General features: G+C 37.2%; 1 protein-coding gene across 1 annotated transcript; it reads right to left on the bottom strand.

Moving 5' to 3' along the window:
• Positions 1–20,374: 20,374 nt before the first annotated feature.
• LOC143601202 (ALBINO3-like protein 2, chloroplastic) lies at positions 20,375–43,829 on the bottom strand. Its single transcript, XM_077078672.1, has 14 exons — positions 43,408–43,829; positions 42,758–42,864; positions 42,526–42,653; positions 41,789–41,860; positions 41,431–41,532; positions 35,133–35,192; positions 34,903–34,968; positions 34,563–34,610; positions 34,205–34,372; positions 34,017–34,072; positions 32,978–33,095; positions 32,819–32,908; positions 32,608–32,717; positions 20,375–20,690 (listed from the first exon to the last, which is right to left on the bottom strand). The coding sequence occupies exons 1-14, from the start codon at positions 43,827–43,829 to the stop codon at positions 20,528–20,530; spliced, it is 1,710 nt and encodes a 569-aa protein (XP_076934787.1). The 3' UTR covers positions 20,375–20,527.
• Between the last annotated feature and the right edge of the window lie 24,881 nt (positions 43,830–68,710).

Here is a 68,710-nt window from a genome sequence, read left to right as displayed (position 1 = left end):
AAAGAGGGTTGAGCGTTATATATGGGGACTAACTCCAGTAGTAAGGAGTATAGTCAACGCTGGGGGACACCAGACGTTTGAGGGTGCGGTGACGCAAGCTGGTATCGTCACATACGATTTCGTGAGGAGTGGTTCACTGAAGGTGGCAGGAGAGTCTGCTGGGGGGAAAGCGAGGTACGTATGACAATAGGATCCAGGAGAAGCAACAAAATAAACGTGCTCGGCCCGCTGCCCAAAACTACGCCATGAGTAGTTCAGGCGGAAGGCAGGAACCGCAGACAAGGACGTTTCCTAGGTGTGGAAAATGCGGTTACCAGCATGGTGGCGAGTGCAGGGGGGTAGTGTGCCATCGGTGTGACAGGGAGGGGCACTACGCACCGAGATGTAGGGCAAACCTGAACAATCTGAACCGACAACCGCAACCTATCCGTGCGCAGCCATTTAGGACCCAACCAGCCCGACCACAAAACCCACAAGGAAACCAAATGATGACCACCAGCCGTGCTTGCTTTGAATGCGGCGGCACATATCACTTCAGGAGATACTGCCCGAAACTGAACCAGGGAGGAAACGGGAGGCAAACCGTGGGTCAGACATCGTCGTCCAATCCGGCGAGAGGCCGAGCATTCGTGATGGGGGCGAACGAAGCACGCCAGGACCCCAACGTAGTGACAGGTACATTCCTCGTCTCTGATCATTACGCTTCTGTATTATTTGATACGGGCGCCGATAGAAGTTTTGTCTCCGTTAAGTTCCTATCGATAGCAAACCTTCCAATTAGTGAAACCATAGAACCTTATACCGTAGAAGTCGCTAACGGTAAAACCATGATAGTTAATCAGATAGTTCGGAATTGCCCTTTTATTCTGAACAATCAATCCTTCCTGATTGACTTATTACCGGTAGAACTAGGTAGTTTTGACGTAATAGTGGCAATGGATTGGTTAGCACGTAACAAAGTGGAAATAAACTGTGAAAAGAAAATCGTCAAGATCCGGGGTGTCGGATGACGAAGAGGTGTTAGTGCAAGGGGAGATGTCGGGCACAATGATACCATTTATATCCCACCTCAAGGTGTTAAAATATATACGCCAGGGATGCGTGGCGTATCTAGCAAGCTTGACGGCCACAGATTCTGATGAGAAACGGGTGGATGATATCCCGGTGGTACGCGAGTTTCCGCAAGTTTTCCCAGAAGAACTTCCTGGATTACCGCCAACCTGACAGGTCGAATTCAGAATCGATTTATTACCTCAAGCTGGCCCTGTTGCTAAAGCACCCTACCGACTTGCACCGTCCGAGATGCAAGAATTATCCAATCAGTTGCAAGAATTGTTGGATAAAGGATTCATACGTCCTAGTCATTCCCCGTGGGGTGCACCTGTATTATTCGTGAAAAAGAAGGACGGGAGCCTTAGAATGTGCATTGATTACAGGGAGTTGAACAAGTTAACAATCAAAAATAGGTACCCTCTTCCCCGAATTGATGACCTGTTTGACCAGCTGCAAGGTGCGAGCTATTTCTCAAAAATCGATCTTAGATCGGGATACCATCAGGTTAGAATTCAGGAAGAAGATATTCCAAAAAACCGCGTTCCGGACTCGCTACGGCCATTACGAGTTCTTAGTTATGCCTTTCGGGCTAACAAATGCGCCAGCAGTGTTCATGGACCTCATGAATCGAGTCTGTAAACCCTATCTTGACAAATTCGTAATCGTGTTTATTGACGATATTCTGATTTACTCGAAAAGTAAAGAAGAGCACGAGCAACACTTAAGAATAACTTTAGAGCTGCTGAATCAGGAGAAGTTGTATGCAAAATTCTCCAAGGGTAACTTCTGGTTACAAGAAGTGCAATTCCTCGGTCACGTTGTAAACCATCAAGGAATACACGTTGATCCGAGTAAGATTGAAGCAATTAAGAATTGGCAAGCGCCTAAAACGCCAAAGGAAATCCGCCAATTCTTAGGCTTAGCTGGATATTATCGTCGATTCATAGAGAACTTTTCCAGCATCGCCCAACCTTTAACTCTCCTGACTCAAAAGGATCGAGAGTATGAATGGGGAGAAGAGCAGGAGATGGCGTTTCAAACGTTAAAGCAAAAATTGTGCCAAGCGCCGATTTTAAGTCTCCCGGATGGAAACGATGGTTTTGTCGCGTATTGTGACGCATCGCGTAGAGGGTTAGGATGCGTGTTGATGCAAAATAATAAGGTTATAGCCTATGCTTCCCGGCAGTTAAAAGTACACGAGAAAAATTACACTACTCATGACTTAGAACTTGGAGCGGTTATCTTCGCACTTAAAATCTGGAGACATTATCTCTACGGTACGAAGTGCACCATCTTCACCGATCATAAAAGTTTGCAACACATATTCGATCAGAAAGAACTGAATATGAGACAACGAAGATGGGTCGAGTTGTTAAGCGATTATGACTGTGACATCCGTTATCACCCCGGCAAGGCTAACATTGTAGCCGATGCCTTGAGTAGGAAAGATCGGTTTAACCAATTCCGAGTGCGAGCACTGGGGATGATAGTCCAGTCGAAACTTTCGGACCTGATTCGAGTCGCTCAACGTGAGGCGTTGAAAGAGGAACAATTGGAAAATGAGGGACTTTACGGTAATGAGAAGAATTTCGAACAGCGCGTGGACGAAATTCTTTATTTCAAAAACCGAATTTGGATCCCGACCCTCCATGACCTTCGTGAATTAATCATGGACGAAGCGCATAGATCGAAATATTCCATACATCCGGGATCGGATAAGATGTACAAGGATGTGAAGGAGTTCTACTGGTGGCCGGGTATGAAAAAGGATATAGCATCGTATGTCGGTAAGTGTGCGACTTGTGCGAGAGTTAAGGCGGAGCACCAGAAACCCTCAGGGATGTTACAACAACCAGAAATTCCCGAATGGAAGTGGGAGCAAATCACGATGGATTTTGTGACACATCTTCCTAAAACGTCCCGAGGGCATGATGCAATTTGGGTAATCGTAGATCGATTAACTAAATCGGCACATTTTATCCCGATTAGGAATAATTATAACACTGAGAGACTTGCGCAGATTTATATAAATGAAATTGTGTCCCGTCATGGGATACCCATCTCAATCATCTCCGATCGAGATAGTCATTTCACCTCCAATCTTTGGCAAGCTGTACAAGAAGCGCTGGGAACGCGTATTGATCTAAGCACAGCTTACCACCCTCAGACCGATGGTCAGTCTGAGAGGACCATCCAAACCCTGGAGGATTTGCTTCGTGCATGCGTACTGGATTTTAAGGGAAATTGGGATCAACATCTCCCACTTGTTGAATTTTCTTATAATAACAGTTACCATAGCAGTATAAAGGCAGCGCCTTACGAAGCATTGTATGGTCGGAAGTGTCGTTCACCACTCTGCTGGACTGAAGTGGGCGACACTCAGGTTATTAGATCAGACCTGGTCCAGGAAAAGACCAGCAAAATCCTTGAAATTAGGAACAATCTGAAGGCCGCACGGGATCGGCAGAAGAGTTATGCCGATACCCGTAGAAAACCGTTGTCGTTTGAGAAAGGTGATAAGGTTTATTTGAAAGTATCACCTTGGAAGGGTGTAGTCAGATTTAGAAAGGCGGGGAAGTTAGCCCCGAGATATATTGGACCATTCAATATTACTGCAAAAATCGGTCTCGTAGCATACCGATTAGAACTACCCGATGAACTGAGTGCAGTTCACAACGTGTTTCACGTATCGAATTTGAAAAGATGTCTGGCGGATGAGACATCGGTGTTACCTTTAGAGGGTGTCCAAATAAATGATAAGCTCAATTTCGTAGAGGAACCCATAGAAATAGTAGACGGGAAAATCAAGCAACTTAGATACAACAAGATTTCGTTGGTCAAAGTTAGATGGAATTCGCATCAAGGCCCAGAATATACCTGGGAAAGAAAGGACGAATTCCTGAAGAAATACCCCTATCTATTTCCTCAAAAGGAAGTAGTCGTCGCGTAAAATTTCGAGGACGAAATTTCTTTTACGGGGGGAGAATGTAACGATTCTGGCGAAATCAGGTACACCCTAACCGGTATATACTATTTATGTGTTATATAATAATGAATATGTGAATTATAATGCGTTTATACGAGTATGTATGATTCATAGTACGAATTATACTCGATTATACAGTTAATCGCATTGGAAATACAATTAACCGATTAACGGTTATTGAAGCCCGAACGAATCGAGGATTACGTTATAGACGGGATATATGATATTTAGTGATGTTTACAAAGTATTAAAGCTTCGGGATAAGTGAATTAAAGCACAGAAAAAGAATTTCGATTTAATGGTACGTCGGTACGTTAAACGAAACCTTTAATACCAAACCAAGCAAGAGACGATCGATCAAGCCGAAAAAGATGCGCGATTATCAATAATATGATGTTCTAAGATAATAAATGCCATGGTTTAAGTTTTTAAAGTTTTATAAATTGGTTTTATATAAATTTCATTTTTAAGCCGAAAAAAACGACCGTTTTAGCCACGTTTTAAGCCGAATTAAACATTTAACCGAAAAACGAACTGAACCAGATTATCCAAAACGTTATCCGGATTGTGGAAATCCAAATGTGTGGCTTAGAATGGAAAGGTGGGTCCCACCCCACCTCTCCTTTAGACCGATCGGAAATGGGGTAAACCCCATAACCCTTTCATTTCTTTTTTCACCAAGTTATTCCACATCCATCTTTTTCTCTCAACAATTTCATCCAAGAACCGAGAGTTCTAGCAAGAACAACGAGGTAAAGATCGTGTTATGTACGTGTTATCTTCGTTTCTTGAGTGTTCTTGCAAGAAAATGAGGTTTCCAAGTGAAAAAGGATGAAAACCCGAGATGGAACCGATTCTTGCATGATCAAGTGATGTATACAAGTTATACAAGGGATCTTGGTCCAAGAAAGGAGTTAAATGAACCAAAAACGAATTTTTACGGTTAAATCTTTGTTTTTATATCATAACCGAAACCATGAAAGAAATGGCTTGATTGTGGGTGTAACTTGCTTGGTGTGGTGTTATTGTGCTTGTAGGTGTTGTATCTAGTTGCTAGCAAAGGCTAGAAAGCGAGATTCTTGCGATTTGAAGCTAGAAACACAAGGTAGTTCGGTTGTGTGTGATGTTTGTATTTTTGGACAGATTGTGATTCGTGTAGAGTTAGGTCATGAACTTTTACAGAGGTATTAGATATATGAAAATATGAGCTCTGTGAATTTTTGGTAATTTTTGGATAAAGGATAAATATTTGGTGAATTTAGTGCTCGGTTTTGGCCAAAAATGGTGAAAAAATAGTTAAATATCATGAAAAATTCTGTAAAATTGCAGATAAGCTTTTTATAACATGTATAAGTCACACACAAAATTTTAGGTCCGTTGGAGAAGTCTAAGTAGGCTTTTCGGTTAAACGAGTTCTAGGGTTTTCTAGCTCGGTTTTAGTGAAAACGGCATTTAAAAAGGGATTTTGGTTCTAGAAAAATTACAGGCGACTATGGAGATGGCAGGGGTCATCCAGGAAAAATTTGGAATTTTTCTTAGATCATTTGGTATTTACGACATATTTAGTGTTTAAATGGTGTTTAAAAATAGATAAATAAATGTTAAATATAAAAATTAATTCTGGAAATAGTTTTATAAAATTCCCCACTGTCAAAAAGTGATTTGTGCAAAATTTCAAGATCCGGGATTAAACGGATAATTATTGGTGCAAAAACAAACTTTTAAAGCTTAAAACGCGTAAACCGGTAAAGTTCGCATAAGCGAGCTGACTGGTGTATAAAAACCCTAAAAATGAACTATTTTCATATAATTGAGTTAATCAAGTAAAAATAAATCATCCGAAAATAATTCGGATGATTTGAGTAATTTTTAACAGTTTCCGGTACGCTAAAAACGGAAACGGGTCCCGCGGCCAATCGGGGCGTCTAAACCGAGCTCTAATTTCACAACTATAATTAAATCATCAATCAACCACTATTTTCGGGTCGTGTGTGACCAAACTCATTTTTGAAACGTAAAAACGGATAACCGTGCTAGGCACGCAAAACGGGAAAAACGACTAATAGTAAATCTGACTAGTGAACTCTAACGATATCACAATCTGAGTCCTGAGAAGTGTTTCTAGGTTAACATTGCCCCCGGAACGGTTACAGTACTGGGTTAACGGTGTCCCCAGATGTGCCGGTTAACACGGTTAAAGTTATGTTAATAGTGATTGTATAGTAACGAACTTAGGGATCGTATTACAGATCCGGACTAGTAGCTGGTGTACTGTGATACCTAACTGCCTACGATAAGGTGAGTTTCATGAGCCCCTTTTTCTGAACTGTTTTTAAATATTTTCTCGGGGCGGAAGCATGTTTTTACTAAGATGTTTAAGTACATACTGAACGCATGGATTTGCGTGTATTTATAAATATTTGATTGTACGGGAATCGTACGGAATGGGTACAGTACTTGGTTAACTGTGTTCCCAGATGTCTTTGGAAGTGTTACTGGGTTAACTGTGTCCCCAGATGTCTTTGGAAGTGTTTCTGGGTTAACGTTGCCCCCAGAATGAGTACAGTACTGGGTTAACAGTGTCCCCAGATAATATTATATTTTGATAATGATTTATCATGATTTACTCGAATTGTGAAACTCACCAACTATTCGTAGTTGACCCGTTTTCTTTACATGCTTTCTAGGTACTCCCAAACTGGAATAAGTGCTATATGCTTGATGATGCATGCTTTTGTGGAAGCTTAGTGATCATTTTGTATTAAATATGTTAATGTACTATTGGTAAAACTTATGTGCTGTCGCCTAGACGATAACTAAACTCGGAATGATGTAATATGATGTGAATTAATGTAGTGGTGTTTTCTTTATAAGCAATGCTGTTGATATCAGATGTGTCTGTTGCATCCTGTTTACGTTTCCGCTGCGGTTTCGGGGGTGTTACAAATATCAAAACACCAAGAGTGATCAAAAATCATATTTCTGGACTAATTAAGTGAAAATGAACTTTTTTATGAGAAACCTGGACAATCCGGGTGAATTGTGCGCGTTTCTTCTCAAATCAAACTGAATAAACGGAAACGGGCCCCATGGCTAATCCGGGACCCTAATAGGTGATTCTTCTTTATAACTTAATCATTTGTTAACCAATACATTTACTGTGAAATTTGAGCCAAAACAAGGTACACCTCAGTACGTATTTACCGATTAAGCAAATAAACGCCTTTTGCGTAACAAATGAACGATTAACCGAACGGGTCGGGTTATGACCCAAATATCTCGGGGGGGGGGGGGGGCCTTCTATAAGTGATATACGTTTAATACAAGCTAAAACATTAGAAAAATGGCCTTAGTTTGATAGCAAACAAGTTAAACAAAAATATTCTCGTTTAACTACCCCGATATAGATTTCAACGCAAAAGATAGTTACAAACCAAGCATTATATCATCCGTTAAGCCGGAAAAGACTTACCAAACACTTATTTAAAATGTTTTAAGCGATCCGTGAAAATATTTTTGATTTTTACAAACATATAGTATGTTTTTATAATTTTACACAAAACTAGCCGAAAAACACTCGTTTTCGCGCTGTTTAACGCACCCGATAAGTTTTTCGCACCAAAAACCAAACCCGAACTAAATTTTGAACCGGGCTTTTCGTATTTGGGCTTGAGAAACCAGATTATTGGGCCAAAACAGCCCAAGGGGGAGGCCCATGGGTTCCGATCGGCCAGCCCACCCCCACCCCCATTCTTTTTATAAAACTTGTTTTACAAGCTTGGTTATTCATTTTGGTTTATAAAAACTAAGGTCCAAGCAGCTGCAAGCTGATTTTCCAGAAAACCATCAAACCCTAAGGTAAGGAGCTTAAATAAGTAGCTTTTGTACTTGTTTAACCTTGTTTAATACCATAAAAACATGTCTTGGTTACTAAAAATCATTCCTAACCGTGTAAAAATCCTAAAAATGGTCCATAAACATGTTTTGATCATAAACACGGTAAGGAACCTGTTTTGATAGTTTTTTTGGCCATAAACACGGATTAAAGGGTTGAAACGGCGTTTTTACGGTTCAAAAGTTCGTTTTTATGCACTAGCCGAAACCCTAAGTTAAGGGCTGTTATGTTGATGAAAAATTGCTTGGTTTGTGATATTGGACTTGTACCTAGCTTTATTAGAAGCACAAGAACCTGAAAACTTGATTAAAAAGTCGGGAAACGAGCCAAACCCCCTAAGGTAATGCCGAAACACTCGCTTACGGGCTGTTTAGGTTAAGGTTGTGATGTGCATATTTTTAGGCCTTGAAATTTTTCAGGGACATCAGGGACCATGTCAATGAGTCCCTGTTCAAATTTGGTAATTTTTTGACCATCCGAGAATATTTAGCAAATTTATTACTGAATTGGACTTTTTATTTGGGAAAAAATAGCTAAAATACTTCAAAAATTATGAAATTTTTATGGGAACTCATATTTGATGTATTTTGATCACATTTGAATTTTGGGATCATTTGGAGAAATTTAAAGGTGTTTTGTTTATATGCGTTCGTGTGAATTTTTATAGCCGAATTTGGACCGAAAAGAATATCGCACGAGCTTTTTACATTCTAGAATTGATACAGGTTGATTTGGGACATTATTTGAGCATTCAGGAATTTTTGTGGAATTTTTGGAAATTGTTTGGGGTAAACGGACGATTTTCAAGCGAAATATTGCTGATAAAATGAATTTTAATAAATTAATAAATCAGTAATTAATTCCAGAAATATTTTTATAAAAATCTACATATTTTAATTGATAAGTGGTTAAAATTTCATAATTTAATGATTAACGGTTAATTAATTATGCTTATTTGAATATTAAACAAATTCAGTTTTTATAAAAACCGGCAAGTTCGCGACTAACGAACCTGCGGGAATATCAAAACACCAAGAGTGATCAAAAATCATATTTTTGGACTAATTAAATGAAAATTAACTTTTCTATGAGAAACCTGGACAATCCGGGTGGATTGTGTGCGTTTCTTCTCAAATCAAACTGAATAAACGGAAACGGGCCCTGTGGCTAATCCGGGACCCCAGTATGTGATCCTTCTTTATAACTTAATCATTTTATTAACCAATACATTTACCCAAGCTTATTTTCCCATAACTATTTTCGGAACGCGTAAACGAACAACTTGGCTCAGCTGGGAAAACGGGAATCTGAGCCAAGTTCAGTTCTAAGTATTAGACATTGAACAACATCACAACCTAAGCCTATTGCCACTTTCTGGGCGTTCCAGCTACACCCAGATTAGTTATACAGCCCAGATTAGTATTGAGATTATAATAATATTAAAATATTAATATTATTATAATATTGATTATAGGAACTACTGATAGCGGACCGAACAAACCACGAGCTGATACAACGGAATATCTACTAAACCGTGAGTTTCATGACCCCACTCTTTAAACTGAATATCTACTAAAGCATGTTTGATTACATATACATACTTGAAACATGTATTGATGTGAATTATCTAAGTGCTAACACACGAAAGTCCCACGATCATAGTGATTAACTTCGAGCCGGTGGCTTGTGAATAGTACTATTGGTTTGACAAACCCAAACGAAATCGGCTTGGTTGCCGTGTCACATAGCGCCGTTTGCACATGACCATATTTATACAAACAGGCTATGTAGTGTTAGACATAGCTACCGGGGCATGTTGTGGGCGGAAAGGGGACACAGTGGTTGATGGAGCGTGGGAAATGGATGCACGCAGCACATACAATCAAGGCTTCACTGTAGCTTAGCATAATTACATCATTTACATACATACTTATTTCATGATTACAAGTGTTGACTTGTGAATACTCATTACTGCTTTCTTGAAACTCGTGAAACTCACCAACTCTAATAGTTGACCCGTTTTAAACTGCTTTTCAGGTGTACCTAAATTGGAATGATTTGGTGACCTGTTACTTGCCTGAGGTGTGTGGTTGATGCTACGTGAATAGAAGCAAGGGAGATAGTAGTAAGAATGTATAGTTAACGAACTAGTTTTGTTTGTGTCGCCTAGACTGTAAAACAATGATAGAACGAAGAAATGTAATATATTGTAAATTAGTTTGTAATGTTTCTTTATAAACAATGTGTTGGTATCAGAGCCATTGGTTATAAAGGATTAGGTTATCCATTAGGGTACCTAAAATATAACCGTAGGCTCGATTAACTCTGGGAAATATTTAAATAATAAATTAATATAATATATTGATGGATGTCGGGATGAACTTGTAGGGCAAGTGAGTTATTGTGGTCCGGAACATAATAACAGACTTGCTTGTACGAGGGAATTCGGGGAGAAGTCGCGGAACGTGTGGTTAGGTAAAAGTGGCAACATATGTGTATAAAAGGTAATGTGAAAGTATATATATATATGTAACACTCATACGTGCTTATGTATTACAAGGTGTATGAATACGTGTACGTACGATACTGTTGATGACGGTACATTTTACTATGAATATTATATTCATTTATATTCAGTATTGATTTAAATAATAATAATAATTAAAAATTTTAATAAAACTAATATAATATTCTAATATAATTAATATTAAATTTGGTTTAATTAATTAATCTTTTTGACAATAGTTAGCGCTAGTAATAGTTATTATTCTTATAACTAACCTTTGTGCAGAGTCATGTCAAGGAATAACGACTACGTACCGGAAGAAGAACCGGTAATCTTTGTTGAGGAGGATCCCGAGGAAGAATCAGAGGAGGATCCAGAAGAGGAGGACCCAGAAGAGGAACCGGAGGAGGAGGAGGAGGAAGAGGTGGAAGAAGAAGTTATCTGTAGAGAGCTACCCAGGAATGTGCCTGATCTATCTGGCTACAGATGTGATAGTTATCCACCCAGGTCACCACGCAGGGATCAAAACGAAGTTAACAGTCAGCATCGTTCACCTGCTAGAGTAGCCCGATCACCCACTCCACCTATACACCTGTCGTCGACGACTTCAGCTACTGTGCGAGTCCGACAGAATACTCGTATTCGGGTAACCCCCGATTGACTCTACCTCGATTCCATTCAGATCTACCCACGACCAGGGAGGACCTTCACGCCCTAGGGCAGATACTTCATCTTCCCGTTCATTGAGTATACCTACCCCTCGCCCTGACCTCCCAAACGCAGGAAACAACTCTTGGATGGTTGTCCTGACTGACCGTGTGATAGACCACTCGATAGCCATAGCTAACATTAACCAGGAGAGGATGGACGTAACTCAGTACTTATCGACGTTACATCAGATAGTACTGAACTTGCACCAGAGGTGTCTGTTACATTCCCGTTTTACGCTTCCGCATTGTGCTAGTCGGGGTGTGACAAGAAACAAGGATCCTACTTCAGGAATAACGGCTCCAAACCATACTCCAAACCAACTGGCCAGAAGATCTACGCTGTGGAGGATGAAAAGGATGATGAAGATTGCCAAGGATATCTGATTACTGCTTCTCTGTAGATATGGGAGGAGTAATGCTTGCTGTTAGGAGCTTCGGTGACAAAGCGAGATGGCCGAGGAAGAATGAGAAGTCGCCTCCTCCCAAAGACAAATCCAAATGGTGCGCTTTCCATGAAGACTTCGGCCACATGATAGAAGACTGTATCGCCTTGAGAAGGGAGCTGTTCGGAAGAAAGAAGTCAAGGACCCAGGATCCTGAGCCAGTCCCAGAAAAGGCTACTCCACCTCCTCTGGACGCTCAAGTTATCAATGTAATCTTTGGAGGTTCTGACATATGCGGGACTTTGTATTCTGCTGCGAAAAAACATGCTAAAGAAAGTAAATTGGTATTCTAGTTATAATCTTTTTCTTGGACTTAATTTACTCAATTTATGCCAAAAAAAAGCGATTTGGATGCTAAAAATAAATTAGGAAATAAAATAAGCTATTTATGAGAAAATCTAGTACAATAACTAACAAAATTTGGCTTGCACACCAAGAAAACGAAATTGGACCAGCTATAACATTCCTAGGAGTTTAAGTTTCGTTAATTTAATCGAAAATAGAAAAAAATTGACAAAATTAGTCCCTGTCGTTCCCGAAAATGCGATTTTTAGCCGTTTTAAGAGATTTTTTAAAAGTTTCTAAGGATTATTTGGCATGATTGAAAGTTATGGAATTATAAAATAAGTTAAAAACAAGTGTTATTTAGTTCAAAAGATCCGAATTACATTCTCGAATCGGTTTAAATAAATACGAAAAATCCGATATGTTACAGTTGCTGTGGGATAAGAAGCACAACATATCCGTGCTTTTTACAAGACTATTTCTTTGGTTTTGATATGTTTGGAGATATTATTAACTTCTTGAAGCGAGCACGGATCTATCGAGCTATCTCTACTGACACGATCGTTTATAAGAGTATCATTCATGCGTTCTGGGATACTGCTCGTTATTTTGAGGGGAAGAACCAAATCGAGGCAGTGGTATAGGGTAAACCGGTGGTAATTGACGTTCTAGTGATAAGAGAGGTGTTAGGATTTGGGGATACCGTTGATGATCGATGTGAGTTTGATCAGACATTGATAAGGGGGTTGTTTGGTAGAGTAAGGTATAAGGGGGACTTGGATAAGTCGATGTATAATAAGGCTTATTTGTGCGAACAATATTAGTACTTGTTGCACGTACTTATTCATTGCTTGGGAGGATGAAAAGGTGGTTATGACGAGTGCAGAATTATGTTGCAGTCAACTTTCGTGGCATTAATACTCAACAAGCCATTCAACTTCCCGGAGATGATATTTTATCATTTAAAGGAGAACTGCACGACTCGTCAACAAAGATGATATTATGCTGCTCGAGCATATGAACTTGGATACTATGAGGAGAATACAGACATATCGTGGACAACGGTTGCACGATAGACCATGTTATAAGAGGTTGATTGGCCATCTTGCCAATATTGATTATATTTCCCCACCTAATGAGCGTTGGGCTCACGATGACTCAGATTCGGAGCGCGAAGGTGGTGATGGTGCTCAGGGGGAGAGGTTAGACAAACAGGACGAGATCATCTTGCAGCTTACATGCAAAGAAGATGAGTTGAGAAAGTTGTACACGGGCTGAGGCAAGTGGTAGTGGAGGAAACAACTTGCAGATTATACCGTACAAAGATTACATGAACGTCAAACCGGTTAACAAGATTGCAGCTAATATGATTTTCTTTGTTGGTATGGATGGGGTTGTGAGGAGTATGGTAAGTGCAGATGAGATCGAAGAGGGTGAGTTTGTTTATCACTCGTTATCGAAAGAACAAATCACTCTGCTTCTGGATCTGAACGAGGAAGAGGTCGAGGAATTTGGTAAAAAGGTTGATCCGTAGGTTGAATTTGAACCGAGCGTGAATATGGGTATTCCAGGTGGGAATATGCCATCGAACTATGATGAGTTTGAGGTAGAGAACGTGACTGCAGAGGAGTATCCAGACATGTACGATTCTGAGTCTGGTATTCCATTCTTCACAATTGAACACTTTGATGCTGTGGAAGAACGTTTAAGGCAAGAGAGGGATAGATGGAATAAAGGTCTGAGACAAGTGCTGAGACAGTGGTTGAAAGGAAGAGAAAACGTGCTTTGGATGGTATGTTTCGGACACAACATTGAGAGAATGAACAAGATAATCAAGACTCTTCGTTATAACGAGCGTGAAGAAATCAAGCAAGCGAAGATCCAAGCATCGGCATACCAGATGAAGATGTACGTGAGCCTGAGATCGGTGAAAGGTAACATTGTTTCTTGGCTATACGACTAGGAGCTTAAGGTATGCGTGGTAAAATGGGAACATGGTATTTATTATTTTAAACGTATCATCGACATGTTATCCATGCCATGATGGGATGTTAGAACCTTGGCCAACCGACCATTCATAAATCGGGGTAATAATCAATGGGCCAATTGGTTTTATCAACATCTCTTACATGAGACTCGTTGTGGTTTCAAGTTCTTCAAGCCGCAGGTGCCTACACATAAGTATATCGACGAGATTAATACACACACAGGCTGGAAGAAAATTGTGTTACAGGTAAAACAGCCAAAGACGATGAAGAGGGTTCTAGTGAAAATCTTCCCTTAGAGTCTATTTACTACATTCAATCGGTGGTATTACGATAACCGAACTAGTGAAGCGGTAATCGTATTGGGATCGGGGATGAAAACTGAGTTTATACGCGTAATTGATCCTATGTGGTTGGTTAATTTATCTGAAAGCGACAACGATGCTTTATTTCATAATCAGATCCAATTTGCAGAGGTTAAAGACTACGATCTTGCCATGCAGTTTCAGCGAGTTGTTCGAGTCTGTTACGCATTCAAGATTCGTAGTTGCAATGACTGGACGACGAAGATGTTTAATGCCTAAAGTATTGAAGATTATAAAGATCACGAGACGAGGGGGAGTTTGTTGATGCATGGTGTGACGTCTCGGTCTTTATAAAGTATTATTATATTAGTTTAATGTAATAGGGGCATTTTGGTCATTATGTAAAGCCCATTCGTATAATGTAAGGCATATTCGTTATGCTTAACGAATGTTTGCATTCGTCTTAATGTAAATCACATTCGTTAGTCTGTTAACGAATGTGATAACGAATGAGGCTATTTGTATGATAATGTAATAGTAACGAATGGCATAGTTGTCATTCATGTTCACTTAAAGTAATGGATAGCGAATGAGGTCATTCGTTAAGGTGTTGTTTAACGAATGACTCATCTCCTATATAAGGCCCTGTATCTAATTTTAAAGCATTTAGAATCAGTGTTTATTGAATTAATACTATTACTCTGCCCGATTCTCTCCAGAACACACACACATCCTAATCGTATTCATCTTCCGTTAATCGTATTAACTCGAATCTACACATCGTAATCACATGAACTAGATCCTTAATGGCTCGATTGATTTCTCACATAAGTCCTTAGCTTTCTATGCGTATCAATTTTGTAAGCTTCTAGCTTCTTGTACTTATGGAGCAAGTTGGTGATAGATGCTCAATCTCGTTGCATCGAGATAGTTTTGATATGTACTCCATGGAGTCATATTGTTTTATGGACTCGCCCTGTATATAGGAATATATAGCGTCTTGTTACCTGTTAAGCGACTTGGCCTAGGAGCTCAACCCTGTACAAGAGTAGGTACTACGCCGGACCTCATGGAACCTAATTTGGAGGGGCTCACCCTTAGATAGGATATGAGATTTTCATTATCAATTTGATTATGACCAAAGATAACAACTACATTGGTTGATTGTGTAAAGTGGATTTACTTATGTTATAAATGTTATCTATAAAGTTCCTTCTTTTCATGTTTCGCATGTGTCGAGTGGACAAGATGAAACAAGAAAAGAGGAAACTTACTTTCTAATTGAGTAGATATATTCATATAAGAATGTCAGCTTCTAATGTTGGAAGGTCAGCTTCTTTGTTAGAAGGTGAACTTATTATGTTAGAAGGCCAGCTTATTTTCTAGAAGGTCAACTTCCTGTATTAGAGGGTGAACTTCTTATATTAGAAGGTGAGCTTCTAAGGTTAGAAGGTCAGCTTCTTTGTTAGAGGGTTAACATCTTATGTTAAAAGGTCAGCTTCTTTGTTAGAAAGTGAGTTTCTCATGTTAGAAGGTCAGCTTCTTTGGTTGTAACAATGAGATTCTATTATAGTTGCCTTCTTGCGAGTGATGTTTAGCTTCTATATTTCTAGAAGATTCAACGGATTTAAGGTTAGTAACCTTGATGGTCGAACTTGTTATCGACCCTTGTAGAAGGTGAAAACACTTCGTAACGTTTATAAACAATGTTAAGTGCGAGTGTTTGTTTATTGATGATTGGTAATAATCTCTGAAACTTATACGAGGTTATCTTTATCCCCTTTTCTACTATAATATAGGTGGTGATCTTAAATCAATCATACTTAAGGGTTAATTTAATAAAGAAAGTGATAAAGAGAAGCTTTCTTAAGATCAAAGAAGCTTTTGGTGTTCACTCTAAACTTGGTCGGCCGGAGGTATAACTTGTCTAATGCCATGGCTCATCAGCATTGAATTTCAATTGAGGTGAGTCAATGAGTAAGAGTTCAAATGGTGAAGCCACTCACCTCTTAGATGCTAGATTTTTTAGGACCTCGAACATTGATGTTTGAGGGCTCCTAGATAAATTCTTAAGTGGAGTGCTTCGATGTTGTGGGGAATCTCTTAATCCACGCATATTGATGTTATGGCAAGCTATTTTTATTCCTTCCAACTACTTCCAAGCTTCTTGTGGACTACTTTATGTATCCACAACTTGATTTTGTAAACTGCCTTAGCTTCTGCCCACCTTACTTTAGCAGGTGGCAGTTGTAAGGAAGATTTGAGCAAGGATTCGCCTAACTCTACTCGTTTTGTAGAGTTCCAGTATTACGGTGATTTGTAGCTTAAGCGGTTACCAGAAGCTATTTATTATGATCCTTGGTGTTCGTATCGGTGCTTTGGAAATTTGCTTGTAGGTGTGAGTAGGAATGCTTCTTTAGTTAATCGGTTTTTGCGTTGCTCTAAACACAGCTAAAAGCATCTTTGCTTACTTCAGTCAGTTATTTATTCTTAGAATGTCTATGAGGTGTGGTGATGTTTTAGCAAGTTGCTTTGGTGATTGAGCAAGCTACAAGTTAACCTTTAGTAGGAAACACATCCAAAAGTCAAAACTTCCGAAAAAGTAATCTTTAGAAGGGTATTATTCAATTCCACAAAGGAAGCCAGTCCATGTTTCGTCGTACCTTTTTAAGATAATTACTCGAGTGGGAGAGGTGACATATTGATTGAAGTTGTTAAAAGACCTTAACGGTATTTATAGAGCATTCCCTGTGTCACACTTGTGGAAGTGTCTTGTCAATTAACTTCATATGTGCCCTTGGATAATATTGAGGTCGACTTTAAGCTTAATTATGTAAAGGAGCCGCTCGAATCATTGACTTAAGGTTAAGTAGCTTTGGAAATACCACATAATTAATCAAGCTAAGGTGCAATGGAGATGCTACTTAAATTTATAACATCCCAATTATATGCTAGTTTATATAAAATAAATAAATAAACTAAACATTTATATTTAATGTTTATTCCTAAGATTTATATTTTCAAGTATATTGATTGTTGCTACAGCGGGTATAACGACAATGAGAGTATGCTCGGGTAATGGTATGGACGCTTCTAGGGTCACCTTCCTGCTTGTACTTACAACACGAAAGAACTCGTTAGAAGGGGACCAAAGACCGGGGTCTCTGAACCACCCTCTGACGCTCAACATTAGTAATTTATCCGTGAAAGTATATAAATAGTAAATATAGTTGTGTATATTAAAGATAGAGAATGCAAGAGGAGATAGTGATTGAGATCCGAAGGTTTGAGAGCAGCTGAGGCGATTTCAGGTTGCTTAACCGTTAACCGGTGACTGGTCATTGGGGTTGGAGTGATCTGATAGTTTTATACCTCAGCAGCTCGTGGACCTAGCAGCTCAGAGGACTAACAACTCAATTAATGGTAATTATTCTTTGGAGAGGGAGATCTCTTAGTGAGTAGTATTTTGAAGAATCTGGAGAATATTAGTGAGAGAGTGGGAGAGTTGTGAAGAAGAGAGAAATAGGGTGAATGAGAATGAGAATACTTTTGGTTGAAAAGTTCCTTTTATAGGCAATGGAAACCTTTTCTTAGGGAAGCTTAAGCTTCTTAAGGGGAATAAGGGTCAACTCTTTTTTCAACTTATGTAGACTGGTAATGCCATTTCTGTGCAACCTGTGTTCTACCCTTGTCTGTTATGTTATCACTTTTGCTTTATGACAGGTACCGTCTTTATGTCAGTCATGACTTTTTCTGCTGTTTTATTGTAGTTAGAGCTCCCTTGGTCAACTTAGGAATCTTGCTGGGCAAGTTTTGAGCTTCTCCATGTGGCAGCTTCTATTTGCTGCTTCTTTATTCCTAAGCTTCTCCAGCTTGTAAGTGGGTAGGGTTATCCACGTCATCATTGATCACTACTAATGTTGAGGTTGGCATGGTATGAATGTTTAGGATGGTCAGTGAGAATTCACCATAGTTGAGATGGAAGTTAGAAATAGTGAAAAGCTTTTAAGGACCGAATGCGTAAGTTTATGTAAACAATTGCCTCGATGTTCATTTTGATAGCCACATGCAATGCTAAAGTAACAAAATTGAGTGGGCGTGTAGAACGATTTTGAGGAAGAGACAGACGAGGAGAAATAACAAGAGGAAATGAATATACTAACATTGTTTGAGGTTAGGAATTTAGCTTAAAAGGGTACATTTTCAAGTGAAGTGAATCTGTTGAACGAAGAACTCAAGTAGAGAATGTTCAACGAGCAAATAAGCAAATGCCACATGACCATAATCAGAAAAGGCTTATGTCACACCTTATTGTGATGAATGATTGAATGCCAAATTGAGAAGCTTGACATGAATGTTGTGTGGGTGTATGCTGAAGTCCACATATGGACAAGTTGCATAAGGCTCAATAAAAAGATTAACAAAGTTGTAATGTGATCAAAAGTTGGAAATGATTTACAATGTAGTAATGCAATCACGTTGAAGTAGTATGACCACAAACTGTAAGGTAGCGTTTGGTACGCAGGAATGGAGGGTGGAATGGAATGATCCATTGTGAAAGGAATGGAGAAAAGTGTGTTTGGTTAACCAAAGGAATGGAATGACTCATTACCTAGTCCATTTCATTTCCTCTAAAACACCCCAATTTCATTCCATCCATACACCATGTTTTTTTTCCATTCCATTCCCCCTTTCACCTACATCACCTTCACCACCCTTCCACCACCATCAACACCCACCACCACCACCACCCCCACCAACCACCACCGCCGCCACCCCCACCAACCACCACCATTGTCGTCCACCACCGTCGTTACCGCCACCATCACCACCAACCACCGTCGTTACCGCCACCATCACCACCAACCATCGCCGTGCCCACCACCACCACTTGCCCGCCGCCACCATCAACCGTTGACCCCGCCCCTCACCACCACCACCCGCCACCCACTACCTATCGTCACCGCTTCCCACCACCGTCGCCCACCACCGCCACTGTCACCATCACCTGCCACCTCCACCCACGTTACCGCCACCACCCACCCACAAACCACCACCACCACCCGCCACCCACTACCTATCGTCACCGCTTCCCACCACCGTCGCCCACCACCGCCACTGTCACCATCACCTGCCACCTCCACCGTTACCGCCACCACCCACCCCCAAACCACCACCACCCACCTCCAACTACCATTATCTCCCGTCACCCACCACCACCAACTTCCATCACCGCCCACCAATGTCACGACCGCCACCTACCTCCCACCACCACTGCCACTCACTACCATTTTAATTTTATTTTTCTTTTTTTTTCCTACCTACCAAACACAAAGTCATCATTAATTTCATTTCCATGTGGTAACCAAACATCTCATTGGAATGGTAATAAGCCATTTTATTCCTTTGTCTATTCCATTACCACGTTCATTCCATTCCTTCGTCTATTCCATTAACTCATACCAAACAGACCCTAAGTGATTCAGTGAAGTCACATGAAATGATTTTTACTCACTTATCTCCTTGTCCAATTGCTAATATTGTTGCATTGTATAATATCCCCCAGTAGAGGATGTTGATACAATTCAATTCAACATTTTTTTTTCGAATTTCGCATGACACAAAAACTGAAGCTTGATCATGATGATTCTCGAGACGTGGATAATGAACACTCTTTTGATGTCATTTGTTCGCATAGCTCACTATAGATATACTTATGTATTAAATGTAATCATTCACAGTTTTGTTGTTTTTCCAGAAGAAACTACATTTTTCATAGACAAAATATACCATTTCCTTCTACAGAATAACACAAGCATGGTGTTCGAAGTTATCTTAGTGGCTAAGCAAGGGAATAAAGATCATCGACAAACCTAGAGTGGGTTTATTCCCTTTGTACAAACTCGTTTTCATTGTAATGATCCAGGAATCATAATACGTACTTCTTGTACTTTCCAGCAGATGGCAGCAAAGCACAAAGATTTCAAATGCCAACAGATGAATGAAGCGAGCCCATGATTGAACACTTTACCATGGTTTGATTAAACACTAAATACAATTAAAAATAATTAGTGTTTATAAACGTTGCAACCCTAACAAATCGTCTGGTTTAACCAGCTTGGCCAATTTTACGGTCAGTGATTAGACACTTGAAACAGAAACATACCATGTATAAACAAACAAAACTAGCAATTTAACCTTGATTATTATTGTTACCTTATCTAAAAAGTCAATCAAATGGACTTTTATAAATACAATTTTCTAAAGTAAATGATTATACTAATTGTTATCCTAAAAAGTCAATAAAAATACATGAGAACCTTTGTAGATCTATAAAAATGGACGGAAGGTGAATGTGATCAGAAATCTTTTCTCCTGCTATTTTCAAGATCACTTGCAAAATTGCTGTCTTCGGCTTCGCTTTCAACATGTTTCAAGTATTCACCATAAGCTGGATCAATAGTAGTTAAAATGCGCAAATACTTTTCTGCATCAGCATTGCGTCCTACAACTAGGTAAGCACTGCCAAAACGAGTCAAACCAAAAATGTAATCGGTCAAATGGGTCTAAAGTTTGCCCAAAGTCTATTTTTGAATCATGAAACCCCCAATATAATTTTGTTCAAAAAATAGATCATTACTTAAATAATCAATTCATGTAATCATATTTGACACATCAACCATTTATATAAAAAATTTATGGATGAATTGCATATACAAACCCTAAACACTTCACAAATATCATATGACCCCAATAGTTAAAATATCATTCATATATATACATACATATATATATATATAGGATTGGGATCGTGTGAGAACATTTGTAAATTGAGTACTTTGATAACCATTTTGGACCACAAAAAACCCTTCAAGAAAAAATAAAAAAAATATTATAAACCAAAACAAATGCAAAAATAAAAAAAAAAAGGTAAAAAAACCAAAACGTCATCCCAGTTTCATAAAAAAAACAACTCGGCTTTGCTAAATTATACATAAACGTAAAACACTTATAAACACGTATATACATATACATGTTATTTTTATACACATGCACAATTAAGATACATGATAATGTACATATGTGTATATTATATAACCGGAGATTAAATATTAATATACATATATGTATAATTTAGCAAAACCGAGAATTTTTTTTTGATTATTTATTATGAAAACGGGATGCTAGATAAACATTTTTATTTTTTTACATTTTTAATATTTTTAAGGGTTTTCTGTTGTCCAAAATATTTCTCAAAGTTCTTAATTTTAAAAAGTTCTCATAGGTCCTCACCCTATACACACACACACACATATATATATATAGAAAATGATTAAAATAAAAATAAAAAGTTTCTTAAGAATGGTAAGAAGGGTATAAAATTTGAAGTTAAGAAACTATGTAAACCTATGTAGGGAAATATGAAGCCTAAATCCTAGATCCTAGAAAACCATTTGGTATTTGGAAAATACTAATCTCAACCATTAGATCTAAATCTGAATCCAATGACCTAGATCTATTCTTACTCTTACTTGAAAACTCTCTTCTTTACTTTAACCCACCCATACACACACACACACACACACACCCCGCTAGAAAGTAACTAAATATCATTTTTACCCATTCTTACATAAGTTTGTCTTTTATTATTATTTTTTTTGCAAAATACGTGTACTTTTTTTTTTGTTTTTTATATGTTGTTTAAACTGTAACAAATGTAACCGATACTGACCATGTACACGTTGACTCACCGCCGCTACGCTCGAGTTTTAAATATGTTAGTTTTTTTGGTATAATAAGCTATATAAGGGTCGTTACTTTTTTTGGTCTTTGCTCTAAATATGTTAATTTTACGAATTTATTTTTTTGGTTTAGTTCCGGTATCGTAACGAATATAGCCGACACCGACCGAACTTGCGTTGACTCACCGCTGCATATTAGTCAACAGTATTAGTTTAGTATGGGCCCGGCCCAGGTTATTATAGCCGGCCCTAATGCTTTGTATTTATCTATATATAAGACCCTATTGTATTCATAATAAACCCAAGCATAATTACAATTAAATACAACCGATTACCAAGTTTTCTTTGGTACCAGAGCCTATGGTTCTATCCTTTTTTTTCTTGCCGTCATCCTTTCTGATCATTCCACAGTGGCTATTCCACAGTGGCTGATCATCAACTTATAGCCTTCACAACTACAGAAAAGACTTCACATAAGTTTGGCTTCACGTTAAACTCTACAAATTATGGTCATTGGAAACTCATGATTCAACCATTCCTTACAACCCACAGCCTTTTCGGCTATGTCGATGGGAGTATTCCATGTCCTCCTGTAACCATCACTTCTCCAGGAACTTCGGTTCTGGAAAAGAAGGAACAGCCCCGATCACCTAAGCTAATCCAAACCATACGATTTGGCTGTGCAATGATGCACATGTCTGAATGTTAATTATCTCCACTCTTTCGGAATCATGCTTTCAACACGTTCAAGGCATCACTTCGCGTGACCTTTGGCTCGGTCTTGAACGAGCCTATGCCCCACGTACCTCCTCCAGGGAGTTTACCTTGAGAGCCAACTGTTAAGATTCAAATGAAAGGAGACGAGACGCCGGCTGCATACCTCGCGAGCTAAGTAGTTAATGCGGAAAAATAGCTGATACCGGCCGAGGACCGATATTTGAGATATCGGTTATCGCGGTGAGATATCGGTGGGATATCAGTAATTTTAATATCATACAGAATTTATATATATAGCACTTTAACACTAATAATTCAGTATATTCTCCTATTATTAACAAATTAATCTTTTGCAACACTAACAATTGTAACATGTAGGAACTGATTAATACTCAAAACACCAATATTAAACACTAAAACTTGAAAATTAAGACTTAAAATACTAATATTGGGAATATCGGTGATATATTGGTGAAATATCGGTCAATATAGCCGATATTATCGGTACCGATATTTTGACCAATATTTCACACGAGTACCGATAACCGAGACACCACCGAGATACCACCGAGATTGACTGCATAGCTCGCGAGGGCATAGAAGTATGCAAACGCCCTTTCAAACATTGGACAACCAATGCCAGATAGAGATATTGTAATGCTTGTTGTAGTAGGTCTTCGCGAGGAATATAATGGTGTCAAACAAACCTTATTTGGTAGTGTTTAGCGTGGTATTCAATGAACTTCCTGGTCTCCTTGCCGACCACGAGTTTTTGATCCAAAAACCCAACATCGAGGTCACAGCAACCACTTCACCATTTGTTCCGGTTGATACGGTTAGGATATCAACTTCAACCAGTCCACAATGCCTCATCGAACCCCAATCCTCAAGCCTTCTACACCAACAGGACTAGGCAATCCAATTACAACCGCGGCCATCGTAATCGCGGTGGCGGTGGTGGGCGTAATAACTAACAATCGCAACCAGGGGACTAAGACTCGTAATTCAGGTCAATTCAGTTGGGCTTCTAATCAAAATACTGTTTATGGAAGCTGTAACAGGTGTGGGATTGGACACCTTCCTTCTCAATGTCCGCACAGAGATCCATCTACCTTTAGGACAGGACAACAGTCCGCTCACGACAACAGTCCGCTAATTATGCTGACCACCGCTCACAAGCATTATCTATAAACTGGCTTCCAGATACAGGTTCTAATGGCCATGCAGCACCAGATATGTCAAGGTTTGACTCACCTGACTTTGGTGATGATAATCTACATGTTGGTAATGGTAACGCCCTACTCATCCTGCATATCGGTTCCTCGAGAATTTCGTCACCCACTTTTACTTAAAACAATATTCTTCATGCTCATGCTCTTAAATGACATCTTTCTGTACAAAAATTTTGTCAAGATAATCAATGTTTATTTTGAATTTCATGCCACTTTTTTTCTATGAAGGGCAAGTCTACACACATTACCCTCCTCACGGTTCAAAGTGATGGTGGACTTTAGTCAATCACACTTCCACAGCAGCCGGCAATTCCAAAAGTCGCTTTTTCAACAGCTCGTACTATAAACACCACATGGCATCAACGTTTCAGACACCCGCATTCCTAGTTATTCAAGACTATGCTTTCTAAATATCATTTACATGTTTCTTTTAAGACTTTTGATTTAAGTGTAATCCTTGTTCAGTTGGAAAATCTTCCAAACTAAACCTATTATCTTATTATATTAGGCAACTCTAAACAATTGCCTCAAATATCTCCAGCATTTACTATCATTCATTGCATTTATTGTATAGATTTCTAATTTAGTCATAGGAGGATTTTACTCCTCAATGCTTGTTCTTTTCTGTGTATTTATACCCATTGTATTCTTCTTTGTAAATCATCAAAAGTTGTTACTATCTCATGGTATCAGCCTTGATCCTGTCTCCTTGACTATCTTCTGACCTAACCTTTTTCTGTCCTCTCTCCGCCTCAATCATGTCTTCTTCAACAAATCTCTCAAGCATTCCTCTCAATTCTCTCAGCCACTTAATCAATATAAAACTTAACTCCGCAAATTATCTCCCATGAAGGAAACAGATTACCCCTGTTTTGGCTTACCTTGACCTCCTCGGCCACATTGATGGTACGAAACCCTGCCCACCCGAAACTATCACTTCCAACAATGAAACCTCTGCTGATCCAGCCTTCTATCTCCTGGAAATCTTCCGGCCAAAAGGTCCTTCTCATCAACTTCACCCTCACCGAAGAAGCTATGTCCGAAACAATTGGACACACCACTTCCTTCTCGGTCTAGACAGCCGTTGCAAATGTCTACAGCCATTGCTCTATTGAGGGAATCCACAATTTAAAAGACTCTCTTCGTAACCTTCACAAAGGTGCCGGTTCTGTAGCAGAATATGGTCGGAAGTGACCAGCTTGCATCTATCGGACACCCCATTAGTAGCGAGGATAAACACCACTGGTTTCTTTGTGGTTTAGGTGCCTCCTTTGAATCCTTTTCCACATCTCAAAGAACAATCAAACCTGCTCCTGTTTTTCGAAACCTGCTTGCTAACGCAGAAAATCAGGAACTGTTTGTTCAAAAGCTTCACGGTCCTTCCACCCAACCCGAGGCTGCCTTCTATGCTAACTTAACTAGACCAACATATAACAACCGATCATCCTCTATCCCGTGGCAAGGGCCGCTCACACCAATCAACAGGGTGAGGTAATACCTACACCAAACGTCCTCCTCATTGTCAATTGTGTCGCAAAGACGGTCACTATGCTACTTGTCCCACTCTAGCTTCTTATGCTCAAAAAGCCCTCAATCTAGATGCAAATCTAGCCCAAGCATTCACTGCTCAATGCAGCCTTGCCCGAAATTCCCGACTGGACAGCCGACTCAGGTGCCACAACCCATATGCTTACTAAAAATTATGGTTTAACCGATTCTAAACCTCATACAGGTAACATGAGTGTTACTTTTGGTAATGGTCAAACATTACCAATCACTCATGTTGGTAACACAACTCTAAACAATTGTCTTTCCTTACAAAATGTTATTGTGTTCCTAATCTCACCAAAAATCTACTCTCAATTAGTACTCTCAAATGATTCTCCCGTAGATGTCTTATTTTCTAACGATTACTTTCATATTCAAGACCGAAAAACGAGGGAAGTTCTTGCTAGAGGCACCTGTGAAAATGGTTTCTATGTGCTCACCCAAAGTCATAAATCTTTTGTTGCTGCGCTTTCAGCCTCTCATCTTTGTGCTTCGTACAATAAATGGCACAGTCGTCTAGGACATGTTTCTTTTGATACCATCACTAGTTTAAATAAACATGGTCATATCTATGTTACATCTTTATTACCAAAACCAGGTTTATGTAATTCTTGTGAGTTATCAAAAGCAAAAGATTTACCTTTTGTTGAAAATAACAAACGCGCGCAACATGTCTTAGACTTAATTCACTGTGATCTTTGGGGACCCGCACCAATTGCATCTACAGATGGCTACTTATATTATGTAATCTTTGTGGATGACTACTCTCGGTTCACATGGTTTTATCCTCTGAAGGCTAAATTCGATTTTGACAACATTCTCACCACCTTTTTAAATGTTGTCCAAAATCAATTTTCTAAAAACATCAAAGTGATGGTGGAACCGAATTCACAAATAATCAAATTCAAACTTGTTTCAAGAGCATGGCATACATCATCCCTTGTCGTGTCCCTTATACACCGGAACAAAATGGATGAGCCGAACGCAAACATCGTCATATCACCGAAACCGGTCTAGCAATGATGTTCAATGCTCATGCTCCACCAAAGTTGTGGTTTGATGCTTTCACTTCCGCCACTTACATTATAAATCGTCTTCCAACACAACTCCTTGAAAACAAATCCCCCTTTGAACTTCTCTTTAACCAACCTCCATCATACTCCAATCTTCGCATCTTTGGATGTCTAGTGTATCCGTATCTTCGTGACTATACCAAAAATAAACTATTACCACGAAGTGCTCCTTGCATTTTTCTTGGTTATAGTCCACGATACAAAGGTTTTCGTTGCCTAGATCCCTCAACGGGTCGCATTTACACCACTCAACATGCTACATTTGACGAAGATGTTTTCCCATTTCACACTCCTTCCACAAACACTGACACATCAAACCTACCCTTCACCAACTTCGAACACTCTTTACCCACCCCAACACCTCAAACACCTCAACCAATCAACACCTCTTCCACCTCATCCACCACTCCATGTCACCGCTGCCCTATCATCACTGCATCTCCAGCAGCCCAAATACCACTCAGCCCAGTCTCAACTCCTCCCAACAGCCAAAACACTGCTCACAGAAGCCCAACCACTGCTCACAGAAGCCCTTTCTCCGACTCTTCTACCTCATCCTCTAGCCCTCTCCCAAATCCTCTTCCATACTCAGCCGAGCCCATTACCCCACCATCCGACAATCCATACTCAGCCCAATCCACCTCAAATCAGCCCAATAATTCTGCCCAACATTCATCCACTTCTGTCCAATCTCAACCCATTCAAACCAACACTCATCCTATGACTACTCGGTCAAAAAATGGTATTTTCAAAACCATTTATGGTGCCAATTTATCCCATTTCTAGAATCATTCTTTTCATCATTCTCTTATCTCATCACATGTCCCCAAAGGCATCAAAACAGCAATGAAAGATTCCAAATGGGTTCATGCCATGAATAATGAACTCCAAGCCTTACATTCCAATCACACTTGGCACCTTGTTCCTTGTCCCACCTCAACCAATATCATAGGCTCCAAATGGATCTATCGGATTAAGTACAAATCTGATGGCTCCATTGAAAGCTACAAAGCTCGCCTTGTCGCTCAAGGTTTCAATCAAGTTCTGGGTCTAGATTTTTCTCACACCTTTAGCCCCGCTGTTAAATCTTCCACCATCCGAGTTTTTCTAAACCTTGCCACCATCAACAAATGGAAACTAAGACAACTCGATGTCAACAATGCATTTTTAAGTAGCAATCTTAAGAAAACGTCTATATGGAACAACCACCAGGTTTCCAAGATTCAGCTCGTCCGAATCATGTGTGCTAAATCATGCCATTTATAGTCTAAAACAAGCTCCACGAGCTTGGTTTCAACGATTAAGTTCTTTTCTCATCACACTTGGTTTCATGTGCAGTCGAGCCGACACATCTCTTTTTATCTTCAAAACAACGGCACTTTAATTTACATCCTTGTTTACATAGACGACATAATCATCACTGGTAACAATGAAGGCTTCATTACCACTTTCACTGGCCGTCTTCACAAGGAGTTCAAAATTAAAGAATAAAGATCTCGGCAACCTCAGTTACTTTCTCAGTTTGGAGGTCACCCATACCAAAACAGGTTTGTTCCTCAATCAATTAAAGTATGCATATGACATACTTTCTCGAGCTGGCTTGCTCGACTCCAAACCCGTTGCCACTCCTCTCACACCAAAGGATTCTTTCCAATCCACTGGTGAACCTTTCCACGATCCCACTCTCTACCGTTCTCCTGTCGGTGCTCTTCAATGCTTAACCATCACTCTTCCGGACCTATCATATGCCGTAAATAAAGCTAGCCAACACCTTCAACATCCTACCACTATTCATTTTCAGCTAGTTAAACACATCCTCCGATATGTCAAAGGGACTTTATCACACGGCTTAACCTTTGATAGACCACCTAACACTGTTTTACTAGGTTTTTCTGATGCAGATTGGGCTCGTTGCATCGACACTCGAAGATATACCTATGGTTATTGCATTTACTTAGGAGGAAACTTGGTATCTTGGAGCGCAAAGAAGCAACCAACGGTAGCACGCTCAAGTTGTGAGTTGGAATATAGGGCCACGGCTAACACCGCTTTGGAGCTTATTTGGATCACCCATCTCTTATGTGACAACAAAAGTGCACTTTTTCTAAGTCAAAATCCAATCCCTCACAAGAGAGCAAAACATACTGATCTTGATTACCATTTCATTCGAGAATTAGTCGCTGCTGGACGTCTCCATACGAGGTTCATTTCCACGGATCAACAAGTTGCCGATATCTTCACAAAGAGCTTACCAAAATCTCTCTTTGAAAAGTTTCGCACAATGCTTCGTCTGCAGCCACCTCCGTCTCGCATTGACGAGGGGTATTAGGCAACTCTAAACAATTGCCTCAAATATCTCCTGCATTTGCTATCATTCATTGCATTTATTGTATAAATTTCTAATTTAGTCATCGGAGGATTTTACTCCTCAATACTAGTTCTTTTCTCTGTATTTATACCCGTTGTATTCTTCTTTGTAAATCATCAAAAGTTGTTACTATCTCAGATTATAAAAGTTCTCATGTTTTGGATTTAGTTTTTTGTGGTATATGCGGGCTAGCCCCTGTGACTTCCTTTGATGGCCACAATTATTTTCGGTTATGTGTTGACCATTTCTCAAAGTTCATGTGGTTATTTTCTTTAAAATGTAAATCTGATGTCTTTGCAATTTTTAAACAGCTTGTCACTATGGCTGAACGACAGTTCTCCACCGAACTCGAATCGATACAAACTGATTGGGGAGAGGAGTTCCGAAACCTTTCCTCTTTCTTCACTTCAATTGGCATTATTCACCGTTTGTCCTGTCCCCACACTAGCGAACAGAACGGTACAGTTGAAAGCCGTCATCGTCATGTCGTTGAAACTGGGCTCACACTCATGTCACAGGCTTATGTTCCCCAACGTTTCTGGCATTATGCTTTTGAAACCGCTGTTTACTTAATCAATCGCATGCCTTCTCGCACACACTCCGCCATATCTCCCTTTACACACCTGATTTCTCCTTCCTACGGGTCTTCGGGTGTCGATGCTTTCCTCATCTTCGTCCATATAATCCTCATAAGATGGATTTCCGTTCTACACCATGCATTTTCCTTGGGTACAACACATCCTATCATGATTATCGTTGTTTTGACCATGTCACCGAACGCATTTATGCTGCCAAATATGTTCCGTTCCATGAAAACGCGTTTCCTTTTCTTGCTCCGTCTCCTGCCCAACCACAATTCTACAACACCTATTAACCCATATGGTTTCCTCTTATCCAATCAGTGCCATTCTGTTCTATGAAACATCCAAAGCTCAAACCAACCCTTCAGACCTCGACCAAGATACACTATCTCCTCCTCCATCACCTCCACAACCCTCACACTCATCCCCACCGGTCCAACCCAAACTGTCACAACCAGCCTACACTCTATCTTCCTCACAAGCCCAACTTACTACTACCCAACCTACTACCAGCTCCTTCGATCCCAGCTTTTGTCTGCTACTCTACCACCCCCAACCCATCCACTACTTCATAATCTACCCAATCCACACCTTCCACTAGCACCACATCTGCTACCTCCCAAACCGCACCACCACCACCACGTACACGTCCACCAAACCTAAGACCTAACCCCAAACAAAACAACCCTTACAATTCAGCCTCCTTTCACACCTCCACCACCCCACCTACCTGATATTGAACCTACCTCGTTTTCCATTGCCAACAAAGAATCTCACTGGCGCAAGGCTATGGCAGAGGAATACTCTGAACTTATTCGTAATGGTACATGGTCCTTAGTCCCTCGTGCCCTTTATAGTAATATTGTTGATTGTAATGGGTATATCAAGTCAAAAGGGATCAGCATGGGACAATTAAGCGCTACAAGGCGCGATTGGTTGCAAAAGGTTTAATTAGCAGCCAGGCATAGATTACACTGAAACTTTTAGTCCAGTGGTGAAATCCACCACCATCAGGGTTGTTCTTTCACTGGCTATCACTAATCGGTGGTCCCTACGGCAACTTATCTTCACAACGCTTTTTACATGGGGGTCTAAAGAAAACTGTTTATTTGAAACCACAAGGGTTTCTTGACCCCCATAAGCCAAATCATGTGTGTCTCCTGCATAAGTCTTTATATGGTCTCAAGCAGGCTCCCCGAGCGTGGTTTGAACGGTTATCGTCTTCCTTAACTACTCTCGGATTTCAGAGATCCAAAACAAACCCCTTCTTATTTATATATATTCTAATAATGGGGCACTTATGTATATGCTTGTGTACGTTGATGACATCATTCTGACATGGAATAACAACCAGACTATTAATCACATTGTGTGGTGCCTAGTCGTTCGTTTGCAGTTCAAGACATGGGGTCGTTGTCTTATTTTCTGGGTATTGAAGTGGTTCGTACCAGGTCTGATGTCACTCTTACCCAAAAGAAATATCTCTAAACTGTTGAACTGAGCTAAATAGTCACAGTCTAAACCAGTACCCTCTCCTTATACTGCTAGCTTTCTCTTGGTGACAGTTCTCCTTTTGCTGATCCGGTTAAATATAGACAAAATGGTTGGAGCATTACAATATGTGACCCTCTCCCGTCCTGACACTACCTTTGCAGTCAACAAGGTTTGTCGGTTCATGCATTGCCCTACTGAAGATCACTGGTCTGCTGTCAAACGTATCCTAAGATATCTCCACGGAACTGCCACACATGGACCCGTGATCTCCAGCAAATCCTCTCCTGTCCTACATGCCTACACCGGTGCTCACAACTTAACAGCCTTATTTGATGCAAACCGGCCTAGATGCCCAGGTGATCATCGATCCATGGGGGATATGCTATCTGTCTGGGATCGAATCTTGTTTCATGGTCAGCCACAAAACAAAAGATTGTATCTCGGTCATCTACTGAGTCTGAATACAAGGCCTTGGCTGTTACAGTTGCCGAAAGCATTGTTGACTGAACTACGTGCTCCTATGCCGATACCTCCTATCTTATGGTGTGACAATCTAGGAGCCACATACCTATCTGCTAATCCAGTATTCCATGCTAGAACCAAGCATGTGGAAGTAGACTTTCATTTTGTTCGTGAGAAGGTTGCTCGAAGAAAACCAGCTGTTCAGTTTATCTCTACTCATGATCAGATTGCCGACGTGTTCACGAAGCCTCTACCATCAAACCGTTTCCTCCTTCTGAAGTTCAAGCTAAGAGTCGGTCCCCGGCCTTTGCTTGAGGGGGAGTATTAGTCGACAGTATTAGTTTAGTATGTGCCGGCCCTGGTTATTATAGCCGGCCCTAATGCTTTGTATTTATCTTTATATAGGACCCTATTGTATTCATAAACACAATCACAATTACAATTAAATACAACCGATTACCAAGTTTACCTCTGCAACACCTAGGTTTTACCAACCAAGTTCACCGTGCAACATGCATAGAGAAATCACTAGTTTCATTATAAACTGAGAATGTAACCTTTCTACAAAATTCACATTCATCCATTTTTAACATTCAACTTTCATATTTACCCATCAACAGTACTTTTATTAAAATTTAAGATTTATTTGGTTCATTAAAACAACTTAATTTCTTTTACAACATGCATAGAAACCAATGAACACCTATTTAACAATACGAGTTTTAAACAATTAAGTAATAATAATAATAATTTTTTTATAAAAAGTGTGGCATTGATGTTTGAAATTCTAGATATCTGTTGAGCGTTAAATAAATCAACTAAAGTGATGTGATATGTAAGTAATATTAATTTCGAAAGAACTTAAAGAAGCACAAAAAGCTAAACAAATCATGACTATGATTTTTGCCTTTTCATGATTATACAGTTTAAATTAGTTACTAAAATAGGTGGACCGTGGATAAATAGAAAACATATATTCTTTAATGTATTTAAAGAGTCTTGAGATAAAAAATAGTTATTATATAAAATTTAAAAGTTAAAGAAACAAGGGTATAATGGTCATATATTTAAAAGCTTTTAATGAAATGGGTATATATGATACTTTTAACTTTGGGTTGGATATATATGATATTTGTGAACGTTTATAAGACAAATTTTCCCTTTATTTATTAAGGGAGTAATTTTAATGCCAATAGATAATGTGTTTTGTTATAACTGTTACCTTGAAAGAGCTAACAAGCCTTCACAATAGTACAATTTGGTCTTTGCATCCTCTGGCACTTTCATATTTGTTGTTCTTTCTAGGTGTACCATAGCTTCTACCACTTTACCCTGCAATAAAACCCCAATTCTTAGTATAAAAGAAAAAAAAATCATATACAAAATAGAAATAAAAATTGTCATATAAAATAACATATAGAAAAAAGATTCACCTGCCGTCCAAGGGCTCTACCAAACGAATTTGATGCTACAATCAAGTTATTGATATCTTCAAGTTCTGTTGGATGCCCAAAACGAAGAAGCTGCAACAAGTACTTGGTTAATAAAATTGGAAAATAATTTAAAAATAGAGTGAAATCAGAGCTTCATACGTTGGTTATAGCACGATCCAAATATTCAGTAGCCTCAACTAACTTTTGATCATTCATCAAAATTTGACCCATAGTGATCAATGCTCTAACATGCTCAGGGTCCTTTTCGAGTATCAATCTGCAATTTATGTTCAAATTTTGGAAAACAGCAATAGACTAAATACACATCATTAACAATTTAACTCATTTATGAATGAGTTGACCCGGGTTGTCATATATAAGTACTGGGTCAAACAGGTAGAATGTGAAAAATAAGCTTGAAAGAGAAAAGGTCAAATTGATTAAAAATCACCCAGAGTGTATTTTCAATGCACATAACCACATGAATAATTTGATTAATCCATTCATATGAATTTGCAATCAAATTTGAGCCGTTTTGACCCTTACCAAAATTACCCTTTTTAATCCCATTGATTTTGCCTAGGCATGTAAACGAGTCGACTGTTTAGTGAACAGTTCGTAAACCATTCGGTGGGAAGTTCATTTATTTAATAAATGAACGAACATGAATAATAATTGTGTTATTTTAGTTAAAAGAATGAACATGAGCACATGTCTCGTTCGCTCATTCAAGTTTGTGACGTTTGTTTATTTAAACTTTTTTTCTCCGTTCCTTTACACTCTCATTTATATTTATTAGTTTACGTTTGTTAACTTCGTTAGTTTACATTCGTTAACATATTCATTTAAATTTTTTTGACCCATTACAATTTAGTCTAGTTTTAATAACATTTTAGCTCCAACACAAAGTTCTTCACATTACTTTTAACAGTTAGCTCAGTTTTGTTCGTTCATCTATGTTCAATTATGTCCATTCGTTTACGTTCGTAAACCATTCGTTTATACATTGACAAACAAAATAAACAAACGCAAACATGCACATTTTCTTAAAGAACGAACACAAACAAGAAAACCATGTTCGTTTTTGTTCGTATTCGATTAACGTGAAACAAACATGATCCATTCGCGTTCGTTTACAAACTACCTCTAGAATCTCCGTTCAAAGTATTTAACCAATATGAAGGCTCCAGTGTATTACCTTAGAAGTGGGACAGCTCTATCTTTATCCCCTTTTGAAAGGTGCAAGATAGAAAGCTATAAATAATTTCAACCACCCAGATAAAAAAAAAGAGAAACAATATCAGTTAACAATCAACAAACAAAAGTAACCACCTAAAAATAAAGAGGAAACCCGGAAAAGAAAAAGAGGGGGGGGGGGGCACTTACATTATAGATCTCTAGTACTGATAACTCTTGAATACGTTTTTTAACCAAAGGAACAGTGAATATGGATTCTAGTCCATCCATTTCAGGGGACTTTCCGGAATCCTCTGGAGCCAATTTATCAGGTAATCCCAATTTTTCACGAACATGTGGATGCTTCATAGTTAATTGCTGCATAATTAATTAGTTAAATAACTAAAATTAAACATACTTACCAAATTAACGAATGATTCTACATAGCATAAGTTGGCATTAGAAGTGATTAATTATAAATCCAACAATTTAAAAAAAAATATGGGCAAAAATGAAATGGGTTAGTTGAGAATTATATAAAATGGGGTGTTAGAAAGCTAAAGCCAACCTGAACAAGGGTTAAGGAGCTATTAGCTGTCCAGTATAGCAAACTGCCCTGCAAAAGAATTATTAAAATCTGAGCTTAACAATTAAAATTAACTTACTGAAACTGTTAAAAAAGTGAAATGTTTAATATCCAGCCACATGAGAGATATCATATATGAAGTCCATTCTTTATAGTACTAAGTTTCTTCAATAAGTACAGTTTCATTGATTAATAGCGGCTCTTAGTATAGAACAAGCAGTCAGTTCTATATAACAAGAATAAAACAAGTTTTATTCTTGTTAAAATTAAATGATTTAAACTGCAACCTAATTTGCTGCAAAATATGAGAAACTTAGTTTACCTGTGGAAGATAAAATCCAGCAAAAAGTATAGGAATAGTGAGACAGTGCAGGTAGTACTTATAATACTGCAAAACACACACACAGATGTTAGAATGCATGTCTTGAGTTATATAACAAGAATAAGCCAACATAATATACACTGTCATGTTTTGCAAGTGATAATACTCATTTACAAAATGCCCCCCAAAAGAACACTGACAGAATTTTATACATAAAAGAGTTCACTCACCTTTGCTAAAACACCAATTAGATTTGGCAGCCTTGCCAAAGAAGACTTGTCAAATGAAACCTGATTAAAAAAAATAACCCATAAATTCAGAAACATAGAATACAAAATAAATAAACCAGAACCATACAGCCTCTACAGAAGCCTACTTACATAACTCTCAGAAAGTAATTGCTACATCAGCTAGACATTAGACAGGCGAGGTTCTTTGTAACTGTCTGATATTTTTGGAAAAAAGTAACAATAAAATAAATAAATAAATAATTGCTCAAAACCTTACCATTTCTCAAGAAAAATCAGTATTCATTTTAGAGTTAATTACACGAATGGTTTGCTCATTTTGCATGTTTAGTTCCCCAATTTTGAGAAATTACAGACTCGATCCAATTGTTTAGAAGCGGGTAACACTTTTGGTCGCTAAATTGGATGGATGTTAACTTTGCCCATTAAGTGGATGGTAAGTGTCAAAAATACCCTTTATTATTAAAGATTAAAACATAATAGTCAAAAATTATAACTTAAAATCTAAAAAAAGTTGTAGGCCCCCACAAAAATCAATCCCCTTCCACTCCATTTCTTCCCACCTCTTATCCAAACACTAAAGCCGGAAAACATATCGCCTAAACCACCATTGCCCGTTCTTAGCCAGACCACCACCGCAGCCACACCAACCGGCCAGCAACTGAAACTCACCTTTGAAGCTCACTCGACCAGCAACTGAAACCCCCACTGCAGATCTGACAGCAGCCCCACCGCAGATCTTTGAAGCTCGACTGTTATCCGCCACCACACCTCTCAGCTTCATCATCTTCGACTGCAGAACTTTGAAGCTCAACAGTTACCCACCACCATACCTCTCCGCTTCATCATCTTCGACAGCAGATGAGCCTCGATTTTTCAGATCCCGCATGTAAAAGGTGAAGATAGCGCCTCCCGTCGCACCATACACTAATTTGTGTCCCTATTTGATTCGTTTTTCAAGTTTTCAGGGTGTCGGAGACAAGGGAGAATGGTGGCGCACTGTTAATAAAAAAGAAACGTGGCGGTGGTGGTGCAGGTTTCCAGACAACGGTGTGTTGCAATGTTAATGATGCTGGCAAGATGATGCCGGTAAGGTAGGGTAGGGTAGAGTGTGGGGTGGGTACTATTGATTTATTTATGTTTTTATCTATTTAATTATTAGGGGCACTTTTGACAATTTACACCCACTTAACGGTTAAAGTTCACGCCCATCCAATTAGGGACCAAAAGTGTTTACCCACTTCTAAAAAGTTGCATTGAGTCTGTAATTTGTAGAAGTTAGGGACTAAAAGTGCAAAATGAGCAAATAACAGCGACCATTAGTGCAATTAACCCTTCATTTATCATATAATACAATCTATATCTATGAATGAATAATAATACAAAGTGTGCAAACTAACTAAACCATATAATGATAGCACAAAAAGACGACATTCAACAACGCCATTCTATAGATTTAGTAATTAAAATTCGTTTTATCAACAAACAGTCCTTCCTGGTCTTTAGCACCATATTACTCAAAGTGAAGGGAATTATCTATATTACATTATAAAAGTTATAGGCGGCCTTTGATCTCCTCCTTTCTCTCTCTTTCAGACGCCGTAACATTTATGACTTCTTTATGATTTCCGGTGAACTTTATAATCCCGGCTACGTTGGTTTAAGTTGCCAGCCCCGGAGACGTTTCCTCTCCTTCTCCTTCAATTGGGTCCGTTTCATGTTGAATTACGCCTTTAAACCCTATATTAAACTACCGCTTCAATTGAACGCTTCTAACTCTTCCACTCCCCATCCGATTGGGAACAACTCCATAAATTATTCACGCATCAATTTTCATCTCTCAGGTTCAGGTTTCAATTTCGTTGTCTTTTTTTTTTTTCAGGTTTCAATTTCATCTCTAATTATCATTCTTTTTAGGGTTCATACAATTTTTAATTTGGTTACGATTGGGGAAACTCTATAGATTATTCAGGTATCAAATTTCATCTCAATTAAACATGTATATTTGGTTGTTTGATTATAATTTAGGAAATTGATTTGTTGGTCAGCAATCTTGTAAGGCTAACCACACTAATCTTGGCTGACAACAATTTCATGTCCATAATTTTTTTATATGTTGCTAAGGCTTACTCTAGGAGACTTAATAAAATTCTCTCTTTTTGGCAGACAATTAGATTGTTTCAATTTGTTGTTTTAAGATGAAACATTTAAATACCCTAGGTGTGTGATATGAACTCAATTACTATATATACATGTTTGTTGAATTAATAACTTGATTTCTGTCTCTGTGACCTGCATTTCATTCAAATAATCCAATTTCTATAATTGGTGAAACTCTTAGAAAGGTTAAGCCAATTACAAAAGCAAGTCATTTAAACAGGATAACTTCTACTTAAATTTGTCCAGATAATATGATTATGATGAGTGTTCGTTCATCGGCTTGTACAGTAGTTTCACTTTTTTTTAATTACATTTATTTACCCAATCTTGTTTTGGCCCATTTCATATTTCATATGACATTGCATACACATGTCATTGCATATGATTATGATGAGTGTTCGTTCATCATTTGCACTCTGCCCTAAATGATTTTGTAAAATCAATTGAATGGTGTTTTGGTAAATGATAACTAAAGGGTGTTTCTTGCTATTTTACCTAGGTTTATTATAGGTGAAAGTCATGTTTTTAGCCCATTACCTTGAAAGTCATGTTTTTAGCCCATTACCTGATTCGTAAGTTTAGTGTCTCCAGATTAATTTCTTTTTATTTTTATTGATTTGATGATGGGTTATTTGAAAGGTTGTGGTTTTTATCAATTTTATAGGAGCAACACGTCAGGGGCATGTTTAGCTTCACCGACGATGGGTGCACATTTTGTTATGCATTTAGCAAAGATGCAAGGTGAATTTGTGTTTATTTTAGGAATTAATCATTGGCTTATGTCAAATGATTATCAGTTTGTTGATGTGTGCAGAAAGTTCAAACTCATTAATGCTTTTGGTACACCTCAAACATTGACAGTAAATTACCTCTCTTGATCATGTAAATGTTTAGTGATTTGTTTTATGGATATCATCTTCTTCAACTATACTATTGAACATGTGGTTTACATATATTTTTAGTTATAACTTGGTATAAGAATATAGATGGTCACAATAATGTGCTATGGCTGTATGGTACAAGCTTATCTGAAAAACTCTTCTTTCATGTTAGCTACACAAAGTTGACACATTTTGCTTGGACGCTCCTAATTTTGAAAAGAAGAGTTTTGATACTTATAACCACCTTGTTAATTGATCATATACATCATTGTTGGTATTACTCTTCATGAAAATGCTATTATGTTTGTTACGACATCTCTGTACAAGCATTTATTAAGTAAAATGGTGGTCCAACGGCCTTGATAACTTATCCGGTTTAACCTCTGCTTGTCTAATACTTTGTGAGTTTTTGAAACACTCTATGTAAAGGGTATTATTTTTTTTGCAAGCCCGTTCCAGTAGCACATTTCGCATTGGCTCATTTACACCCCTACAATTAGGTATGGGTTTGAACTACCCAAAAACAAACTACATATTATTATTTTCACAATATAGATCTAGAAGACTCATATATGGAATAATGTGTCAGATTACCATTTTTTATATTTTTTGTAATTTACCTTTTCCCAGATAACATTTTGACTAAAATGGCTTGTTTTACCCTATTACCAGACCCACCTATTTTGCAATGTCTAGGTTAATACGACAAAAGAAGGAGATTAGGTGAAAGATTATGTGAAACTTTAACTAACTAGGCCCGGCGTGTATAGTAGACTAGAAACCATATTTGAGTGAGAACAATGAGAACACATTTTCATTTGGAGGGCGTTAATGTTAATGTATTAGACACGCCTCATTTAAAAATAGACGATATTTTCATAAATCAGTATTATTATTTCTACTTGCTTGCCCTTTGCAGGTTGAAACAACATAATGGTTACCTAAACGGTGATGCAAAAGCAACACAAGCTAGAACACCGTGGATTTGTCCATGCATCTTTCGAGGTTTGAAAGTAAAAGAGAAGGTAAACGTGTTACACTTTTATCTATACTATATTATAAAGCATGACGCAAGAGCATGTTAAGGACCTTTTCTTTTACGAATGTTAATATCCAATGGCTATTTAGTTATCCCATCCCACTCGATTATGCTAGAAACCTTGCAAGACATATTACACTCATTTAACGAATCCCTTTAATTTTGTGCAGGCATGTATATTATTCTCACTTTTTTGTTATCTATTGTCGACACCGAGAAACCCTTCATCAAATTTTAGTAGGTATGTGTTTTATATATTCTTAGTTTTATTAAATACAACTGTTTGGTTATTCGGAGTCAACTGTTTTGTTATGTTGTTGATATCCAGTTTGCAAACGTAGGTATTGTATTTAGTTCCCATTTCATCATAAGTTTGTTTGGTCTGGTATTATAGCCAGTCATCTATGATATAAAATTAAGGCCTAATAATGTTATAGCTGTTAAATGTTATTAAAATTTGCCATCATTTAAGCATTAAAGAGGATCAAATTAAATGTATTCCACCCAAATCTTTCATAACAGTCTGTTAACTTTAGAAGTTTATTAAGAATTTTGATGGCAAATAGGAGATGAACATGACCCAATGCGCATAAACTTCTAGGTATACATAAACACACAGCAAGACTAAAATAATATTAATAAAACAATATAAATTAATAGTTAAAGAAAGAAGAAGACATGCAAATGCCATAATATATGTCCCTTTATGGAGGTGAATCTGATAGTTATTTGGATTGGTTTTTTTTTTTGGTGATGTTGGATCATGCAAAAGTATATACCTAACTTTATTTTTTTCTTTACGCATCATGCTTTTGTTAATTAAAAGAAATTTGATATCGTACAAACATTTTCAAATCACTTAGTTGCTAACCTGCTAATAAGGTGCTAATAAGGTTGAATTTGATGGATTATTGATTAGGTTAATTGAACAACTTTTTGGAAAAAAATTTAAGTCAATTTCCTTTCTATATGATTTGTTACCTGGCTTGATTCGTCAGTGACCTTGGGTTGACGGCTTCATCCCCTTACTTTTACTTCCTTGAACCCATATCAAGGAATCAAGCCAAAGCATTTGAATTACCTAATTGGTCCTTTTAGTTTTAACGGTAATGCTCTTAAAAGAAAAGTCAAATAATGTCCCGTGATGTGCAGGACGTTCTTCTTGGTAAAAAGTTAGACCGTAAGTTTTTTTTTGTTTCTTTTAATCAGTTATTGTTTTATGTTCCTTCAATTGCAATTGATAAATTGCAATTGAAGCTATTGGCATTGTAAATATATATGATTCATATTTACCATTAAAATTATCTGGGCATGCTATCTTTTTGCAGCTAGGTGAGCCTCTGGGATGTTTTAATTTGGATGTGTAATCTGGACAACAATCATCCGAACAATTGGTGAATGTTGGCATACCTCCACAGTGAATGATATGCCTGCCTACAAAAGGCATCGGCTTCACAAGGCTTTTTCTGAACTTTCGACGATAAATTATGAATTTTTAATGTTCATTTTAATATGTTTTGGGAAAAGGCTTTGGGGCAGATGGCTGAATGATTTAAGCGAGGTTTGGCAGTTGGACGTGTGAAGAGGAAACCTAAGGTTAGATCATGGGCAGTAGCATGCGAACGCAATCAGTGGGCTCTTGTAATTGCTTCTATTAGTGATATATAGTATTATTATATAAAGATTTGGTAGTCAATGTTGAATATTAGCCAAATATAGATTAGGCCCTTTGTACTCTATATATTCTGATATATTTGTGAATTATTAGTGATATATAGTATTATTATATAAAGATTTGGTAGTCAATGTTGAATATTAGCCAAATATAGATTAGGCCCTTTGTACTCTATATATTCTGATATATTTGTGAATGAAAGGATCGAAGATTATTCACAATATTAACAGCTTCCATTAGTTATTATGATTTCCAATAAACAATGTTTGTTTTTAGATGTTTTAAAGATTAATGAAAGTATTGATGACATGCTATATTTTTTTCAAAGGACTTATGAATGTTGCGCCATGTCCCTTGGAGGCAGAAACTTTCCGAAACCGAACTGTTCAAAATTAAACCAAAACAAACCAATAAATTGATTCTGGTTTGACTTCATGGTTTACACCCGCTGCAAAGCGCGGGCTCTCTGCTAGTCATGTTGAATTTCTGTTTCATGAAGTCAAATAATCAAAGAAAGGGAATTACCCGGACATTGACAAGATGCAGTGAAGCTATCAGCAAGGGAAAAATGCAACCTGTCATGCCATGTGGCAATTCAATCAGATTCTGGAAACAAAGAGTGCCCCCCTGAAATGAAGGAATAAAATATCAACTTCAAAAATTCATCGGTGATTTCCAAATATCAAAGTATATAAAATATTAAAGCTAAAACATAAAACTAACAATCATAGATTAGATTTAGTTGTTTGAACAACCGATCTCCCTAAAAAGAAATGGATATGACAAGAGAAAGATTAACAATCATAAGGTGTTACAAGCCAAAGATTGGTTATATAACGTTTAATATATGCACTACTAATTATTTACTTATAAGTTGCCTTACACAATCGAAGCCAGGATGATGGTCCAGTGCCATTTGTCGGACACTCACTGTCCCCAAGATAAAACAAGGAATCTGCAAATTAAATTAAATTCAACGAATGAGATATTAAATTTATTATTACTGCAAATCGTCTACAAATTAATACTGTTGGGACCATGTAAATTTTTACTAAACTAAAAAACGGTATTAAATTTATAGATAAAATAGTAACTTATGGAGTTCATTCCTCATCCCGTGAATGTTAAAAAAAGTTCACATAAACATCAGTGGATTGTAAATTTGTGTATCATTTTACATAACAGTAGTAAGGTTTTACAGTATTGTTTATTGTGTCTTGGAATCACACAGTATAGTACATTGTAAAATTTGAGTAAAAATAAAACTCATTGAATAAAGGGAGTACAACTCACAACTATAAATAATCAAATGCAATAAGAAAAGCTAGAGTGATCTCTACCTTTTAAAAAATGACAATATGTTTGTAACATTGAAGAATTATTAATTTATTATATTAGACATCATGGTTTTACACAAGGATCTTTTCAAACTATTATCTTATTAAATTATCAAAATCGATGATTTTTAAACATGTCCAAGACTCCAAGTCGGAACTAGAGAGAAGTATCATTTAGAGGGTTCACCAATGTATCAATCTTTAAAATAAACCAACCAACAGTACACAGGATATTTAATAAATCAAAAAGTCTATCATCTATAACGATTTACAAATGATTAACCTGAACAAGTGGATATGCTAATATCCATAAAAACGAAGGGCAGCCAATTTCTTTCCTTTTATCTCGAAAGTGTTTGTACTGTTCTACCCAACTCTTTCCTGAGAAAGGTGGCGGTATTGGTAAAGGCACTATAAGAAATATATAAAAGTCAAAACAACATTTTAAGGTTTAACAGTCAATCTCTTTCTGAATCACTTAAAAAGTTAAAAAATCATAGCAAGAAGTAACTGACATTGAGATACCAACTCAGCATTCCTCTTCAACTTGCTAAGCTGCACAAGAAGCACGGGAAGTAAGGTGACTCTAAGAGCTACTGTTGAGATGATGATAGTCATCCACCTTCAAAGATAATGTCAATTCATATGATTACTAAAAATATCAATAGGAAAAAAATGACTGTTGAATAAAAGATTGATATAGCTTATATGGTTGTATAAATCCCGAGTCCCGACTAGGCGCCGATTAATCGCTTGACCCCACCCCACTGTTTAATTTTGGGCTAGCCTGCCAATTAATCGGTCTATGGACAATTCCGACCAAAATGGAGATTAATCAGTCCTAGTCAGCGTTTTGTGGAGAGATTCCGGCCAAAATCAATGGTTTACAGCGAGATTCCAACCAATTTCCGGCCAAAAAGTGTATGTGTATATATAAAACTGAAAATTACATATAAAAATGTGTGTGTGTATAACTAAAAACTACATATAAAAATCCTGATTAATCCCTATTAATCACCCCCACTGCCAGACTAGAACCTCATATAAGTTAACACAGTGTTATCTACTGAAAATATAACGATTTTAACCTAAATTTTCAAACAGTTAAATGCAGTAAGCAATTTGTGCATTTGATTAATAATAATAATAATAATAATAAGCTCACCAAGGGATGCCAGTAAGATCATGGAGTGTATCCAGAACCCAAACCAAGCAACGAACCGGAAGAATCGGCTCTTCGCCACTGCCGATAACCTCAGCGGAAACCCTAGCATCCTCAATAAGGTCCTCAGCGGAAACCCTAGCATCAGCGGCAGTGTCAAAATCATCGTAATCAAAGAAGCCTGGCTGTTCGCCTTCAGTTGAGAAGGAACGATTGGAATATGAGAAGGTGCCGGGTGTTAGGAATCGATTATTGGGAGCATAAAAACAGAGTGTAGACATGCATCGGTTTGGTTTATCGGTGAAACGTTGAGATTGGATTGGGGAAGTTGGATCAGAGGAGGTGATTATACGAAGAAGAGGTGGTTGTGAGTGGTGACGGAGGCGGAGAAGAAGCCTGGAGACTGATTGCTTCCGCATAGCCATGGCGACTGAGACAGACGGGTTGGGTTATTCCCCGAGTTAATGAACAACAAAAATAAACAGCATCAGTAACCCTTACAACCACATTGCAAAGAAAACTGGGCAATTGATATTGCTCGAAACAAACAAATACTTGTGTCTAAACCAAGACATAGTTATGCAGGAACCTCTTCACATTTAAGAGAAGCTGGTAACAGTGAACTTCAATTAATGAGGTCTATGTCTGAAAGGATAGATAAGTACGGTGAGATTTTAAAAGAAGTTGTTGGGATATAATATCCTCAAAACTAATTTTAAATACTATAGTCACTTTAGAAAAAGAAATTGAAGCATAAATAAACATATATCCTCTAAGAATAATATGAGTTCACTCATAAAAATAGAAGAATTAATTAAAGAATTAATTAATAAAATAGACAACATGGCTACTAAAGAAAATTTAGAAGTCATTGCGGCAAAAATTATCAAAGATGTCTTAGAAAAAATTGATAATCACGAAAAAACGCAGCCTTCAACATCCGTAAGGCAAAAAGAAAAAATTTCTGAAAAATCTCAGAAATACTCTTTTCCTAACTTCAACGTGGGAAATCCATCATTAGGAAATTCCAAAAGTCCAAACGCGCTAACTTGGCCTTTTAACTCTAATGAAGAAGACCTTCAAAAGTCAAAATAAGGCAATGATAAAAAATTATTTAAAAATAGCCTTTAGAAATATTCAATCTAAAAAGAATGAATATAGAATACTCATTCACTCCATACAAATAAGAATTCATTACTTGATAAACGACATCAATATGGATCCTCATGAAAGGCTTAACAATCTTGCTAAAGAATTCTCAGCCTTATATGATATTAAGAACCATTTACAAGTTCTTGAAGAAAAAGAAATTATATTTTCTACAGCTTAATTCAAAATGAATTCTATTACGCAAAAATTAGAACAAGTTTTTAATGAGCAATTAGATACCCTTCCAGTGGATCAAATTAATGAACTCGTTCAACTTTTGTCTTTAAGTGAAGATGAATGCGAGAAAAAATTTTTTGAAAATAAAAATTTGAACGAAAAATATTTCCCAAAAGAAACAGTTTTGGTTATTCCAGAGCCTAAAACAGAAGAGGAAGAAGATTCTTCAGAAGAAGATGAAATTCCAAAACAAAATACTAGAATGCATCAAGCTAGTACTAGTTATGGTAGAACACGCTATAAAAAAGCAAAAGCTGAATTCTCTATGCCATATCATAAGGGAATACCTAGTGCTAACAATGGAAGCTCTACTGCCATTGACACTATAAAAATTGACTGTATCTTTGACCTCGAAAAAAGAAAAGAGGTAATTGATAAATGGAATACCGAAATTAGCCTGATAATTCAGTCTAATGAAGAAGAATTCTCTAATGCTAAAACCTTGTTATTACTAATAGAGCATAAGTCCGCGGGAATAATACAAGATTTTATCAAAGGAACCTCATGGAATGAGGATTTAGATGGTATTGATCTTTTTGAACAAATTATTAACGCCTTATACACTATGTTTTTAGGCCTTGATTTCTTTTCTAATAAAGATCTAGAAAACCAGAAATTGCTTGAAAAAGCAAGACAAAATTTAACAAGAGCACAGTTATGTGACATCTGTCTTTTAGACGAATTCACCTGTTTATTCGAAACAAATTTATACAAATTAAGTACAGGAGAATACCACTCTTGGGTAGAAGTCTACTTAATGAAAAATTCCAATCGTGGGTGAAAAAGCCAAAGAAAGATGGAATAAAGAGAAAAACGGTTTAACAATGCATTCTCTAGGGTTTGCTACTAAAATTGCTAAAGAAGAAATTGCTACATATTGTGATTTCTCTAAAAAACAAAAACAGTTAAAAAGATTCAACAAAAACTGTTGCAAGAAATTAGCAGAAATTCCACAGTTATCTTTCGGCTGTAAGCAAACAAAAGATAAAAAATATTTCAAAAAGAAATATAAAAAAAGGTATAAACCAAAGAAAAGATTCTGGAAAAATAAAAAGAGAAAATTTACTCCTGGTAAATACTTCTCAAAAGAAAAACCTAAGGTTTGTCCTCAAGGAAAAAAGAAATGTAGATGTTGGATATGCTCTGAGGAAGGGCATTATGCTAACGAATGTCCTAATAGACAAAAATTTCCAGAGAAAACGAAGCTTATCTCTATAGCAAAAACAGATGGATATTTTCCCTCTGAAGATAGTTTTGATGATTATATGCAAGTATATTCATTAAAAATAATTAGTGATTCATCCTCTGAAGATTTCTCTTCCGAAGAATCTGGATGAATAAAAACCTAATTATCAATTGGGAAGAAGATATTTTACATTTTTCTCAAAAGAAAAATGAGTTAGTATATTCAAACATAACTAATCCTAACTCAATTTATATCAAGGGAAAAATTTTCCTAAAAGGATATAAAATTATAACTCTACATTGTTATATAGACACAGGGGCAAGTCTATGTCTCGCAAGCAAGCATGTTATACCCGATGAATTATGGGAAAATACTCCCAGAAGCATTGATGTAACAATCGCCAATCAAGAAACAATTAAGTTGGATAAAGTCTGTAGAAATCTGATTGTCTATTTCTCAGGAGAACCTTTTATTATTCCAACAATCTATCAACAGGAATCAAGTATTGATATTCTCTTAGGAAACAATTTCTGTCAGTTATATGGTCCATTTACCCAATGGCTTGATAGAATATCTTTTCATCTTAATCAAGAAATGATTTTGATTAAAAAAGTAACAAAAGCCTTTCAATTAGGAAAGCCCGGATTTCTTGAATCTATGAAAAAAGATTCAAAAACAAAACAAATACCAGGTACTAATATAACTCAATAAGTTATAAAACCTGAAGAAAAATATTTTCTAGAAATAAGAAAGTATCAAAAAATTGAAGAAATACTTGAGAAAGTATGCTCAGAAAACCCTATAGATCCTGAAAAATCCAAAAAATGGATGAAAGCATCAATAGAGTTAATTGATCCAAAAACTATAATCAGGGTAAAACCTATGAAATATAGTCCCCAGGATAAGGAAGAATTTAAAAAACAAATCAAAGAACTATTAAATCTTAAATTAATAGTCCCAAGTAAATCTCCTCACATGTCTCCTGCATTCTTAGTTGAAAACGAGGCAGAAAAAAAGAAGAGGAAAAAAGTGAATGGTTGTAAATTATAAAGCAATCAATGCAGCTACTAAAGGTGATAGCCATAATCTCCCATGTATGCAAGAGTTACTAACCCTCTTAAGAGGAAAAACCATTTTTTCAAGTTTCGATTGCAAAAGTGGTTTCTGGCAGGTACTATTAGATGAAGAATCGCAGTTATTAACTGCATTTACATGCCCAGACGGACATTATCAATGGAAGGTAGTTCCTTTTGGTTTAAAACAAGCACCCAGCATATTTCAACGACATATGCAAAACGCTTTAAGAGGATTAGAAGAATATTGTACCGTCTATGTTGACGATATAATAGTTTTCTCAAACTCCGAAGAAAAGCACTATTTTCATGTTTTTTCAGTTCTAAAAACAATTGAAAAATATGGAATAATTTTATCTAAAAAGAAAGCAAATCTTTTTAAAACAAAAATAAATTTCTTAGGCTTAGAAATTGATCAAGGGACTCATTGTCCTCAAAAAACACATTTTAGAAAATTTGCATAAATTTCCTAATATCTTAGAAGACAAGAAACATCTTCAAAGATTTTTGGGCGTTTTAACTTATGCAGAAAGTTATATTCCAAAGCTTGCAGAGCTTAGAAAACCGTTACAGGTAAAATTAAAGAAAGATTATGTTTGGGAATGGAAACAATCTGATACTGATTACATAAAAAAGATAAAGAAAAAATTAACAGATTTTCCAAAACTTTATCTCCCAAAAGAAAAAGATTTTCTTATTATAGAAACAGATGCCTCAAACGATTTTTGGGGAGGAGTTCTAAAGGCTAAAACAGCTGAAAAAGAAGAGATATGCAGATACACTTCGGGAAGCTTTAAACCAGCTGAACGAAATTATCACAGTAATGAAAAAGAATTACTAGCGGTTAAAAATACTATCTCAAAATTTTCCATTTATCTCACTCCTGTAAAATTCCTAGTCAGGACAGATAACAAAAATTTTACTTATTTCCTTAAAACAAAAATTTCTGGAGATAATAAACAAGGACGCCTCGTCAGATGGCAAATGTGGTTCTCAAGATATGCTTTTGATATTGAGCACCTTGAGGGGCCAAAAAATGTCTTGGCTGATTGCCTTACACGTGATTTTCAAAATAATTGAAATCACTATTTACCCGGTTATAAATAAGGACCACACAAGCTCATATTTATCATCTCACAAATTCAATATCTCTTTTTTATAAATTTTAAGTAAAGGGGATTTCGGGTTTAGAAAATAAAAAAGAAATGGAGGAATTAAAGGCATTACGCCTTAAAGAAAAATTCTTGATCATTGAGCTTAAAGTCATTCAAGAAAAAATAGCTTTATATGACGAAAGTCTAAAAGCAACAACTGTTAATTCAGAACAGGAATCCGAAAGGATACAATCTGAATCTATTCCCTTACAAACGGCTAAGGGTAAAGAACACTCAAGTCCGTTAACTCCTGTTGCTTTGGAAAAAAGCAAAAATAAGGTAAATGAAGAACCACAATCTTCATCTAGTCCAGAAGCAAACGGCTCTGGTAAAGACACAACAAATCCGTTGATGGCTGACAGTTTGCCAAAAACTGAAAAGGTCTCTCTCAGACCAAGTTACTCAGAAATGGCTAACAAACCAGAAAAAGATACTTCTAGGTTCTATGTCATTTTTGACGGTGATCACAGAGGTATTTATGAAGACTGGTCTCTAGTCTCCAAATACACCTCGGGAAATCCCTTCCCGTTTAGAAAATACAAAACCTTGTATCAAGCTCAACAAGAAGCTACACGTTTTTCTGCAGAATTCGGCAAAAAAGAAATACCTCTAAAGGTAATAACTTTTCCTGAACCTTTGAAACCCAGGAAACCAGAAAAAATTATAGAGTTCAGAGAAGCTCCCACAAATTTCTCAAAAATGACATGTTTTGAAGAAAAAGAAGAAAAGGATATCATATCTCTGGATGAATTCAGGACAATATGGTCCAAAGCAAGGTCCCTTAGTCAAAACGATTTTGAGTCCGAACATATCTACACAGAAGATAAGGCCACTAAAAGCCTAATTGTCTTTTGTCCAGGCTCTAGCCCAGAACTTGTTTCTCTAGCATTTTCTGCTGGATTAATCAAGTTTATTTATCCTGCATCTAATTTGCTAGAAATCAGTTTATTGACAGAAGGAATGAAGAAAGCAATTAAAAACTTTCGAAAGAAGATTGCAGCAGCAAAGGATGCAAATATCTTTGTCAAATGCACATCCACTCTTCCCGATTGGTATCAAGGAAGTACTTTTCCCGCCTACCATCACCTAGAAATTGGCCTAGCCAAAACAAGAACTGTCAATCCTTCAAAAATTATGAACGATGATGAAGACATTGAAAACTGGAGTTCAATCAGAACAGAAAGATTCATTAGGATCTTTCACAATCTTGACAAAATCAAGAGAGGAAGCTTTAACAAAGTAAATTATTGCAGCAATAATTGCATTATTACAAGCTATAGCACAACGCCTCTTCCACAAGTCGAACGGGCAGCCATCAATAATTTCACACAACAAATTATTGAAAATAAAGTGGAAGTCAGTCCCACCACTAAAGAAAAACTTTGCCAAAAGTTAAAAGAAATCATTGAGGACCACCAATGCACATGGTGCAAAGCAACTTTAACAAAAAGCAGCTCTTCCACTGAAGAAGGAATCTACTTTTCGGAAGAAGACACCAGAGACCTAGACCCAACACATGGGTATATAGACTAAAAACGTCATCAATGACGATAGAAGAAGGCCATTTTGGTCATTTGTAAAAATCTGCTTCTCCTATATAAAGAAGTATGATTTAGGTTTAAGGGAATCAACACTCGCCCCTTTTCTTTTACTTTTAATTTTCTAGAAGCATGTGTGAGTAAATCTCCTTAAAGGAGAAACAATGTAGATATCAAGAAGTTTTCCTTCGGGAAAAACAGTGATGAAATAAAAATATCCTTTCAAATCTTATTCCTTTATCTTCCTCATAATAAGTTTTCATCCTGTAAAACCTGGAATCCTATGTAGCCTCCAAGGAGAGTACCGTTTAGCCAAGAGGGCGTTAGGGAAATCATGGTGTTGTTGGATTGGTCACTTGCAGAAGATTAGAATTTACAAGAGCAAGATAGATTGATTACAGATTGAAAGGTATAAATTTATTTCTGCTGTTATTATACTTCAAAAGATTCTATATATGTTTCTCCTTACCAAAAGAAATATATCTTTCCTTAAACAAAATATTTTTCCTAAAACATTCCGCAAATAATGGTTTATGGTATCCAAAATAATAATAACAACAACCCAAAAATCTCAAAATGAAATCTTAACTTGAAAATATTCGCTGAAAACCAGCAATACAATCACTTCAAGATCAATTGATTTGCGAAACTTCATAAGGAACCATTTCACCACAAACCCTAGAAATTCACTTATCACAGGATAATAATAATAACAACAACCCAAAAATCTCAAAATGAAATCTTAACTTGAAAATATTCGCTGAAAACCAGCAATACAATCACTTCAGCGGCAGTGTCAAAATCATCGTAATCAAAGAAGCCTGGTTGTTCGCCTTCAGTTGAGAAGGAACGATTGGAATATGAGAAGGTGCCGGGTGTTAGGAATCGATTATTGGGAGCATAAAAACAGAGTGTAGACATGCATCGGTTTGGTTTATCGGTGAAACGTTGAGATTGGATTGGGGAAGTTGGATCAGAGGAGGTGATTATACGAAGAAGAGGTGGTTGTGAGTGGTGACGGAGGCGGAGAAGAAGCCTGGAGACTGATTGCTTCCGCATAGCCATGGCGACTGAGACAGACGGGTTGGGTTATTCCCCGAGTTAATGAACAACAAAAATAAACAGCATCAGTAACCCTTACAACCACATTGCAAACAACTCTACGAAAAGCAGTTCAAGCGACTCCGACGTGGTCATTTTTCATTTCATTGGGGGATGCTTGGAGGGAATGCGTAAACCACCAAAGTCGTCGTCTGTCCCGCCACCACTTTCTTCATCCCAGCCACGTCGAATGCTCGCTGCCAAATAAACTTAGACGAGTATGATCGCAAATTTGTTATTGATGAACCGGAGGAGTTACCTCGCAAATTTGTTATTGATGAACCGGAGGAGTTAATCTTGCCCATATTGTCGACTTTAAAAGAGGTTCGGAGTCGGAAAAACAAAAAAAATGCATGATGAAAGAAAACAAGTACATGAAGATCAACGAATGCAAGAAGAGCGAAAAGTCCAAAAGGAACTCGACTTCCTCACAAAGGATTTATCGCATCTGGATCTGACCACTTGAGCTATATATGAGAAACGAAAGTAAATAATCCTAGCCAAATATGCAAACAAAGAATACTTTTTTTTGAATTTTAAGTAGTAATTTATCTACACGTTGCGTGGTGAAATTGGTCGGTAAATTTGGGTGTGTTACCGGCGTGTCAACGCAAATTTGGTCGGTATTGGCCACATTTGTTACGGTATCTAAAGTAAACCTAAAAAATAAAATCGTCAAACTAAAATGTTTGAAATAAAAATCAAAAAAGAAATAGCGGCACTTGTATAGCGTATTAGAAAAAAGTTAACATATTTATTCAATCGGTAAAACCGGTCCGTTGGTTCCCTGGCATTGGTAAACCCAAGCGTTATGACGGTGAGTCAATGTGAATTTGGTTGGTATTGGTTACGTTCGTTACGGTATAGACAACGTTGGTAAACCTCAAGCCTTAAAACCCAACAACTAAATTCGTCAAAGTAACATATAAAAATATTAACATAAAAAAATTAAATACTTATAACAACATTTATTCAGTCGGTAAAACCCCAAGCGTTGTTGTTCCAGGCGTCGATGCGGTAATTCAACCTAAATCCGGCCGGTTTCTGTTACGTTTGTTACGATATCGGAACTAAACAAAAACAGAAAAAAAAGAAAAAAGTATAAAAACTGAGAACCAATGGGGTGACGTCAGTCGATAGAACTCGAGTGTTAGTAAAACCTGGGCGTTTCCGTCATGTTCTTTACAATTTTGGTTACATAAGGTACGGTACCGAAACTAAAAATAAAAATAATAAAATTGGTGTTCAGTCAGTTATTGTTACATTCATTACGATATCAGAACTAAAAAACCAAAAATAATAAAAACTAATAGACCAATGTGGTGCTGCCACGTGGCTAATCACAAGCTTGCAGCACCAACATCGTACTTTACTCTGTATAGATAAAAAAAATCAAAATTAATAAACCATTGTGGTGCCGCCACGTGGCCCAATCATAGGCTTGTGGCACCAACATCGTACTTTACTCTATACTAAGGTTATTGACCTATGTACTACACGGGTAGGAAAATCGTTAACTAAAAACACACACACACACGCACACACACACTCACTCACACACACATACACACACACATATATATATATATGTATATCTATATTATTATATTATTAAGCATAAGTGATGGGCAGCCATGGTAATTTCACAATTAGAGAACAAGGACAAAAGAGATAATTCACAATTGGGCAGAAAAAGTAATTTGCCAATCCCTCGATTCGTTCTTCAAGCATATTGTACAAGTCCATGAAGCCTCATGTTTAGGGTAATTACTCTTCCATCCTTTAAGGTTTATGTAGTCATCAATTATCTCATTAAAGTGCCATCATCTATCCATATTATTATTTTCATCATGACATTCAATTGAAAAACCTTTAAAGACAATTAATGGAATTAAAGGTGCATAAAAGTAAATGGTTTCTTGATGTTAAATATTCATAAGAAAACCAAAAGCCTTTTAAGTTATATACAAGATTATTATAAATACCACTAAGTCCACATTCGATTTACAACTGAATACTTACCTTCAATTGGTTAGTAGCAAATCAAGTAGCAACTAAGGCTTTCACTTTTGTTGGATTGAAGCTCAAGATGATATATTGAAGCTTAAAAAGCCTAAGCATGTGTGCATATGTATCTTGGAGGCAAGAGAGTTGAATGAGAATCAAGTGGAGTATGCATGCATTATGCATGTGTTTTCTTATGAGATTGGTCACAAGGTTTTACTAGAAAATCTTTTAAGGTATTGACTTTATAATCTTTTCTTTGGTTTCATGGGTGGTTAGGATTTTGAAATTGAAGGTGCTCTGTGATTTTCTTTTTTGGGTTAATTATTAATGTAAGCTCATGACAATATGAGTGTATGAATTTAAAAAATATGATTAGTGTTGTCTATTGTGTGTTGAAATTAGACATTTAAACTTTTTTTTATTACGCACTAAAATCGAGGAAAATGAAATTGATTTTAGAACATAGTATTTGTTAAGACAAATATGTATGTCGTCTATGTATGTATACATTATGTTTGCATAATTTGTATAAATTTGGTAACATAACTTCAAGTTTTTTTAATGACAAATTGTAACACCCGTTAATTTTCAGTTCAAAGATTTAAAACTTGTAAAGTATGTATATTTCTCGGGAGTTATCCGGCAGTATGTTAAACCATTTAACTTTTCTTTCAAGTTGCCATATCCTTCAACTCGATCGTTCAGTTATTGTGTTCATCGACGACATTCTTGTGTATTCCAAAGCGAATCCGATCACGCCGGTCATCTCACGAAAGTTTTGGAAGCTCTGCGAAAGAACAAGTTATACGTGAAATTTTCTAAGTGTTCTTTTTGGTTACGCAAGGTTCAATTCTTGGGTCATGTTATTAACCCGAGTGGTATTTTGGTTGACCCTACAAAGGTGGAAGCCGTAAACGAATGGGAATCTCCTAAGTCTCCATCCGAAATCCATAGCTTTTTGGGCTTGGCGGGGTATTACCGCCGCTTCATTCCTGACTTTTTGAAAATTGCATCATCATTAACCAAGTTGACCAAGAAGAGCTTTGGGTTACCGAGCAGGAAGAGCTCTCTTGGCTGCAGCCAGTTTCTGGTGTGAACTCTTCAGGATGTAGGAGAATGTCAAAATGTGTTCTGAGCATGACTAATTGAGCAATGAATTTGACATAAATGTTCCATGGCATTCTTGGTTCCTCATCCTTCTCAGGTTCTTCTCTTAATCCCAGACTAGTTTCTTGTTCATTATTAGTTTCCATTTCAGTGTTTACAGGTTCTGTTTCAGGTAGTTCAGTTTCGGTTACCATAGGCTCTTGATGTTCACTCATCACTGGTTCTTCAGTCACTGTGTGCTCTTGTTCATCAATATTCAAATTTGCTTTGAGAGCTTCAAGTGTAGCCTTAATGGCATCATCTGCCTCTTTCCTCAACCTCTCATCCTCCTCTTCCTTCTCTTTCATAGTGCTTCAAGCACTTCCTGAGGTATTTCCTACTCATCTTCTCTATCCAAAGACTCCAAATCCTCGTTCAATAATCTCATGGCAGTCTTGACAGATTCAGCTTCTGCAACATCAGGATCAATCACATTTTCTTTGTGCAGTATATCATCAGATTGAACTTTATGTTGGGGCAGGGGATGTAAACCATTATCAGTAAGTGCAATCCCCTTTCCTTTTTCTTTTCTTTTCAAAATTTCTTCTTCAGTTTCTTCTTCTTCCTCATTCTCCCCTCATCACCAGATTTGTCATTTTCATACTCTTCATTTATTAACTTCAGTGCATCTGATGGTCCAACTTCCACAATTTCCTCATCAGAAATTTCATATAATTCTCCGATCACCTTTAAACTCTCTGCACCTTCTGGTTTCTCCCCCTGTATTGGTGCATCTGAGGTCTTCTCAACCTCAGACTGCCCCTCAAGGGTTCGAATTCGTTCTAGAGCTTCAGTCAAAGCAGCCTCCAAAGCCGAGTTCCTTGCAGTTAATATAGCATTCTGTTCTCTTAACAAGATGTTTTCTGATTCAAGCCTGGCATTCTCACAAACAATATCATAAAGATTAGGGCTCGATGGTGGAGTTTCTTGATTTGGCATTTCCGATTCAGCTATTTCAGGAGATGGAACTTTATAAGGTTCAAGTTCTGTGGGTGGTGGTTGTGTTGGATGGGTAGTGGTAGTTGTATGTATTTCTTGTAATGGAGAGGATGGTGGGGTTTGAAGAAGTATATCTTGATTAGATTGAGAAACAGGTGTGGTGATGATAGGTTCGGTAATTGGTGATGTTGGTGGTGATTGAATATGTGTGTCATCAAGTTGTTTAGTATCTGATGTGCCTAAAAGTGGTATATAAAAATATTGCAATTAATCAACCTGGCACAACGAGTAATAAAACCCTATAATACCCTAAACCAAACCACTAGCAACAGGCAAGTGAATCTATCGGGTGTAGAATAGCTATGGGAAGTCCAGGAATATCGAACCCTAGATACACTAATTAAATTAACGAAACTAGATTCTAAAAGCTATTTAAACTAATAATTAAGATTAAGATTATTTTTGGATTTTTATTTATTTTATTTTAAAACTTATAATTAATTAAACTAAATTAAACTAGGAAAAATAAATTAGAGTTCTTAAGTCAATAATGAGAAAGGCGTTACCTAGGCTTGAAATCCTATTTGTGAATCTTGGATGCTTATTGGCTAAGGAAATTGTGATGGAATCGGGATCTAAAGATACGATGCCCTAGACATCCTAGTGGATCCCTAATCATTCTCTGGGTGTCACCTAAAAGGATTACCTAAGGGACGTATGACGCAAACCGGTTGGTTGGATTACCTCTCAGTCTCTCCAACAATATTAAAGTACTCTAATGACTAGATCACCTCTCAGTCTCACTAATCACAATACATCCGGGAGTGTAAGGGACGTAAGGAGTAACCTAAAGATGCTAAAAAAGACTTAGGATAGCAAAAATCAAAAGACAATAAGGGGAAAATACACTCTCGTGTAATCTATACCCAAACCACCTAATGACTAAGACAACCCCAACTATCTATTACCTCTTAGTCTCAAGATAGGTAGAACACTTAAAATCTCTAAACCCTCAAACAATAGTTCCTATGGAATATGTTGACTATAAACCATAAACTAGTTATGACACATAGTAGGTAACCTAATATACGTCTACACACGAAAGACATTCACAAAGACACATATGGAACTTATTGAATAAAAGTAAATTAATAATGAGTATGCATATTCATTTTAAAAGCATCAAAAGGTCTATTACAATAATATTAGTCCAACACCAATAACCTAATACCGACAAGCAAACCAAAAGTCAACAAATATTCATTCAAAGCCTAGGCAACTAAAAAGGGTTTAGCCAATAATCATGTTCATAAAAACAAACAAATAAAATAAACTGGTTCAACAAAGTTCATAATAAAAATAATAGAATTAAAAGTAAGACAACCGTGTTTGAGTGAGTAGGTGAGAACCCGAACCCAAAACTACTTTCTTGTTTGCGGTTATCTTCTTTTGCGGCGGGCTTGGAACCCAAAGAAATAATATTTTCGGATGGAATCTTCTTTTTCCTCTTGTGTCCACTTTCTTGTAGGCTACTCTCTCTCCAACCACTTTCCTGCTCCACGAATATTTATCAAAGTGTTTCCAAGATGTAGCTCTCTTATGACGGCTGTTTCTGTCTTTATATATCAACATATATGACGGTGGTTTTGTTTCCACTTGTCTCCACCGACAGCATTCTCTCAAAACCTTGGATCCATGTGGGCCCAACCCACTATAACAAGTCATAAACTTTAATATAAGTCATAAACTTTAACCATTATTATTATTATATATTATTTATGATACGTAACTTTCTTTAATATATATTTTTTTTTCATAATATTATTATTATTATTATAGTAATGAGCTACGTTTGTTTCTTTTTTTATTTTCTTATTTTATTTTTTTTTCTTTTTTCCTTTTTAGCATACTATATATAACTATAATAATAATTAGTATAATATATCATATGCTTGATTCTTCATTCGTCGGGTCTCAAGTTTAGCAAAAGTATTTTATTTTAACTCATTGTCTCTTGAAACCATTAAACTCACACATGAACCAAATAATAATAATAATATTCAACAAAAACTTGGCTCAAAAGCACTTAAAAGTATAGGAAATATTTATATAATAAGATGTATAAATGAGACCACATCAGTATCAGATAGGGCAGGTTCGGTTGTAGCTGGGGAGGAAGGAACATTTTCATCGACATCATTCAGATCAATTGAGTCTGTGTCATCATTGTGGATCTCGGGTGGTGGTGAGTCTGTTATGGATGGTTGCAGCAACATCTGATACAACATTTGCTATAAATACATCATCATCCACTTGTTCTGTAGCTTGATTGATCGGACTCACAACTGGTTCATCTATCTCTACATGTACCTCCACTTCTGCATCATCTCCCTCATGTGCAAATTGTTCAATCAAAGGCACATTTCCCTCAACAACTTCTTATGCATCATCATTATTATCAACAACCATGCCATGTACACCTTCTGGACCATTGTCCCCATCATCACTTTGATCATCATTATCTGCACCATCATTATCTCCATCATCATCCTCTTCAGCATCACTATTCCCTGGGGTTCTAGGTACATTAATAGCACCTAGTGCTGATACAAGCAACCATGGGAGTACATCCCATTCATCATTATCAACAAATTTTCTATGAGCATCTTTCATTCCTTTGCAAATGTTGGGGTCCTGCAGCCTCAAAACTTCACCCGTTCTTTTGAAGATCAGGCAAATCTCTGTTTATCAAAATTTGTAGAAACCTTGGATACATAAGGAATCTTTGACCTTCTGCCTTCTCTGCATTGGACACCAACCCTTGAAAGATAAGTCTTGAAACGTTAAAGGGTTGCTGATAGAGTATTACTACTGTGAGAGTCCCAAGCTCTCTGCTCAATAAAGTCCAAGTCCCTCTCCTAGGAGATAAGGACTGGATCACATGATGAATCAGGAACCTGTAGATCAATGGACAACTTCCTTTTTGAAACTGTCCCTCCTTTACTCCTCCCTGGTAGCCCATAGTCTCTTGAAAGACTCTCAATAACCTCTGGACCGAGTAAGATGGCTGAGCCTCAAAATTGTCATTAAGGTCTAGTGCAGCTCTGATTGAGGCTTCTGTTATCTTAATGTCATGATTTAAAACCGATGCGCCAATTCTCTCCCCGTTTACATCATTGACATATGTTGCAGATCCCTAAAAATCCGAAATATGATTCCTGTATATTGCAGGGTTTTCAGTTAATGCTACCCTCAGGTTGGAGTTCCTAAAAAAGTTTATCGTTAACTCCAACTCCTGATTGTCATCATCGAGCTCCAACTGAGCGCACATATTTTGCCTCTTCTCAAATTTTAAAGCCATTAGTTCTGCAGAATAAAAAAATTATGTCAGTACACAAAGTTGCTGAACTAATAATCGAAGATGAGTAGATGATTTTAGTGTCTTCAATAACCTGTTCCGTAGTAATATGCGTACCTGCACAAACAAGTAAACAATTAGTTCGTAAATCAATTGGAAACCCTAATTTCGAGATCGGTGTTACGATTATCGAATAACGATGTCTTACCGAAGTCGAAATAGAGCTAATGGCTGTATTCGAAGTAAAATCGAGCAAGTATTAGAGTAATCGAGCAAGTGGAAGATAACACGAGCAAGAGGGTTTTTATGTTTAGGTTTAAGAGAGGAAGAAATATGTGAAAAAGTTTCTAAGTCCCCCTTTTATACCTAACCTTTGGGTGGTACAGTACCTCGATTTGTTGTCTAGCACACGACAGTTGTCAATTAATTTCAAATTTAATGTACCTCCCATGCTCGAGCATACAACCAAGGCAACAGCTATCTTCCTCTGTACTCGAGTACATAGTACAACCCTTGCTCGTAGTACTTGGAATCTGATTCCTTTGAGCACTAGTATACTTGAGGCAATGTGCTCGAATAGACTTGATATCGATGCTAGCCAGAGATGGTTGATCATAACTTGCTCGAGTACTGAGTCATACTCGAGGGTTAGTGTGCTCGAACGTAACAAAATCTTAAATATGTAAGTTTGAGTCACACCAGTAATCTAACCCTACTTGAAGATGCATCATGCTCGAGATACTTAGAAATCTATCATGACAATATCCTATGCTCGAGATGCATTCTTAAGTGTTAGAACCTTTGCTCGACTAACTTAGATTGCTAAAGCTCAATGTGCTCAATGTACCTTTATGCTCGAAAGCCTTATCATATTAAACATTTCTATGCCTGTACTTGAATCGCGCAACCTAAGTGTTTAGCACACAAATTTGCTCGAACTACTTAACAAAGTGATCCATTTCCTTAAGCTCTAACGGTCATTCTGAAACACCTAACATACTTCTATGCTCGAAAACTTATGTCTTACAATGCATCATGCAATCATACTCGAAACACATAACATCCATTTTCACATAGTAGTGGGTGCTCGTAAGTAAGATGCATGCTCGAAACACTTAACAGCAAATTTTCATATCATTAGTATGCTCGAAGGTAAAATGCATACTTGAAACACTTGATAATTTATACAAGTCACATAAGATGCTTGACAAAATGTTATCATGCTTAGTAAGCAAATTTCTTTTGCTCGAATTAAAAATGATCATTTAAATTTGATGAGCTGACCTAAATAGTTTGTTTAAGGTGAAATAGAGATCAAAATCCAGTTCAAAATGCATTTCAAATCATTTGGAAATATCTCAACATGGGATCAGATTATCTAATAACTGTCACACCATTTCATTTTCAGCCTTATTATGACTTAAGTTAGGTTGACACTAGGTGGAAGTACTTAACATGATTCTTATAACTTTCGTGATATACTTAAGATTCAATTAAGAGCTTGAGTTGGAATGGCTACACTTTGGACTTCAGGTTGTTCCTTATCTCTTCTCAAAGCTTATTTAGCTTTCTCTAATCACCCCAATTTGACTTCAACCCCCTGATGCCTTGGTCAAAATATTTATATTCGAGCAGTCATATATATATATATATATATATATATATATATATATATCCGACTTCAAGGTTGAACGTTGGACTTACAAGCCATCCGGACTTACATGCCTTACATTTAGAGTGTTTAGGACTTATTTGAATGCCCCACTCTAGTAGTTTCCTTGGTGCCCCTTAAAGTCATGATATTTTATTTATTCTTAATAATATTTTGAAGCAATATTCGAATTTTCCTTCTCAATATTTTTCTTTATGCTTCATTTAACCTTGATAGACTTTCAATCGCATATAGCTCTTTAATGCTCATATATTCTATAATTTTGATTTTGAGAGACCAAGACAACAACGGGCTCGTGTATGATTGGGTAATTACCTTTTTGCCTATCATACGGAGAGATGTGCAAGGAAACATACCTTGGTCTTCTGATGAATCACCACATCAAACTTAGCACAATTATTAGGTTTGTATCACATCAGTCACTACACTCATGAGAAGATACCACACAAATTGTCAATATACTGAACAGAAACCTTTTAAGCTTTCAATCTATGGGTTAGGAGATTAGACAATATACTATCATTTCCCATTTTCGGTTGGATTCAATCTCCACAGAAAACAGTTTCTAGCTTCTTTTAAGTTGCGAAGTTGGATAATATTATCATTTCTCATATTAAATATCACCGAAAACAGTGTTGCTTAGTCAAAAAATTTTATCATTTTAAAAACCATTTCCTTTTGAAAGTTCAACTGAAAAACATTGATTTCAAAAACAGTGTTGTCATTTAAGCATGTTTAACAAGCACACACTATCACAGTATCAAAACACATTCATCAGACAGTAGAAATCATTCAGATAATCACATGAGTCTGTCGAGCATGCTCAGAAGTTCATCAAGCATACTCGAAAGTCAGTAGAGAAAACTTAACATTGATCATTTCAGTGCATGTGCTCGAAGGACTTAGCTGAGTGCTCGAGCAATATACTAGTGCTTGAAATACTTCAAAAGTTTTCCACACCACATGTCCATGGTCGAACACAATTAACACATCTTTTGTGCTCGAGTTACTTGAGAAACCTCAAGTATGGTTTGTTTGTGCTCGTAGAGCATTAAACACACCATGCAACACAAAAGTATGCTCGAAATACTTGAAAAAGTTTTCAAGACAAAATTCTATGATCGAGCAGCTGAGCTATGATATCTGTGCTCGAATGACTTAGAATAGTCTTACAAGAGCCTTTGCTTGTGCTCAAGGAGCAACAAGCACACTATCAAGCACAGATTCATGCTCGAAGTACTTAGAATCACATAAATACATCATGCAAGCACAGATCAATGCACTAAAAGCTGTAAATTGTAGTTTTAACAAAATTTCCACACAAGGACAGTCACACACATGATTAATGCAATTTGAGTAATCATTCAAGCATAGAAATTCATCATGCAAACATTCAAAGTGAGTAACATAGATAATCAGTAAGCACCTCACTTAAGCACACATCCTAAATCAAACTTCATCAGCATTTATCATTCCTAGGCATTTTAACAGAAAATGAAACCTGGTTTTATCTAAAGGTTTGGTGAACAAATCAGCCAAGTTATCAGATGTGTCTACCTTTTTCATTTCTATTAAACCTTTTTCCTGACAGTCCCTAATGAAATGATGTCTAATTTCAATGTGCTTAGTCTTAGAATGTTGGACTGGATTCTTAACAATAAATGTAGCAGTAGTATTATCAATTAAAATAGGTGTAAGTAAGAAATTCAGACCATAATCCAGCAGTTGATTTTGAATCCACAGAACCTGTGCACAGCAAGCAGAGGCAGCAATATACTCAGCTTCAGCAGTAGAGATTGACACTGTAGTTTGCTTCTTGCATTGCTACGACACCAGCCTATTCCCTAGAAACTAGCATCCTACAGAGGTTGATTTTCTACTCATGTTGCAACCATCATAGTCACTATCTGTGTAGGCCATCAAGTCAAAGGAAGGGTTCTTTGGATACCAAATCCCCAAATCTGGTTTTCTCTTTAGATATCTGAAGACCCTCTTAACTGCTAGCATATGTGAGACCTTGGGGTTAGCTTGGAATCTGGCACAGACACACACAGCAAACATAATAACTGGCCTAGATGCTGTAAGATACATCAGTGATCCTATCTTGGCCCTATACTCATGCTGGTCTACCGGCTCCCCCTTTTCATCAGGTACCATTTTCTCATATGTGTCCATTGGAGTGGACATTGTCTTGAAGTCTTGGCACTTGAATTTGTTATGAATCTCTTGTACATACTTTGATTGATTTATGAAGATTCCATCAGCTTTCTGTTGCACCTGAAGTCCAAGGAAGAAATTCATTTCCCCAATTGAGCTCATTTTGTACTTGGACTTCATCACTTGCTCAAACTCTTTGCACATTTGTTCATTTGTAGAGCCAAAGATAATGTCATCCATGTACACTTGCAGCAGTAGAAAATCCTTGTTCCTCATTTTGTAGAATAGAGTCTTGTCAATGGCTCCTCTACAGAAGCTATTTTCCAACAAATGGTTTGACAACTCATCATACCAGGCTCTTGGTGCTTGATGCAGTCCATAAAGTGCTTTGTTGAGCTTGCAAACTTGTTGGGATCAACTGGGTCTTCAAATCTAGGTGGTTGAGTGACATAAACTTCTTCATCAATCTTTCCATTTAAGAATGCAGATCAAGTTGATAGACTTTAATGTTCATTGATGCTGCATATACCAGAAAGATCCAAATAGCCTCTAGTCTTGCAACTGGAGCAAAAACTTTTTCAAAGTCCACTCCTTCTTCCTGTTAGCATCCTAGAGCTACCAATCTTGCTTTATTATTGATCACTATCCCCCTTTCATCTTTCTTGTTTCTGAATACCCATTTTGTTCCAATAGCATACTTGCCTCTGGGCTTGTCCACCTAGTCCCATACATGTAAGTCTCTGAATTGGGCTAACTCTTCCTGCATAGCTTCTACCCAGTTGTTGTCCTTCAAAGCTTGACTAATGTTCTTTGGTTCAACTTGGGATAAGAAACAGGCATACAGACAGATGTTTGTCTTTTCAGAAGAGCTTCTAGTCACTCTTTCATACAAGTTTCCTATTATATTTTCTGCAGGGTGATTTCTTTCAACAGAGGTGGTCTGCATAACCTGTTGTGCAGACACTTCTGTCTCTAGATTTGTCATGTTTAACTCAGCAGATTCATCTTCAATTCTCACTTGATTTTCATCATTTTCTTTAACTTGATTAATCTCTGATGATGATGCTTCATTTGACCCAAATTGTAGAGAGTCAAACAAAGACTGAAACCAATCTTCAAATTGATTTATCCCTTTAGACTGGACATGTTGTTGACTTTGAATGGGTTCACTCTCTACTTCACTTGGACCTTCATTAGAGACTTCAATTGCTGCATCTTGTTCATTCATATCAACTTCAGACCTTGGTTGGTTGCTTCTCTCAAAGTTAAATCCATTTTTTTCAGGAGCAACAGATGACCATAGCTTGTCTAAATCAACTTGTTTTTGTTTTCCCTTATCTTCAAAGCTGGTTCTGTACATGCTGTCTGTCACACCCCGACTAGCATAATGCGGAAGCGTAAAACGGGAATTTAACATACACCTCTGATATCAACAACATTGTTTATAAAGAAACATTACAACTAATTTACATTATATTACATTGATCTATCTTTGACTACAAACTAGGTGTTACAACAAAATATACTCATAAGCTACTCTACTCACACTGGTAACCTTGCCTCTATTCACACCGCATCGATCACGTTTAGTAACAGATAGCACACAATCACGGATTTTCCAACTTCGGTAACCATGAAAAGCAGTTTAAAACGGGTCAACTACTAGAGTTGGTGAGTTTCACGAGTTTTAAGAAAACAGTTACGAGTATTCACAAGTTAACACTTGTAATCATAAAATAAGTATGTATGTAAATGATGTATGTGATGTAATTATGCTAAGCTACAGTGAAGCCTGGACTGTTCGTGCTGCGTGCCTCCATTTCCCACGCTCAATCAACCGCTGTGGCCCCTTTCCGCCCACAACATGCCCCGGTAGCTATGCCTAACACTACATAGCTGGTTCGTAAAAATATGGACATGTGCAAACGGGATAATGTCTCAGCAACCGTGCTGGCCCCGCCTGGGTTTATCAAACCAATAGTACTATTCACAAGCCACCGGTTCGAAGTTAATCACTGTGTTAGTGGGGAATTTCATGTGTTAGCACTTAGATAATTCACATCATCACATGTTTCAGATAAGTATATAGATATAAGCAAACATGCTTTTCATCCCAAAAGTTCATAAAACAGTTTAGAAGTGGGGTCATGAAACTCATGGTTTAGTAGATAATCAGTACTGTATCAGCTCGTGGTTTGTTCGGTCCGCTTATCAGTAGTTCCTATAATCAATATTATAATAATATTAATATTTTAATATTATTATAATCTCAATACTAAACTGGGCTATATAATTAATCTGGGTATAGTTGGAATGCCACTTATCAATTAAACTATGTAGATTTTTATAAAAATATTTCGAGAATTATTTATTGATTTATTAATTTATAAAAATTCATTTTATTAGCTATATTCCGCCTGAAAATCGTCCGTTTACCCCAAAAAATTTCCAAAAATTCCACAAAAATTCCTGAATGCTCAAATCATGTCTCAAAACAACCTGTATCAATTTCAGAATGTGAAAAGCTCGTGCGATATTCTTTTTGGCTCAAATTCGGCTATAAAAATTCACACGAAAGCATATAAACAAAACACCTTTAAACTTCTCCAAATGATCCCAAAATTCATATGTGATCAAAATACATCAAATATGAGTTCCCAGAAAAATTTCATAATTTTGGAAGTATTTTAGCTATTTTTCCCAAATAAACGTCCCAATTCGGTAATAAATTCGCCAAATATTTTCGGATGGTCGAAAAATTACCAAATTTGAACAGGGACTCAATGACATGGTCCTTGATGTTCCTGCAAAATTTCAAGGCCTAATAATATGCAAATCACAACCTTAACCTAAACAGGCCGTAAGCGAGTGTTTCGGCATTACCTTAGCGGGTTTGGCTCGTTTCCGACTTTCTAATCAAGTTTTCAGGTTCTTGTGCTTCTATGAAAGCTAGATACAAGTCCTATATTACAAACCAAGCAAGTTTCGTCAAAAGAACAGCCCTTTAACTTAGGGTTTCGGCTAGTGCACAAAAACGAACTTTTGAACCGTAAAAACGCCGTTTCAACCCTTTAATCCGTGTTTATGGCCAAAAAAGCTATCAAACCAGGTTCCCTACCATGTGTATGATCAAAACATGTTTATGGAACATTTTTGGGATTTTTACATGGTTAGGAATGATTTTTAGTAATCAAGACATGTTTTTATGGTATTAATCAAGGTTAAACAAGTACAAAAGTTACTTATTTAAGCTCCTTACCTTAGGGTTTGAAGGATTCTGGAAATTCAGGTTTAGAGCTGCTTGGAACTCAACTTCTTATAAATTAGAATGAGTAAAAAATCTTGCAAAACAAGTTAAAAGAATGGGGGGTGGGGTGGGCTGGTCCGATCGGAAGGTTAATGGGCCCATTTTGGCCCAAGTTTCTGATTTCTCAAGCCTAAATACGAAAAACCCAGTCCAAATTTAGTTCGGGTTCGGTTTTTGGCGTGAAAAACTTACCGGGTGCGTTAAACAGTGCGAAAACGTGTGTTTTTCGGCTAGTTTAGTGTGAAATTATAAAAACATACTATACGTTTGTAAAAATCAAAAATATTTTCACGGATCACTTAAAACATTTCAAATAAGTGTTTGGTAAATCTTTTTCGGCTTAACGGATGATACAATGCTTGGTTTGTAACTATCTTTCGCGTTTAAATCTATTGCGGGTAGTTAAACGAGCATGTTTTCGTTTAACTTGTTTGCTATCAAACTAAGGCCATATTACTAATATTTTAGCTTGTATATATCGCATATCACTTATAGATGCCCCCCCGGATTTCTGGGTCATAACCCGACTCGTTCGGTTAATCGTTCGTTTGTTACGCAAAAGGCGTTTATTTGTTTAATCGATAAATACGTACTGAGGTGTACCTTGTTTTGGCTCAAATGTCACACTGTCATCCATATCTTCATTGTAGATTTTGAAAGATTTGATCATCTTTTCCAAGTCAAACAGCCACTTAGGTACTTCAACATTGTTAAAATGGTTTTCATTGAATATTATATCTGAAGACTCAATGACCACCATGTGCTCCTTCACATACATTCTGTAAGCCTTTGAATGAGATGAGTAGCCCACAAAGAAACATTCCAGAGATTTTGACTAAAATTTGTTTAGGTAGTCCTTTGTATTCAATAGTGAGAATCTGTAGCCAAACGGCTTCAAGAACTTCACATAAGGCTTTCTCTTGAAGATAACCTCATATGGAGTCTTGTTTTGAGCCTTGTTTAGTAGAACCCTGTTCTGCACATAACATGCAGTGTTGATTGCTTCTGCCCAAAAAGTGACTGGTAGATTTGCATCAGCAATCATGGTCATTGCAGCTTCAATCAATGTTCTGTTTCTTCTTTTTGCAACACCATTCTGTTTAGGAGTTCTAGGTGCACTGTATCGTTGAAAGATTCCCTTAGCATCCATAATTCGATTTTTAATTTTGTCCCATTGTCACTTCTGATGACCTTCACCTTCCTTTCAAGCTGATTTTCCATCTTTAGCACATAGGATCTGATCAAGTCTGGGGTTTCATCTTTGCTGCCCATAAAGTATACCTAAGTAAACCTTGAATAATCATCAGTGATCACTAGGCAGTATCTTTTCTTTCCAATACTTGGAACACTTACTGGACCAAACAAGTCCATGTGTAGCAGTTCCAAGACCTCATCAATGGTGTTTATCATTTTTCTCTTATGTGAGGATTTGTGTTGTTTCCCTTTGAGGCAAGATGTGCATTTTTCTTCTAGATTGAACTCTCTAGTGGGAAGGCCAACAACATGTTCACCCTTCACTAGCTTGTTCATGTTCTTCAAATTTACATGGCACATCTTCCTATGCCACAGTTTGGTCTCAATTTCAGTGGCTTTGGAAACAAAACATGAACCACCTCTAGATGTAGCAGTGTTCATTCTTAGCTCATAGAGGTTCCCATTTCTTGGAGCCATCATCATGATCATCTCAGTTGGAATCACAAACTCAGGCTTCAAGATTAGGCAGTGTTCATCATTGAATGCCACCTTGTACCCTTTATCACAAACTTGAGAAATGCTGAGTTGATTGTATTGTAGTCCTTCAACATGCAGCACATTCTCAAAGGATACTTTGCCATTGGTGAGTGTTCCTCTTCCAACTATCTTTCTTCCATTTTCATCACTCCCAAAAGCAACTGGCCATTCATATTTTCTTTCATAATTGATTAGCACACTTTTGTCACAGGTCATGTGCCTGGAACATCCACTGTCCATGTACCATAAATCATTACTGTTCAAGGATTGTTCCTGCACGTACATATAAAACAGAATTAGTTGGAATCTGAGTCACAAACCGCATCAGTTTGTAATTCAGTGTTAGTTGAAGATTCATCAGGAGTTGGAACTGGAACTAGAAGTGGGTCTTCAAACACTACATCACATTCTTCTTCTGAGTCTGAATCTAACCCATTCTTCACAACTTGTGATTTGATTAATTCTTCAGTTTGCTCAATCACATAGTTCTTTTTTTCACTCAACTCCTTCTTAGTTTTCCATTGGAACCCTCTAGGTTCATAGCCCTGCTTCATAAAAAATTTCTCATCTCCATTAAGAACACCAAGTCTAATCTTTTCTTTTCCTTTGTCACTAGACCTTCTGTTCTTTACAGGTTTGCTAGATACACTTGGTTCATCTTTGATCTTTAAGACTTGTTTCAGTCTCTTTTCAAGCACTGTCCTTTTCTATTCATCATATGAACTGCCTTTTTCTTCATTTAAGTATCTTTGATACATTTCTTGTATCCTTTCATGTCAACTCCACAGACCACATCAGGAACTTCAAACTCTTCCTCTTCAAACCAGTAAGAGTCTGTGTGATGACCATAGGCATCACGTTTCTTGATCCAGACTTTTGCATAACTCCCCATATCTTCAAGCAGTTGCTTGTCTTTAATTTTATCACTGGGTTTGGGGATGTCAAAGCCTAGGGAGGTTTTAGGAAATAGAGAATTGTTGAAGTCCATCTTGATTGGTTTGTTCAGATCAGGCTCCAGATGATATATTTCTTTGACAAATACAACAGGCTTGAACTTGGAATGGGTTCTTGAACTGCTTCCCTTTTCATCTCCAACATATTTTCTCATTGGAACATACTCCACATCTCCAATGTCAAAAAGTTCATGGTTTGAGAAGACTGGATAGATTGGAGGATGTGACTGATCATAAGAAGATTTCATTGAAGCTTCATCTATCTTCTTGATTTCAGACTGTGGTCTAGCACAAATATCAAACACTACATGTTCTTTTCTCATTTTTTCATAGTACTTCTTCAACTTGGGAGTCATCTTTGGAAGAAGAGGAATATTTTCACTCTTCTTTTTGCTTGATCCCTCTTTCTTCTTGCCCTTTGATGACTTTGTGCTTCCACAGCTGCAGGTATTGTCTTCACTAGAGTATTCACTCCACTTCTTTTTCTCACTTTCCAACTTTTCATTCTTCTTAATCTCTGGTTCCTCACTCTTTTTCATTGCAAACTCTCCATTCTTGTCCACAAATACATCAGCATATTGTTTCACAAACTCAACTT

The sequence above is a fragment of the Bidens hawaiensis genome, unplaced genomic scaffold (assembly GCF_021521415.1).
Source record: "Bidens hawaiensis isolate Kalapana, Puna unplaced genomic scaffold, B.hawaiensis_p1.1 tig00055890_1, whole genome shotgun sequence".
Taxonomy (NCBI): Eukaryota; Viridiplantae; Streptophyta; class Magnoliopsida; order Asterales; family Asteraceae; genus Bidens; species Bidens hawaiensis.
This window is presented reverse-complemented; position numbering and strand designations above follow the sequence as displayed.

Coding starts and splice junctions, on each gene's coding strand:
- LOC143601202 (XM_077078672.1), bottom strand. CDS start 43,829: ATGGCTATGCGGAAGCAATCAGTCTCCAGGCTTCTTCTCCGCCTCCGT. Junction 42,654..42,757: donor TGCTGAGTTGGTATCTCAAT/GTCAGTTACTTC, acceptor TATTTCTTATAG/TGCCTTTACCAATACCGCCA. Junction 34,073..34,204: donor CAGTACTAGAGATCTATAAT/GTAAGTGCCCCC, acceptor AATTATTTATAG/CTTTCTATCTTGCACCTTTC.